This window comes from Gambusia affinis, linkage group LG16, assembly GCF_019740435.1.
Source record: "Gambusia affinis linkage group LG16, SWU_Gaff_1.0, whole genome shotgun sequence".
NCBI classification, from domain to species: domain Eukaryota; kingdom Metazoa; phylum Chordata; class Actinopteri; order Cyprinodontiformes; family Poeciliidae; genus Gambusia; species Gambusia affinis.
Genome location: NC_057883.1, coordinates 18,839,730 through 18,900,957, shown reverse-complemented (window position 1 = coordinate 18,900,957; position 61,228 = coordinate 18,839,730). Strand labels below are relative to the sequence as shown.

Here is a 61,228-nt window from a genome sequence, read left to right as displayed (position 1 = left end):
ATATGTACTTAACACCAACTGCATGTGAAGTATTGGTAAAGAAGCATCCAAAACAACACACTGGGTTTATAAAAGCAAGGACAAATTTCAGCAATATTTTGTGGAAAATTAGGAGTTCTGCTCCCAGCCCACCTATTCAGGAAGCTAATTGCAGCTCCTTGTACCCATGATCCTATTCCTTAAATAATAATCTGTTAAACTTGGGGATGGGTTGACGGACCAGTCAATCCATATTATCACTTTTCAGCTCATGCAGCTGCCTCTTCACCAGGACAGACTGAAGCATCACCCTGATCTCTTTTTACCTTTTTAAAGAATTTCATAATTTTTTTGTGTCATGACAATTTGAAGAAGGAGTCATTTTCAAATTTATGAAATTAGTAATATTGCAAATGCCAGGTTCACAGATTTATAATTATAAGTGGATTGAGCACATCTTTATTCATAAATTGGCACACACTGAAACAGACAAAATGTGGCAGAATCACTCCACATTAATTACGTTTGCTGCAAATTTCTGAATATGCTTTAAATATAGAAATAACACGATTCAAAGCAATGTCTTGCATGTGGACGATGGAGTGTCCACAACCAAGCATTATTGCAGCCAGAGCTCTCTTATATGACTGAGTGAAGCCATGCAGCAGGAGTCTGGTTTGCTGCTGGCTGTAGGGAGGCGTCCAACACTGAGATGAAGCTGCCCTGACAACAGCACTTACCCAGCAGGCAGCACGCCTCCAAGGCTGCAGCAGCAGAAGCTTTGTGTGTCTGGTGCTGAGATGAAAGAAAGTTTCACTCAACATGTTGCAGCAAGGTCAGTGGGTATGTGGAAAAGATCTATGTCCCTGAAACGCACGCACACAAGCATTTTGATTGTTGTCTCACTAATAAAAAAATCTTTCTGGCCTTTGATTTAAATTGACTTTCAATTGGATTTTCTAAACATTTTTATTCTAACTCTGACTGTAGTTAAAACATTGTCAAAAAAAGCATATTGATACAAAGTTGAGTGGGACCAAAAAGGTGTACTAGATATAGAAATACTCATTCCTTCGAAGGAGTGACAGATCATACACATACCCTTCAAATGTCAAGAGATTTCTTCTGTATAATTTGTAATTATATCAGATGTAATTTCTTTTTGATCTCATGTAACTTTCAACGTTTTTGGCACTTTGTGAGTCAAATGTTGACACAGAGCAGAGATCAGTTGTATAAGATTGAGCTAAGCCTATTTAGCAGCACAACCCTGGAGGATGAAGGCCACAGTGTATGAGTAAAAAACAAATGTTTTTATTTAGTATAATTTTATTTTCATAGCCCCAACTTAAATTAAACTCTTTCAGGAACCAGGAATTAACTACCACCAGAAGGTGCAAAATGATCCCCAGGCAAATAAAAATGATCCATCAATTTCTTTTGATGATCTTGTTCATCTGATCATGGTCCATATTTCCTGATTATAGGTGAAGTTTGTACATCTCAAGGTTCATCCAACTCCTTGACAGATTGGAACAGTGTTCTTCTGCAGATGACGTATCTCCTTCCATCATCCTACAACAAGACACCTACACTTCTCAAGCTCTCAGAATTTGGTGAAGACTCGGTGGAGAAATGTAAACATTTTGTTTCTGCATGTGTCACAGCAGCAGTCTCTTCAGAACCTGAAGACTTTGATTTTTTTGGAACATGGAGTGTTTTTTCTCCCTTCTCTTCATCCATGTTATCCCGCTATGTCACCTCAAGGTGTTATCCCGAAGTGTCACCCCAAGTTGTCACCTGGACGTGTCACCCACATAACCAGATCATTTGCTACTCATCATTTTGCTCTCCACCACTCAGTCCTCCTTCTGCTGCCGAGTTTCCTCCATCTGTCAACTCCTGATAGTCCTCTCTCTGTCCACAAAACACTGTCAGAGCCTCTTGCCTCTAGAGCTAAAATGCTGAAAAATTAAATAAGGATTTATGATTGCTGTATTTTTAAGTTCATTTAAGGTTAAAAGTGCATGGAGGTTGTTTTCTTAGGTATTCATGACTTTAGGTTAAATAGTTTAATAGACAAAATGACTGATATTCAGAACTTACAAGTCTTACAATAGATTTATATAAAATTAAGGTGTTTTTCCTGTTATTTCTCCTTGTGACAATGACATTTGAAGCAGTTTTGATTTTCAAGGATGCATGACTGCCTGCTTTCTCAAGGAATCGCCTCGTCCCTGGGAAGCTGCTGTCGCCATTCTCCTGCTGCTCTCCTTTTCATATTTCTTTCTGCACTCTGTTCATTTCTAATCATTACCAATCAACAGATTTACTCTGCACCCACACAAGAACCAACATGTGATTGTTGCAGGATAAATCAAAGCACTCCTGATGAGCAGCTGGGTTATTTGCATGTTTGATTTCCACTTTGCCTTTTGAATAAACTCATTATTAGTGCTACCCAGAGGCTTTAAGAGGTCATTAAAACTTTCAAACTCAACTTGTGGTTTCATCATTGTTAATTCAATGATTACAGCGTCGAATCTGTCTTGTGTTTTTGTTCAGTGATATTTAAAATTATAGAATTGTAGAACCTAAATATCAGATTATTTTAATTTTAAATATATCCAACTTTATGCAAATCAAAATGGGCTAGAGCCAAAATCAGTCTGCTAGAAGTAAAAGAAATTTGATTTACTAAAATGTTTAACTTTGTCTGGCAATTTTTAAATGTAACTCAAAACTTCTGACAGGAACTGTACAAGATTTCTACATGATTACATTTTCATGGTTGATAAAGATAAATGCGTGGAATTTTATGCGTTGTTGGTGCCATCTTGTGATAAAAGACGCTCACTACAGCTAACCAACAGATTTTGTCCAGTTTTTGTTAAAAGATTTCCGCAGTGATAGAAATATTGTTTTCCAGATTCATTCAGTTAGTTTGTTTTATTTATCTAAAAATGTTTTTTTCAAAACCTACCTTCTTCTAAAGATTTTTGCCACCAATTAAGATCTTAAGCAACACTGGCATTGTGTGGTTTACACACAGCGAGATAAAGACATCTAAACAAGGACAACAAAATCACTTCCTTCTAGGAAAAAAAACAGATGAAAGTAAATTTTATTTAATTGACCTTGCCTAAACTTTGTCCTTGTAAGTCATTAAGTCTTTGACAAATTTATTAATAAATTCTGCGCATATGAATGAACGAACCATGAATAGCATTTATTAAGATTCATTGATTCCCCTTAATTTGCCGTAGCTTTCATATCTAAAAGCCTTCAGTGTGTTAAAGAAACATTTTACCCATCATGTCTCTGGATGTTAAACCGTCTTTGTCCAGCAGGGGCAGCTCTTTGCACATAATGTTTTGAGAACTGAACCCCTAAAACACTTGTCATAAAAACACTGCTCTAAGACACAAGTAGCTTGATGCGACCGCTATGGTGGGACATTCAAACAAAGAGGGATTGTCTGACTGCTCATTATATGCAGGCGGCTTGAGGAAGTGAATAAATGCAGGCGTGCCACCGGTTCCCTGCTTAGCCACGCCCCCTAGAGTCCATCAGAAGGAACGGAAAACATATCATAGTAATAACAATAACCTGGAAACATGTCAGCTATGAGTTTGCATAAAAATCCTAAAAGTATCATAAATTATCTCCAAAAAATGGACACTCATAATCTACTTGCCTCTTTGAGCAATACCGCTAAAAAAAAAAATAAAATACAATATTGCTTCCAGCACATTGTACTAATACCGTACAATACCGTCAATTTTATTCGCTGTAGTCTGCCTGTAGTTTTTGGAAATGGCAGCGGAAGAAGTCAACAAAGCCATTCTGTCCGTGTTGGCCATTCTTCCAATATTGAACTGACATATCAGCTGCCTTGTTCGGATTGACAGTTCTCTATTTGCAGTGGAGGAAGATAGTTTACAGTGTAGGCAATTTCCTGCATGTTTTCTTGGCGTCGCATATGTCATGGGCAAACGTTAGTAATTGGGTAAAATTTAAAACCGCAACAGAGTCCTCACCTACAGGAAGCCTACAGGCTAGAGCCCAAAGACTCTATACTAAGCAAAGTGTACCAGGCTAATAATTAACAAGTATTTCAGAAAGAAGAGAAAAATATCTATAGTGAAAGAGTAAAACAGAGATTCTCATTCAGGAATCCTAAAGAAATTGTTTTTTAAATAGTGTTCTATTAAATATTTTTCTTCATCTCTATATAACATCATTTGTTGAATTAACCAATAGGGGGATTAACCAAATATTTTAGAAAATGACACTAAAAGCAAGAATAAATCATATAAAACTATCACAGATATGGTGAATCACAAAATATTTCTGTCCTGACTCTAACATGATAAAATTAGACTATGTGAAAGCTAAAAACATGTTGTCATGGATCTGTCCATCTCCATGACAACTTCTCTTACGTAAACATGTTGGTGATAGAGCAAAACCATAGAGAACTTGCAGAATGACTATTTATGCATGCACACAAAGGGCACATACAGTGCCATTCAGAAAATATGCAGGGATTCAAGAGTTTGGGAGAGAAAAGTAAAAGACGAGAGAAAAGAAGAAAAAAGGTGGACATCATGGTGCAAAATGGACCTTGGTTGTTTATGAGTCAGCTCCTAATGTAAAATTCATTTATTTTGCTAAAAGGTGTTTTTAGAGTGTGTGTGTGAAGGGGGAAGCAGGCAGGGCAGAAAATAAATTGTGGGATTTTCATTTTAAGACGACGTCAGTGTTGCTGTTCACAGAAGAAGTGCTGCTTTTTGGAATGAAACTAAATCTGCATATGTGTTACTGTTTAGTAAGTAATAAACATTAATATCTGAACTAAACAAATATAATTATAGAGAAAAAGTAAGTGCACACCACAATGCAAAGGCTTGCAGACAACTTTCAGCTGAAAAATCTTCAAGTAGTTATTATCTTCGATGTTACCAGAGCTTATCAGAGAAATTGCTTATTGATTAAATCAGGCAGACATTTGTTTCTGCACAGCTTCTAGAAGGTCCGACTACAGTGCTTCAGTCCAGTTAACATCCAGTTTTCAGTCCTTTTTGGTTGATTACAGTTTTTCTCAGTTGTTTTGTTGAATATCTCAAATCATCCTTGACACTTACGAAAGAGTGAGTTCTTGTCTCAGATCACTTGGTACAAACATCAAAACATCATGAATTACTTGCAAAAGAAAGCCTCTTTCTCAAAATTCTTACATCATCAAAAGTAATCATATGTGTCAATAAACATGCTGAGAAAAATTCCTCAGTGGGTTTAAGAAATGAGGAGTAGGGTGTCTTGTGGGTCACCAACCATTTCAAAATGATGTTGGAGCGATGGAAACTGGCATTGTCATTGGCCTCTCCTGCCTCTTCCTCTGTTTTGCCTCCTAATTCCTCCACCACAGTCTCGCACCTCTTCCTCTTTTTCTTCTCTTTGGCACAATTGAACAAGTAGTTTTGAACATTTCAAATCTGTTCTGAAAAATGTTCCAAAGCGACTGAGGAAAACTGTAAATCTAATATGGCCTAAATGATGTTTAAAGCATTTTTAAAACATAAAGCTCATTTAAAATGTCCACTTTGCATAAATAGATTATAATTAGAAAATCATCTGTCTGCTGCTCGGGAGTGTGATGATGAGCTGTGTTGGGAAGTCAGAGCTCATCAGTGCCGTAAATGTAACTAATGGATCGCGATTTAATGCAGTAGATAAAGGCCATCAAAGATGGGATAAATTTTTTACTTTCATCTCATGGAGGAGTCAGAAAGCGGTTTCTGGGTTTGTAATTCAGCCTCAAGAGTTCAATTTTAGTTCAATTTTTCTCCATACTGTCCAGTTTTTGCAAATAATTCTTGACTCACTCTCTGTTTGTGTTGTCCTCCTTTGGGATCCCCTTATTTTCATGTATGTGAACTTTTAGAGCCCAGAGGAGAAGGATTTCATCTGGTTTGGGATAAAGTGGAGCAACTGCACATGGATCTAAAGATGTGAAGGGGTTGAATCTCCACCGGAGGTCAAACATGTTTAGATGACTTGAATAATGTGGAAAAATGCTAATGTTGTGTTCCTGTTTGAATGACTCATTCAGACTCTGATGGTGAACATGAAGACATCAGTTCTGTGTGAGGAGCGTAGATATTCAAGATGAAATGAAGCTGTGTTTTGCTGAGGAAGACAGCAAGTATAAATATTAAAAATGATGTCAAACGGAATCACATCTTCAGCTTCAGCTGCTCATTATGAATAAAACTGAATTTATTACCACAGGGAACATCTTCTAGATGAGTTCAACAGACATTTCCTAGGATATTTTTCCATCACTGCTTCAACAATCAGACACTTTCACATCCACTGTTTGCTGTCTTTTGTCAGGTCAGGTCCCTGTAACTGTGTCTTTGATAAAGTGTTTACGTTTAATGCCTGTATGACCCCATGAAGTAAAGATTTACTCTAAGAGAAGTCAGAAACCTGTAGTTCAGAATGCTAACAGTCATCAGTAGTGAAACGAGGCTGAACCAGATCTATCATTTTCTGGTGAAAACTTGTGTGCAGATTTTAAAGCACAGTTTATCTCCAGACTTTAGATACTTTTCTGTATTTGATCCCGAATAGATTTGCAGTCATAATACGCTTTGTTTAGTACAGCTGATTGGATTTTTATCTGCAATAGTTTCTTCAAACACAATTAAATATTAAGTGAGTTTCACATATTCAGTGATCATTAAATTCATATTTGTCATCATCAAAATCTCTGAACAGAGCTCTCTGCAGAAGAGGTTGTGTTTCTTTTGATGCTTGTTTGCACAAAATTTTCTGATTTTTTTGCACATGTTGCACAAGCATTTTGGTCGTTGTTCTGCAAATAAAATGGCGGTACAAAATAAGATATTTTCAGCTCAGTGAAATGATTACAAGCTGTCTCTTTAGGCCGTTACTGTTGTATCTAGATTTAAATCTTGCTTGTCCTCTGCTATATTCTGTGACAAATCAGTCACAGAATATAGCATTAAAAAACAATCTAAACCTAGTGTAAAACTTGCAGCTGTGACTAGAATAAAACTACTTATCCCAATTGTTTCAAATGGATCAGAAAACATGAAACCAGGAAAATTGCAGAATTAATCAAAAGTACTGAGGAGCTATAAGGAAAACACTTTTTAGGGACAAATAATAAGGAGACAAACACAAGGCAAATTCTCAAACCCACACAGTCTAACGTTAGAATGTCTCTGATCATTCTGGGTGTTGTATTTATTGCTTTAATGTCTTGTCAATTTTTATTTATCCAGCTACAGTACAACTGAGTGGGGAGCTTTGTTTCCTTGGAAATGAAGCTGCAGTTTATGACCTTAAATATTTTTATTAAATGCCACAGATGCAGAGCTGACTTTATCTAAATGACACAGCATTTGACCTTTCCCAGGTTCACCGTTTTTATCTCATAGCAGTGGATTGTTCTGGTCCTATAGTCAAAACGAGTTTGCATTTTATTGGGGGTATTTTGAAACTGAAATTCTTCCAACTGGATCATTTATTGTCTCTTTATAGAAAGACAGAAAGATGATACCATCTATATATAGATGTTAACATTTCCTATATTCATTAATTGAGTAAACTGAACAGGTGGAAGGTAACTTGGAAGACCTCTTTCATATTTTTTTTCCTCTCTCTCTCTCTCTTGTATTCTTTTTTTCATACCTTCTCAATGTGATGCTACCATAATCTGGTTATGGATGCAGTTTCAAACTTCAAGCTCTCACACTGCTAGAATGACCTAAGGGCCTTATTGGGCTAAGATCCAAAATCCTTGCACAATTTTTCAAATGTAGATTTGACCACACAAATCATTCTTTGGACCAGAAATCATCTATGAGGTGAACATCCCTGATCTACCTGTGTTATTTTAAAATATTTAGAAAAATATTTCAACCCTCTGTGAAAAGTAAATAATCAGAGTTATACTTCATTTAAAGTGCAGCATTTGCAGGATAGACAGACAAAGGTGATGTAATACATCTGTACGATGAGTAACTCCATGGTCATCATTGTACCATAGGGGAATGGGGGGGAGGGGTGGGGTAATATGACTCATTCAGGATGAGTAAGATGTTACAGTTGGAAGTTACTTCCTTCATGAAAATATTAGGCTAACGTGTGATGGATGTTTGATTTTTAGCCTCCTGTCCTGTTCAATCCAAAAAATTATTTACGGAAGTTATAATAACAATCAATTATCCTTTTTTCTAAAGTCATTTGTATTACCCTCTTTTGTTCTAATATTTGCGGAAAAGAATAAGCTCAGATGTATTTGAGCGCTTTCCCTAATCCTGAATGGGCTTCGTCAGAGCAGAGGATGTTCACCGTGCGCAGCCGCGCGCTCTCACGCACAGACTTTGTCCGCCTCAGCAGGGAGCCTCTCTCCCCGCGCAGTTTTCGTTTTCAGCTTCGGTTGTTAGGAGGAGAGTCTGGCAGGATGGAAGCTCTCTGACCGCCTTCAGACCTCCGCACATCTCCGCCAGGCGCATCACGGTTTCCTAAGCAACGGCAGGCATACCTGTCGAGCTTCAGGTAGGCTTTCGGTTTCTGGCAGAGCTGCGCTGTTTCGAAATGTTGAGTGGAAATGAAGCGGGTTTAGGAGATCTAAACGCGCTCTGAAGCTTTTTCTGATTTTCAGGCTCCAGTCATGAGAAGAGAAAGAAGCTCGCGTCCTCTGTCTGTGCTGGTCTGCTTCATCGCTCTGTGGCAAACACGGTAAGTTTCTGACTGTAACCCATTGAGCGTTTTTAATTAATCTGAATGGATTTTTGCCTGCTTGTTGCGCACAGGAGAGTTTCAGTTATAGCAAGGTAAGGGACGAGGTTTCTTAAACAGCTGGATATGGTTGTTTTTTTAGTTTCTCCGTGCGCCCAGATCGTCATGAGTTATTAGACAATGATTCCTTAATCTCAGAGAAGCGTCACAATGAATCTCAAATCACAGATCCAATAAAAGCGCTGGAAGAATTTAATGTGTAGAATTAAATCTCAAAACTTCCAGGAAATTGAGAATATGGAAATAGAGCTGGTTTAATCAGACGACAGTTTATTTATTTATTTTTTTGTAAAGAAAAGTGAAAGACGCAGGATATTTCTATTCTATTTCATGATCATTTCCAATACCTTGAAAATCCGATGTAGAAATTAATTTGACAATAATTCTAAAATCATAATAATGAAATGAATATATACTTATAATAATTTAAATTACTCCTCTCATCCTTGCCTTTTAAATAATCATACATTAGAGAAAACTATGCACAACCCAGTCTAACGTAGATGCATGTTGTAACTTTAAGACAGTTGTCATTCGCATCAGTTTGTGTTTCTTTGGACAAGATCTGACAATGTTACGACAGCATTTTGTAGGAAGGCTACTTCTCAAATTTTGGCTAAATCTACCACTAAATTCACAAAAACTACAGATTCCTGAGCTGCACTCTTCATCTTTGAAAAGAAAACTTTTCCGAGTAAGTTTGGCTGCATTTCTAAGCCAAAGTGTGATGACAAAGCACCAGCTTGATTTTGGCCACTGAAGTTACCATTGTAACAAAATTAAAAACAACACCAGAAGGAATAGCATATAACTCTCTTCTGAGTCACAAGTTTTGATTAAATATAAACTGCATTAGTGCCTTCCAGGCACATTAAGTTTGATGGAAGAATACTAAACTGAGAAATCCATTTGGAGGTGAAGAGTTTCAGCTGCTACCCAATTCTCTCCACTTATTTCGTCATCTAAGGGACTTTTCCTTTCAGTTCATCTTGCTAAAAGTCAACACTTTATGCAGCACCAAGCTGAAACCTTGTTCATTTTTTCTTACAGATTGGATACATTCAGAGCTACATTGTTTAAGATGAAAGCCAGACAGACATAAATATATATATGCATTAATAAGAAAACCTTTTGCAAATCCAAAGCAGCATACTACTCATCATGAGTAAGTGATAAGAAGAATAACTCCATATTTTTTAAGTATTATTGCCTGGCAAATACAACCATTGCTTTATTGAGCCTTATACTCATTTAACTCTCATTAAATATAACTTTATGAGCCCATTTACATTATTTTGTTTTTTATGGAATCAAGATTTGTTAAATTTGTTTTTCAAATATTGATACAGGGTGAACACCAAAGACCCAGCTATGCTTTCCACAATCAGAATATTGATCGAACATATCAACAAGATCATGAGAAGGCTTCTGACTGTTTTTTTTTTAGATGAAAGCATCTTCATCCACTGTGATAGGAAAATAATTTGGGTTTCTTTAGAAATAACAACTACGTCAGATCTGTGTTACGTCAATTTCTAGGGTTAGATTCCATTTCAACTTAATATGTTAAAAGGAGGAAGTACTGGGTAGGTTTAATTAATAAAAACTCACATTTTATCTTCGGCGGATATGTACCAAAGAGTTACTAAGTAACCTACCTTTGATTTAGAGACTCCTGCTAATTACAGAGCAACATTAAACCCCTCTTCTTTCCTAAAATTATTTTAAAATCGATGCAAATTGTTTCAGTGAAGATTCAGGTGGAAAATCAGTTTGAACAGTTGGAGTCAGACTTTACAGGTCACTATAAACACTGTACTATAGCACTTTCAATGATATTGATGTTTTCACTACAAAAAAACATCAATATCTAATGGGTTTATTTAAAATATTATGAGGCAAAGTGTTGCTCTTCCTCATCAACAATTACAGCCGGATATAAATGTTTATAGGACGCCATGCTTTGTGAAATTTCTGCCTGAGTGATTTGCATTTTGGTAAGAAGGGTCAGGAAATCATGGCTCAGTGTGTTTATAAAATATGAAATGCATATCAGATTATTAGTGTATAAATATTTGCCCTTTCAGCAGGTGAAATATCAAAGGGTCCATGACCTGTCACATCAAATTTCCAAACAAATTATTTTACCGACATCCAGCTTTTTCTCACTTTAACAGCTTCAGCAACAACGACATTTGACATTTTGCCTGTTAAATTGGTGTGTACAGAATCCTGTTAAAACGTATGAGACGTTCTGATGCACAAAGATATGTTTCTCCTATTTAGGTCGAGAGCAGTTGGTAATTCAAAACAGAACTCCAAAGACATCGCAACATTTACCAAAATCCTGGACAGTCTCCTGGATGGGTACGACAACAGACTCAGACCTGGCCTTGGAGGTAAGATGCAGACAACTGAAGCGAGTATCAAATCAAAGCAACACAGACAGAAACTGGATAAATTTCAAGTTAATATGACTCCTCTTTGTAGAAAATGTATAATACATCTTTTTTACACTCAGTTTTTTTGTTCCACAAATGGTGACAAAGGTATAACAATTTTATCCTGACTAAAATGAGTCATTAAATGCCCAACATTTATTTCAATCTGTAGAGACTCAGACAGACAAAAGGGTAACCATTAGAAAAGTTTAATGACAGTATGATTTAAATGTTTGGCGCTCGGGCCCCGGCTAAGGACATTGATCATCGCAAACATTGCGATGGGCTTGGATGAGCATTCCGTATGCTGAGAGGAACGTCATCCCCCCGGGACCCGGCACTGGTGGTGGAGGCGATGAAGGATGTGGCCTGATGCTGTGCGAGTGGAGGTGAAGGTGGGTTGAGCTCTGCTGGAAAGCGCACGATGCCATGGATGGCGGTCCTTATCAGCTGGGGCTTGGACGTTGATTGGACGTGACGAGTCTTGGACTGGCGTTGAGCAATCAACGGTAATGAGCCGGAAGTTCCGGCTGGATGATGCAGGTGGGGCTAAAAGAGTCTTCCAGATTGAATTTGCGCCTATAGGCTTCATTTTATTTTATTTTTTCATGACCATATCACCTCTGGTGCAACAATTTCAGTTGAGATGGATTTTGTGTCTTTGGTAACTTTGACTGAGATTAAGTCCATAGTGAAGAACACTCAGTGGTGCATTAATATGAGCAATATTATTCATAAAGAATCAAAGTCTGCTTCCAGCTCTCAAGAAATGTCTTCCTAGTACAACACTCAATATTCAGATAATCTGATACTAAGATCAAATTTGTAATGCAGATCAGAAACAGTATTTTGAATCTACCGGTGTCAGTCACTGGGGAAAAAAAAGGAGGTTTCATATTTTAGACGAAAATGTAAATTATAATAGGATGCCTGTTGTATGGTGGAAGAGCTTGCTGCAGTTCATCCTCCTTTGCGCTACAATGAAAGGATCTGTGATACTGTCAGAAAATGCCTTTGTGCCCCTGTCAGCTCTTTAAAAACAGCATTTTAAAAGTAAATCTGCCTGCAGGTGAATCTATTGGGCTCTCTGCAGCTCTTAGCGTAATGAGCTATGCTACTGTGTATCTCAAATCTGAATAATTTGTTCAGTGAGAACATCCGCCTGGGTTGGAAATTATAAAACACATTCACGAGGCTGGTGGACTTTGGGCCTGGAATGATTGAGCTCATTTGGTTTGAACAGTTTCTCTTATTGGACTCAATGTCTAAGATTTGATGCTCTGGAAACAGAAAAACAGAAAAAAAGGGATGAATGGGGATCATTGCCTTCTCTCTGAAGGCAAAGAAAATTGTATTTAATGCATGGAGGTAACAGCTTAACCATTAGGTAAACTGTAAACTAAAGATAAATGATGGGGCGTGCTCCGGTGGCGTGGAGGGTAGCGCGCCCCACGCTTGGAGGCCTTCAGCCCTCGACACGGCCGTCGCGGGTTTGATTCCCGGACTCGACGACATTTGCCGCAAGTCTTCCCCCCTCTCCTTCCCCCTTTCCTGTCAGCCTACTGTGGTATAAGGGACACTAGAGCCCACAAAAAGAACCTCCTGGTGGGGGAAAAAAAACAAAAAAAGATAAATGATAACACTGGACTTTAGCTTGGGGTATAACAGAAAAGGCTGAAAATTTCATTTGCACACCACATTTTAGATTTAATTTTGAAAAAAAAAAAAAAAAAGAAAAACATGTAGAATTTACTTCCAATTTAAAATTATCCACTCCATTCTGTTAGTTTATTACCTGCAATCCTAACACAATACATAAATGCAGGTAGTAACATGAAAAAATTTAAGGGATATGAGTAAATTAACAAGGGACTGAATGACATTGACATTATTTTGGCAAGAAAATTAAAAACTGTTAAAGACTGTTCGTGGTGTAACATCTAAAAACAAAATTTTGTTTAAAAAAAAAATCAAAGCACTGTGATTGGACCATCAATCTGATTTTATTCAGACTGTTGGAGTCTTAATGTCACTTTAAGCACCACTGTGAACTGATTGCAGTAATAAAACTCTTCTTAAGTTGCGATCCTTAAAAGATTTATTTAATTTTGGCAACTGAAATTTCTCCTAACAAGTTTGTATAGATGTAATAAAATGTCACACAAGTTTGACAAACAATCCAGTGAAAATAGAGAGGAGAGGCCCACTGAGTCTTAGCTCAGATTCAAAAGAAACAATCCTGGCCTTCTCTATGGAGCAGTCCCATCTCTTTCCCACTTTAAGTATATTCGGGGTGCCTGGGAGTTTGCCTGACAAAAATGTTTTGTTGACTTGTAGAACAATTTAGACTACATCTTTTGTGTTGTCTTGGGGGGTTTACTTCTGCTCAAGCTGTTGAATGCATGATTTATAGATGGTTGAAAACCTCTGAAACTTTGTTGTCTGAGAATTTTCAATTGTTTCCCCTTTCCAGACCGAGTGACAGAAGTAAAGACAAATGTCTATGTGACCAGTTTTGGACCAGTGTCTGACACAGATATGGTAGGTCTTACAACACTATTATTGTACTATAAAATGCATAGTTTTTTTTTTGCTTTTACTTTTAATCATTACTTAAAGGGTTACAGGTGTAAAACTAAACGGTGTGCCCAAGCAGAGTTAACTGCCTAAGCAAATTGTTAATTGTCTCTGTGGTGCAGTCTATGAAGAGTATCTGTGTCATTTATTAGAACCATCTTACCACAATCAACACAAGCTGTTGTTTGTCTAGAAATTCTGCTTTTGGTTCAAATAATCTGCTATAAATCTTCCGCCAGTCTTCCTGAGCCAGTTTGGATGTGATTATTCACATTCAGATAAAATCTTCCAGACTGAAACACAGACAGAGAGAGAGGTTGCTGCCTGTACTGCTGATCTTGTTGCCATTGGAAACTCAGCCAATCCAATCAAAAGAGCGCCGACATGGCAAAGGTTAGAGTGTGTTATTAAAATGATATCTGAACATCCACCTCCATCCAGCTCTGATACACAGCTGCTGATTTGTCATATATAAATATATGACCGGTCATTATTGTTTACCAGCTCCAAACCTGCTGCGTGGCTTCATCTAAACCTGACACAAACAAAGGGATTTGTTTCCAGTGGGATGCAGCATTCCATTCAAATTTCTCAAATGGTTTTTTGATATTCTATACTGTTTATCAAGGCCCTCTGAAGATCTTCGCTCCTCAGAGACTTAGAATTTCAGGAATACGGGTTTTATTCGCAAAGTTTCACTCATCCCAACAATTTTGACTGGCTTCCTGGAATGAAATGTAAGGATGGGTGTATTTTAACGAGTGAAAACAAGAAGTACCTTAGATTCAGATTCAAGCAGTGATTTCAAGTTTTTGTGATTTGACTGATAACATGATTTGATACTACTGCTGAAAGTTATTTGACTTCAAGTCAGGGAGACCCTTCACTTTGCAGTTTCATTTCATAAAATGCATAAAAGCCATCTTTCCTGCCTTAACAGCCTTTCTTTTTTGCTTTCCACTACAATCTGAGCCCATTCTCTGAGCCCACCTGGTTCTCCTCAAATATTTAAGTGACACAGAGCACAAAGATGGAAGTGGCTGTGTTCGAGACTGCACCTTCAAAGGAAGAAGAGTGTCTCATATTTAATACATGCCCATGTCTCCATCAAAATTGCAGCAGATAATTGCACTCCACCACTGTGTGTATTTCTTCTCTGTGTCTCTGATAGTTGTGCTCTGATACACATCCTTCAGATTGGATGCTCCCCCGCTGATCTTTTTGCATGATTGTTTGTGGATGTTTGTCTTCGCTGGTTTATTTGAGCTCATCAAAAAGCAGACATGCAGAGTTGCTTTGGAAAGCTAACCAGGAAATTGCTGCATTTTCTCAGTGACACAGCGATGTCTCTTCTAATTACATAGCTAAGGATTTGTGGAAAACAATGCCTCTTCAATGTATACTTACAATATATACACTGAAGAGAGGAGAGCTGTGTGGTTGGGGATATTTTTTCACCTCAGTGAACAACTGTGAACATGTTCAGTCATCTCTAAGAAAAAAATGCCTTCAGTATTTGAATTGGTAGCAGACGAGTTAGAGGCAAAATCTTGTTTTTCATATAGCCTACCATATGAACAAATTTTTTCCATTAAAACCTCATTTGTAGTATTATTTCAGACTGGAGAACTAGTAGTACACAACCATGTATGAAAGAAAAAGTCAGAAATGTAAGGTAATATTTTAAAATCGAGACTCTCAAAGCTGCATAAAACAACCAAAACCTCTCACTGTGGGGACAGTTTTGTACCGAAGTTTGTCTCTGAAAGTTACTGCTGGATCTCATGGACCCATTTGAAAACAAAGTTAGTTCCTGCTGAAGTACTGTGGACTAATAAGAGGAAACAGAGCAAACTGGAGATGCTTCCACTTAGATGGAGGGGAAGGTCTCTGTGATTTTGATGTAAACCTGGGATGGCACTCGCCTTAGGCAACAGCTGGATCTGACACTGACAGATGTGGCTGGACCCACCCAGGTGTCACACGACGTCAAGCTGTGATCTCACGATAAGCTCAGTCGTGACAGAACTGGACTGAGTTCTGAAGGACATTATCAACATTATATGATCAGGTGTAATTTGCTATTTTGGGTACAAATGGACTGTCCATAAATTCTAAAAGGTTATAAAAGTCCCCGTAACCTGCATGTTACTAAAAAATCTTTGAATAACTGTTGAAAAAATATAAAAATGTTTAAATTGTTTTCAGGGACATAGTTATAAACCTTTGATTTTTAAACTGAATGAGATCCAGCATGTTTGGCAGGCTTTTTGGCATTTTACTACTTTTGCTAAATTGTTTAACTACGCAAGTCTTCCTTTGTTGGTTGCTTTGAATATTGTACCTCAGTAAAACCCAATTGCCTCTGCCCTTCTTTCAGGAATACACAGTGGACGTCTTCTTCCGTCAAAGCTGGTTGGACGAACGGCTGAAGTTTCATGGACCAATGAACACCCTTCCTCTCAACAATCTGATGGCCAGTAAGATTTGGACCCCTGACACATTCTTTCATAATGGCAAGAAATCTGTGGCCCACAACATGACCATGCCCAACAAACTCCTGAGGATCATGGAGAATGGAACGTTGCTCTACACCATGAGGTACCTGGCTTTCCACCTCTGTTTTTTTCTATTTGAAGACACCAATGTCAAGTTACAAACTTCAACTTGCTTCATTTGGGTAGAGTTGTCTTTGATGGAGTGTTGGTGGTGAGCTGGTGGAGACCTGCTTCTACATTAAAGTCAATCTCCTACAATCGTGACACTTATTGCTGCTCTTTGTGTTTTCAGATTATTCTTCCCTGGTGCATTAATGTACTAGTTCCAAATGTTAAGGGAGATTTGAGAGCACAATGCAACAGACATCTTTTCTGTGCAAAATATTTTCAAGAATTCTTTGTCATCTTAGCTCTCTGACACAATTTCATCTGAAAAAAATTTCAGATTTTTGACTGTGTTCAGATTGAAATTAGTGAAAGTGCATGGTATTCACACACTTACATTATTTGACTGGGGCATTTCAGTGCCTTTAACACTTTTTTTGGCGAGTCTGTTGTTGATTTACGGCTGTATGTAGGGTCATTGTCCTGTTCATGACTGAGTTTGCTGGACCAATGACCTCACATTTGACTTTGTGTTGCATGACAAAACTCCTGATTTTGGAGATGTAGACACACTTGATTCATTTCATGTGTTGCATTTCTTAAATTCTAACAGTGGACTTCGATTTTTCTTCATTGTTTTTTTTTTTTTTTTTTTTTATTTGGTGTAGTTTTTGATCCATAAAGCATAAATATATTTTAGCAAAATGGTTTTCCTTAGTCATAGTTTTATGCACTAAAAGCACAATCTTTCTTGTTGATCTTGCAGGAAGTATCCCAGTGAGTATGGGTTGTTTGCTCAGACAGACTCCATCTGTTTGCCAAAGGCATCTACTGACCTTAAAGGTGGCAACAGATCTGGGTTCCTTCAGTCTGATAGAGCTAATTTAAGGACTTCACCCATCAGCTTGTTGCTTCATTCAGTTGGCTCCCACCTAATTTGCTTGTTGCCCAGCAACTGCAGATGTTTATAACAGCCTGGGCTCCACAATGACAGCATCTTGTTAAAACATAACCGATTTTGAAGTTATATTTAGTCATCTTTATGGACTCATCATTGTATTATACTTCATATATAGTTAACATATCTACATGACACTGAAATCTTTTCTACAGTCAGTCAGTTGCAATTTCATTATGATATCCAATGACCTTAGGATACATGTCTTCTGGTGTACGACACAAACATCCAAACATGCTTTATGAAGATATTTATATTTTTTGCCAGGTTAACAGTTCAAGCTGAGTGTCCCATGCATCTGGAGGACTTCCCCATGGACTCACATTCATGTCCTCTTAAGTTTGGCAGCTGTAAGTGTTAAAATCTGCAGAATCAAACTCAGAAAAAATGGATAGACAGATGGATGAATGGATTTTCAGTCTTCAGCTGTGGAGATTTTAAATGACTAATCACCACAGTCATTTCTAATTGTTTTATGTTTGTATTATCTCTGCATCAGATGCCTACACAAAGACAGAGGTAACTTACATTTGGACAAGAAATGCCTCCCAGTCAGTAGATGTAGCAGATGATGGGTCCAGGCTCAACCAGTATGACTTGGTTGGACAGACTGTTGGAAAGGAGACCATTAAATCCAGCACTGGTAGGCACCTAATCAGACAAAGACTATCAAAAACACTCAAACTGGTGATTCCTACATTGGTTTCTGTAGTACTATGAACTCAAAATCTGATCTTTTATGGTCTGGTCTTTTATACATTACAAATTAATATAAATAATGCAATTCAGAAAAGTTCTTTAATCAAAATTTTATGGTTTTGGCAACATAATTTATTCACCAGTTCATCGTTGGTATTCATTTCATGCAGTTTTATGTTCCAAATATTTTACATACTCATTCACAAGCCAGTGTGGGTGAACCACATGGTGGGAGGAGAAGCGATCGTCATACCATATCTTCATTTGCGTTGGAGGTGTTTCAATTTCAGATTTCACAGTTACTGAAGTGTTTTCTTTTAGCCACTTTCCTTCAATGGGATTAAATTGAGTTATTTTCAAGTGTTGTAGCAAACAAGAAGAATGAAGGCTGGAGATAATCCCAATATGTATTTAACTCAGCAGGCAGAAAATAGCCCTATCAGTTTTCTGCAAACCGTAGTTATAAATGCAGCAAACACTCCAAAGAGTAAAAATCAAATACAACGTTTGTATTCTTGTGAATACAAGTATATCAAAACCAGGTGATAATCAATAAATGATAACTATCCTCTCCATTATTTTCCTCTGTTCTTGACATGAATATATTATTATGTCAAGTGAACCTGTTCCTATGACTCTCAGGTGAATACACAGTGATGACGGCTCATTTCCACTTAAAACGGAAGATTGGATACTTTGTGATCCAGACGTATCTGCCCTGCATCATGACAGTCATTCTATCCCAGGTTTCCTTCTGGCTCAACCGGGAATCAGTGCCTGCTAGAACAGTGTTTGGTGAGTATTTTGAAACTTTGAATCTGTTATTTAAGTGAAATAAAGGATTTAAAGATTGCAAACACTTTGGAAATCCTGACCATCAAAAGAGGTGAAAAAAAAAAAAGTCAGAATCAGATTAATTCAAGAACTTAATGTCTGTATTGCTTCACAAATCTTGGTGACAGTGAATCAAAAGCAACAGAGATGTAGAGGCTTAAACCCTATTTAATTTCTTCCTAAAAATTTTAATGTGCATGGTTATTTGCAGAGTGAACATGAAAGAGAACGCACATTAAAACTCTTTACAACCGTGTCTACACAAGAGTGTGCACAGCAGGAAAGCAGGAGAGCAGAACAGCAGCAGCTGCAGTAGTTGTCTGAATCTCGACACCAACTATTCAGATAAAGGTTTGAGTGTTAGCTCAGCTCTGTTGTGGAAATGTCAATTTTCCACTTAAAATTTTCAAATTTTATGGATGTAAAGTGCAAAAACCTACACTTGAAAAATAAATGCAGACAACATTGAATTTCATGACATTTTATTTCTCTTAAGTAAATTGTTCTTATCTTTGTATAAAATAACTACATTCACATTCCAATATAAATATCTCTGTGTGCGCATGCGTGTGTATGTGTGTGTGTGTTTATATCAGTTCAGTACATTGCTGAGTTTTTAATGAAAGCAAGTAAAAATCTGTTCTCATATGATTATTTCCTTTGTATAATAAAAGCAGTATAAAACAACCTATTTAGTCTTACACAAAAATATAATGGTCCTCATTCTGAAATTATGCTTTACTTTCTTGGCCACCCAAATATTGGGGTGGTGTGAGGGTTTTGGAATGTTTTTTTTTTTTTTTTTTTTTAACAGAACCTGGACAACTTCCAAAAATTGATGAAGCCATAAACTTTAAGATCAGGGAGCAGGACAATTTGATCTCCAGCACACCACCAACTTCACCGCTAAATGATTTCCCCAAGTACTCCCTGATCTGATGTTTCTGTTATGGGTCTTATTCCAGTGACTTATTTATTCATTTATATGTTTAAATCCTTATTCAGTGAATTAAACCCTTCTTAGGGTCAAAGATCTTGTTTTCCAAATGTTTTCTGGCCAAGACAGGCAGCAGCAGCACAGAAACAAAGTTGTGGCTGTGAAACATTACACATGAAATGGATGATATATTGGTGTCTGGTTACAGAAATTTAGGAACACGCAGGGTGTTCTGTGTTGGACTTTGGGGTCTGTATTTTCTTGGTGCATTTGCCAGAGAACATATAATAAAGTACTCAGTTCATTTTATGTTTCTTTCCAGGAGTGACCACAGTTCTCACAATGACGACCCTGAGTATTAGTGCCCGTAACTCTCTGCCAAAGGTGGCCTACGCTACTGCCATGGACTGGTTCATTGCAGTCTGCTATGCTTTTGTCTTTTCTGCTCTCATTGAGTTTGCCACTGTTAACTACTTCACCAAGCGAGGCTGGGCTTGGGATGGAAAAAGTATTGTCAATGACAAGGTAAGTACATTCATATGAAAAACATGTGGACATCCCATTAAATGTCATGTGCTATTTCATCCATATTATAGTCAGATTCAATCATAGATAATGGGTGGGAGCTTCTGAAAGAGACAGATGTCCAATTTCAAGGTGTAAAATTTCATAAGCAAATTTCTACTAAATTATCTTTGATATTTACAGCATTTTTATAACATCTAAGGGTAGGACAATTACTTGATTGTGCTATAAAATGGCAATATATGCCCAGAAAATACATAATATGGCCGCTTTCACATCTTGCAGACTGGTATTATGTTGAGCTTTCTTGAAAAACACATCTCAGCATGTTGGCAGATGTTTTAAATGTCTATTACTTGCAAAACTTTTTTTGGAGAGTGGAATGATTCATTTCAAATTCTTCTAATGTCCTTTCCAGGCCTTTTTCTATTTTTCCATGGTGTTCACTGTCACTTCAATAACCAAACCAAACTAAACATCTGAGCTTTAATTAGGAGAAATCAATTTCAAAATACTAGGTGACAATAATCAACCTAAATGCAAACAAATTTCATGTGATTACATTTATGTGCCCTTTTTACATTTTACTTGTGGAGGTGTCCTCACCAAAAAAATGTTTTAGAAGTGCTTTATTTTGCTTTCCATTTTTTAAGTTATGCAACTTAATCTCCTAGTTTTACACTATTAAACCAGAAGATTAAATTCAGATTGAACTGAAAAAAAATATCAAATCAAGACAAAAAAAACAATTCCAATCTATTGTATTCATTAATAAATAAGTAACATACCTTTTTCTCATAGTTTTAAATTTCTTCAACTGTTTTAATCTACCTGCAGAAAAAAGAAGCGACTGTCAAGAAGGAGAAGAACACCTACGCCGTAGCTGTGGCAAACTACAAGCCCAACATCACTAAAGACTCAACACTGCCCACCATCTCCAAGTGCACTCTGAACGAGCCCAACAAGATCACAGGAGGAACGAAGCCCGAGCAGAACAAGAAAACCTTCAACAGCGTCAGCATAATCGACCGCATCTCCCGTATTATGTTCCCTGTGTTGTTTGGCACCTTCAACCTAGTCTATTGGGCCACTTACCTGAATAGAGAAAAAGTAATCAAAGACCTGGATCCATCTAAATGAACAGCAAGGGCCCAGCACAACAACATGTCACACATTCAAGACAACAACGCTTAATTACAGCTGCTTTGGTTACATAAACCAACCTTCGCTCATTACTGGACACAGTTTTCTGCCAGTATAGATACACATTTCTAAATAACTTTAGAGTACACAGAATTTTCATTAAATCTTTTCTTAAAGATATATTATGAAGAAATCATATAAAATACTGCATAAACCAGGATAACTGAAATGCTGCAGGGTATAGTGTTCTGCGGTTCCCCTCAGGTTCAAAGAGGTGTTTTCTCTTCACCTTTACTAAGTTTACAAAAGCTCTTAGAAAAATAACTGTCCACAATCTGCTTGGAACCAATCAGCAAAAAGATGAGGCAATCAGATGTTTATGATATCAGGTGAGCTGTTCAGTTTATGGGAATGAGCATTCCAAGAAAAAGTACTACAATAATCACAAATAGTTGATTTTTTTTTTTTTTTTTTTTTTTTTTTCAAATACTGTGTAAACACACTCAGACATATATATTGATATATAGTTTAGCCCAAATATTTACATACATTGTATGAAAGGAAGCTGCATGGTGGCACAGTTGTTAACACTATAACACAGGTTTTGATGCCCAGCCTCAGTTTTTTTTTTATGCATGGAGTTTGCATGTTCTCCCTGAGCATGGATGGGTTCTCCCCAGGTACTCCAGCTTCCCCCCACATTCCAAAAACATGATGGTTTGGTAAATTGGTTACTCTAAATAGCCCCTATAAATGTGTGTGTCCGTGTATTATTTGTCCTGTTTGTCTCTGTGTTGCCCCGTGATGAACTGGTGACTATTTCCAGGGTGTACACCTCCCAGGCTATCAATCCAGCTCGATGACTTCTGAAGGTAAGCACCCCCGGATCCTGCAAGGATAATAGATAGATGTGATAAATGATGTATAATAATTTTTTCTCAATGTCTCATATTAACACCAAATTTTCTTGTTTTTGATCAGTTTACATACAGTACAGACCAAAAGTTTGGACACACTCTCTAACTGAATTAAATTAGAATTGAATTAGAAGGCGTTAGAATTCAATTAGAATTCTAACTGAATTCTAATTGAATTCAATTAGAAAGTGTGTCCAAACTTTTGGTCTGTACTGTATGTAGCACCAACATAGCACCAATTCTATAATGCTGATTCACAACAAATGCCATGTCAAAGCACTTTACAAAATAGACAAATCCCATTGATTGACAGAAATATAAAGTCAATTCAATCCATCACATAGACAGATTTAAAATTAACTGCAATAACTGTTTAATCCTACAAAAAACAAAGCAGTAAAGTTCAGTTTATTAGGTCAATCGGTAAAATATTTTCCATCTAAGGAAACCTAGCCAATTGCTTCAAGTTGTTAACGTTGCAGAAATCGCTCATACATGTGGGGAAAGTGGAAAGGAAAACTCCCTCATGTACACCCTGAGAGCCTGGGGTCAAGGCATCCCAAGCTTCTGATTTCTTAATGTACGACATTTGAATTAAACAGAAAAATGAGGATGTATGTCAAGGCAACATCTCAAACACACTGTGTCTTTGTGTGAAAACCAAAATAAATTAGCCAAGATTTAGTTTGGCAGATTTATTTTTGCCAACATAAATCAGTCAAGATATTAGTAAGAGAGTACTTACTAATATCTTGTAAGTACATTCGTAAGTCAAGATATTAATAAGAGAACTGTGGATATTCCTAAGTCTGGTCCTTCCATGGGAACAATGTTGAGATTCCTGAAGATATCATGTTGTAGAAAACTGATTGAAACAATTATGTAAGTATAATCACCATGGATGTCCAACCATTATGCTGTTCAGAAAGGCGTCAGATTCTGTTTCCCAGAAAAAAGCATGTTGTTGTGCTAAATGTTTGAATCAAACGTAGGACATATTTTGTAAAAATGGTGACTACAGTAGCTAATAGTGGTATTTTCCACAGTGAAACTCATCTTTTACTCCATGGACTACGAGGCCACTCAGAAAGGAAGAAGTCAAAACTCAAAAAGCAATATAGAGTTCACACTGTGCAAATACACTCAGTGGAGATGCTAATTAGTGGAGATGTGCTTTTGTCTGATGAACACTAAATGGAAAGATGCCCAATGATTCAAATGTTAATTATTACATTTGGAAGAAAAGAGGGAAAAATAGGGGAGGAAAATAGTGTTATGTGGGAATAGTGACGCAAAATCTCAAAACATCAGTCAGAAAGTTAAAGTTTGGGTGCAAATGGGTCTGACAAAGAGGCGATGACTGAGTCATGTTGCCAAATTAATCATGAAGTGTCTTAAGTAGAAAAAAATACTGATTTGAAGTGTTCATTACAAAGCCTTGATTTCAACCACTTAGAAAATTCTAAGTGGTTGAAAAGGAGTGTATGAACAAAGTGACCTACAAACCTGGCTCAGTTACATCAGTTCTGTGATGACAAATTACAACACAATATCATGAGAAACATTTTTTCATAGATAGGTTTAAAAGAAGGTAATTATAACAAAAAGAAAAATATAAATTCCCTCTTTAAACTGTCTTACTTTTAATTCAAGAATCTTACAAACAAAAATAATTTTTGCTTTTCTAACTGACCTGAAATAAGAACTTTACTCAGATCTTATATTAGTGAGAACAAAATGTTATGTTTTTATTCAGTGCATTTAAGTATCTGGTTACAACTGTAATTTGGACCAGAACCGCTGCCTGGTGGAAATGTTGCTATCAGTGTGTTTTTAGGAGGTGGCAGTGGACTAAAGAAACTCCCTTTAATATGATGTCCATAAATAAAACTCATACATATCAAACTTTAACAACTAGTTGAACACTTGCACATCAATACCTACCCCTACTTTCTCAGAGGACAGAAGAGTTTTTCGCATCCATTGTAGTTGTGACTATATTGAAAAATTAACAACAATAATAGGCCTTATAAACCTTAGTAATAAGATCTAAATAAAAGCGATACTTTGAGAACTGTAAAAAGAGAAATCGAAGGGTTTACATATTGTAGCAGTAATCCAACAAAGTTTTCATTCAACATCAAACCTAAATATACTAGGTTTTCACTTCTGCTGACGCTTTCAGATGAAGTGTGGTAGAAATAGGTTTGGAGACTTCACTGTGTTACAGTTTGTACAGCTGTTTGATGTAGCAAAGCAGTTGAAACCAGCTTACAAATCATCTGTTCGCTTATGGCTAGCTAATACCTGCAACTCAGCTGAAACGTAAAGATATTATAGGTTCAAATGCAGTGCGGATGAACTTTATATGTTGGTAATGGGCCAAGAGAATGAGGATTTCTCTACATATGGAGGTGACCTCTGTAAGCATGAAGGTCCATATATCTTTGGATAGTAAATCAGAGTGATTGGTTAATTGTGGCTTAATCTGTAGTAGTTACAGTATTGTTCAATTTTGTTCCCAATGTCCTATGAGCTTTACCCCCAAAATTTAACATTTTTTCAGAATGTCTGTTTAACAGAGAACCCTGAACCTGAACTTGCTGGAGGGAATGAATGTCATTTCTGACCTGAGAACACTTTACAATCCCCTGAAAAGCTCCAGGAATAAGCTAAGGGAACTCTAAATTCAAAAAGGGGAATTAATTTCCGATATCCAACAGAGATTTGACAAGGAAGCAAGTTCTTTCAAGTGAAAGTCATTACTGAGAAACAGAGTACTTGACATGTTATGCTTCAAGAAACACTAGTCAAATGTAGCATGATTGCCTCTGGAAAATAAGCTCAGAGTCTACAAGCCAACAGTTACTTTGCAGATGTAGAAATTACTGGTACTAATGTGTTTTACACCCTGATTTATTTTCTAAATACTGCTTGGGCATTTTGAGCATGTGCCTTAATCAACCAGCAGATGAGTGCTTAATGAAATTCTCGGCTGTCTGGCAGTGGATTTTAAATTTTGATTTCATGTTTTGTTGCATCCATTGTCTAGTATAATGCGTATCCAAGTCTTTTACTTCAATTTAATACTTAATGTGAAGTCCTCATCTCCATTTACGTAAGACAAGAAAAGAACCTTGTTGTGGGTGGAAGACAGTGTCCTCCACAGTTAGGCAGATTCCAAAACTGGTTAAGGATTTCTATGTGACATCACTTATCACAGTGATGTTTATGTTGCCATTTTGGATGTCAGCATGCCAACATAAAAAGGGTAAGACAAACTGTCAAGAATGTTTCTGAGTTTTAAGTGAGACAGGACAATGTGTTGCTATGATGCCAGTATTGAATTATCGAGAAGCTCCATCATTTTCATTGCCAAACAGAAAATGCTAAAGAGAAGGAGTACTTATGGAGTTGCCAGAGTTTAGTAATCCCAATACCTCATCACCGTGCCAGGTATTTTTGCTTGGCAGAATAAGCTAAGTTACCCAGCCTGCAGGATAGATCGAAGCTGAGAACAGGCCTGGCTGAAGAATTACAAACACTTTACCTTCACTAATTGTCTTTTTGACAGTTTGCACAATCCAGAAATCTGATTCAACCATTTAACTCTCAGCAGCAAATAAACAATGTCTACAAAATAGTCATCTTTTCTATCTGAATTAGATTGTTTTACAGCAGCACAGCTGGTGTCTGTCCCAAAACTTTATTTCACTTCTGTGGTTATCAGATCAATATTTATAGTTAAGGTAGATATCCAGTCTAGTAGTTTATGTTACATAACAAGTTCTGCAGTTCTGCAAAAAAGCATTTCCCCTTTTACGGAATTTTTGTTTTTGTTACTTCTCACACTTTCATATTTCCAATTATAAGACTGATTTCATATGGAAAACAGTTTTTAACCAACAATGTTAAAAATAGCATTTAGGAACACAGCTATCTAAGCTGAACCCCTGTATTACAGGGGGTATTTTCAAAGAAGAGTTTGTTAAAATTCATGCACAGTGATGTAAAAGAATAATTGCCAATTGCTGTAAATGTTACCGGTGACAGAACCACTAGGTAGATTCAAACAGTCATAGAACCACACAGTTTAAATCTATAAGAGGGTAAATACTTTTTGACATCAAAGTATATCATGTGACATAAGCTGTGCTACTTATAGTTGTGATAACCAATGAAATAACATTGAATATTTTGTTGTGTTGCTGTAAGATGTTCTAATCTCTCAGGAAAGAAAAAAAATATGTGTGGAAAATATGTTTTTCACAGTATTTCCCAATGGCACAGCTGCAGATCCTCTGTCTGTGCTTGTGGCTTTTGTATTTTTATGTGTCTGCTAACACTTGCAGGGATGATATGGACCCAGTGTTTCTAGATGTAACGATCTAGTTTTTTCTTCAACATCTGTGCTGCAGTTAACAGTCTACAGCCAACACGGGTGTTAATAGAAGTTTGAGCTTACCCTTGTCACCTTCTTACTTTCTATGAAGAAAACAATGATGTCATGCTACAAAATGCTATAATAGTAAACCAAACTTTGAAATTTCTTCACCACACCAACAATATGTTCATTTGGTAATTTGTGCTCTTCTCTCTGCTTCAACTGTTGCAAATCAATGTGTGCTATTTCAGTAGTTTAGGTTTGTATAATGCATACTTTTTCATGAGGCAGCAGAAAGTGAAAAGTGTAGTAAAAATCAATAAGATGTTGGCTCATTAGGTCACAGTAATGTGGCCCTGGATTACCAACATTTTTTTTTTGTAATTCTTTTAAGACTTCACTGCTCAGCGTGTAGCTTTTTCAAAGCACATGCTATCCATCTTTCCTTCTCTAGTTTTAAGTTGCATACTATGAAAGATTGTTCTGATTGGATGCACGTGTTTGTTTCTATCAAATTTGTACTTGCTGTCTTGATGTCTGTCTTTGTGGTGTTATTGTTTTTGTTTATTGGCATTATTCTATAAAAAATGTAGCACTTAGAAGGACTTACTCTCCTATACATTCCCTTCAACAAAAAAACACTGTGTTAGCACTAAAATATATTGAATACTATGTATGTGTAAAATTGCAATCCTTTTAAATGACATTTCGTTGAAAGCAACTTTTATGCATCTATCATATGTGTAGCTATATGAACACTGTGCTTTTGAGATACTTTACAATTTATTGGTATTTTAGAGGAGTGAAGATATTTTGTTTATGCACATTTATGTATGCTTGAAACTTTCTGTGTATGATTACCAAAATAGGAGTCTTTTTGTGCTGTTGTATTTTCAAAGAAGACTAAATATTTCTGTAATAAAGATGATGCAAATAACTCAAGTTAGATATTTTTTCTTCTCATTTTTTATCTTGGTAAAAGGGAAATTTATTTTTGCTGGAATGGAAATTCTTAAAATAATGTGTAACCCCTTTAGTTTATCTATGGATCTTCATCCCAAAAAATAATTAATTTATATTTTAATTTTATTTTCATATGTATCACATGCATATCATGTGTATAAGATACATATTTCTTCCCCATGGTTCACCATGTGGAAATGTGACGTGAAAATGTGTGAAACCCATACAAACCGAGTGAAGCACATGGGTTTTACCATGATACATTCCAAATCCACACATACATGTGCTTTTAGTGACACATCATTCATAAAATTGCGTGTGAACAATAGTCATTTTTCATGTGGTACTTTTGCCCTTTTCTGTACAAGTAAGGATTCTTGTTTGTTCATTGAAAGCTACTTTGGGATTTAGGAATCCAATTCAACATTACAGAGAAGAAAAGTAATCCAAAGTAATCTCTTGTTCATCTGGTTCTATCACTTATTGATGAACATTTCTTGATGCAGTGCCATTGAGAGAAATTAGAGATCACACAGCTATCCAACTTAATCTTGCTTCTGGAAATGACCCCAGATTATTTTACTGTGCAAAAAAAACAAAAAACAATTAAAGTGACATTAAGAAATTCCTTCCATTCTGTCCTTTCGATAAATCATCCTTATTTAGAGTTGTTTTAGTTAATGATCAAAGACCTGAACACATCTCTATCATAAATACAATCATAATGATCTTTTTCTGTTAAAAAGATTTATGAATCCAGCCTGGAACTCAAGATAAAACAGCTTAATTGAAAAGATTACTTAAGATTAATTAACTGACAGCATGTCAGTTAATTAATTAGACCTCATCAGAAAAAAAGAGCCTGAGGTTTTTGGAGGTGTTCATTTTTCCATCCACTAGAATTCCCCAGAAATACTTTTTAGATTGAAATAAATATTCGGCCAGCATTCTCCTTCTACTTTAAATCATGTTTGCTCAGGAGTGTTGAAATAAATGAGAGTTGAACTTGATGAACCCAACTGAGCAGCACTTTATCTTAACACCTTGCTACTAAAAACTGCACAATACGCATCTTTAAATCCATTTTTACATTACAGCATGTACAACTATTCCGACCGTGACATCCTGATCCTTGGCATGCTTAGATCAACTGCTGAGTGTCTGCAGCTGAAGGGGCTGTAATCCACCTCAGAGCAACATCAACATCAAATCAGCACATTTACCCTTATATCTGTACTTTCCCCTCCACCTGGCTTTGATCCACACAAACATCACCTTATCCTTCCTGCTGGTCTCACATCCAGGGAATTCAACCATCGCTCATGAACAGAAATCACTGTAAACCTGTACAGTGCTTTATTTCTTTCCACAGCAGTAAGTACATACTACAGATGTGCGAGGAGAAATCATGTAGAGATAATGCTGCAGCTGTCACTGTGGCTCAGATTATTTAATAACACTCATAGAGAGCCCAGAGCTCTGTAGAGTGTCTTCATCTCAGAGGTGGGGTTGCTTTCAGAAGGCCTAGCTGTAGCCAGAGGTCACAAATGTCCACACTCATCGCTTTACTCATCACATCTCTGCCCCATCGCCCCCTGTGCCGGAAGGTTCTCTGCCTCAGCTTCCCAGTTTGCAGCTGGCAACTCAGATCAGAGAAGCTTCACCTCACGTTCAGAGGTGTGGAAAGGTCCGTGTAGTGATTGCAGGTCAGATTCAAGAGGCATAAGGAGTCACACATGTTGTTGTTCAGATACTGAGTGTGGAATCATTTATAAAAGGTGTTCACCTCCTTGGGTGTTTTGCCCCTTTTTTGCTTTGACAATTCAATCAAAAAAAAAAAAAAACTTTTAATGGCAAAGTCAAATTTGACTTTTTCAAATTAATGAAAGAAAGAAGATATTGTATAAATGTTCAGCTACTTGACATCAGTATTTAGTAGCTGCACCTTTGCTTGAAATTACCACATGGAGTTTGTGGGGATGAGTCTCTGAATGCTGCAGTTTTATTCTGTTCTTCCTTGCAAAACTGTTAGAGCTCTGTTAGATTGTGTGGGGGTCAGCTGTGAGCAATCCTTTTAAAGTCCATCCACACTTGGTTAAAATAGATGCCCATGTCTTTGAACATCCATTTTGAGATGCTTAAAGTTCCTGCAGTCTTTGGATATTGCTTCATAACTTACACCTGCTTCAGCCATTTCCACACCTTTATCACTGACCTGTCTGGCTGATCTCTTGCTGAGGGCGTACAGCGGGTCCAAACCCTGTACTGGGACTACATGTCCCTTCGGATCCACAAAAAAGAGCTGAAGTGGATCACTTTTGAAAGTGGGTATCCTCAACAACCCGATGTTGGCTATATTTTTTAAATGGCTTGCATACATTTTATCTACTTTGCCCTTCATGTAAAAACCTGGATTCTTCATCTAGATTTTAACTGTATCCTCACAGTAACCCTTTTACTTAAATGAGACGGCCGAGCCGCTTATCGTAATTCAAAGTGTCAGGCTTAATGTGTTTTTGTCAGTAACATCTCTGCCTCACTGGCACATTAATTACCTGCCTCCATGGTTTGAAGGCAGTAAAAAGACATTAGCATTAATAGCGAACTCTGGTCACATGCTGTTTCTCCGACACAATCAGCATGTAAAGCAAAATACCACCTTGCAGCTCTCTGATTAGCTGTTTTCCCTGCAGAACAGCTTTACTCTGATCAGATATATATAATTATAGCTTTAGCAATGATCAGCAAGGCTCCCTACAATTCTCTATTTTATGTGAACTTAATCCCCTTCCTTGGTTTCCTTAGGGCCGTATGCTGCATTTGTCAGCAAATGTTGCCTGAAGGAAATGCAAACAGAGAATAATCTCACAGTAATCTCCAGGAAAGCCTAAGAGGAAGGTTGATTTTTATCAAAACACCTACGGCAGTGCAGAAACTATCATCTAGAAGCAATGTTTGTAAATTTCCAAACAATAGGAAACATCATGAATATTAATAACTTGACAGATGTGGTGCTGCAACCTGAGAGATGCAGGTTTTTTTATTGCCTCATGCTGGAAGAAAATTTTTCTGCAGTAAATTGGATGTCCAGGAAGACAAAACTTGAAAAAGATTTTTATGTGGGTGACCAGAATGTTTTACAGTTTCGCTTATAACAATAGCTGCTGGGGTTAAATTGGAGGCTATAAATGATGGAGAAAGCCATCTGCTGCTCAATGAAAAGCACTTCTGACCAATCCCTTTGTTGAGGATTAGATTAAGGTTTCACCATCATCACTTTTGGCTCCAGACACAGAAACGTGGTCATGGTTACATTCTGAAAAACAACAGTGAATAAATAACAAAAGGTGACATTACCAATGATCCATTAGTCAATTTTAACATAAATATCAAACAGATCTGTTCATCCCAGGACTTGTCCCTCCCATTTAGTGTGCGTTTCTTAGTGTGATAATTAAAGTTTCTTCATCTCTCGTTGCAGAGATTTTGACAAAATCCATTGTATTCACAAGCAGCATCCATCACTGGGCTGCATGTGAAAATAAATAAATAAATCTGATCAGACCTTTCCCTCAGTGTGGTGAATTTTGTGATTTTTTTTCCCCCCTGTGTGTATTAGTGTATTTTTTTGTATAATAATTGTAATTAGTGTAATTATTGCATCCTCAGAAATGCAATAATCCATATCCTCACAGCAGCAAATGTGAACCAGAGGCATGTTGTACAATCCTCTTTTGCTGCAAGTCTTTTGAAATATGTTTCAAATTAAAATATCTACGAATAAACATTTTTGCCAATTCAAAAATGCAAGTCTAGGTTTATTGTTCAGTTATGAACATTGACCTTAAGTGAGGTAAGTAAGGGCTGCAGTCCCTTATCCATTGCTCTGGGTTCTTATGTGATCTCCTGGATGAGTCTTCAGTTCGCTCTTTGAGTAATTTTGATCAACCAGCCACTTCTGAGAAGGCTCATGCTGTTCAATATTTCCCAAATATGACCTAAAAGCAAATATTCTTCATTTGTAGACAGCATATAGATATTTTGCATGTAAATTAAATAGATTAGGCACAATGTGGCATAACTGAATGAGAAATGCCAAAGCTTAAGTGATGTCTAATTTCTGAGTGGGTGAGTGTAATGTGGTTAATTATGGTTACTTCTTGACTGAACAAGGGGACGATTACTTTTACAGGAATGTCAATATTAGTGTGAAAAGCTTTTTCCCCACTAAAGCAGATTCATAATTTGAAAAATGTATTTTGTAAATACAAACGTTGTCATTGATTTAAAACCTGTTTGAACCTTTTCATGTCACAAATAATGGACGGAAAGAACTATCAAGAAACTACATTATTACTTTGTTGTAGTTTGGGACGCGATTTGTTACTAGAGAAAACATGCAGCGAAAATAAAAGTGCACTGTGTCAGTGTGCCCTTGAGCAAGGTACTCAATCATCTTTCGAGCTGCACAGCGACAGAGTTTCTATAAAGGAACTACAATAAAATAAAACATTAACCCGTATGTTGCTGTATCTACCTTCGCTACCACACGTCTCTCTTAACGACATCAGTCAGAGAACAGCATCTGTCACAGCAGCACTGCAGATGAACTAAAGCAGCCTCACTCACTGCACTCCCATCCTCCTCCCCTCCACACACACGCACACACGCACACACACCATGGATCCATGTCTCACCATCATCCTCTGCATTCAGCCCTGATCCACCGACAGAATCCACCTGATTTCCTCTCACTCTTACAGCTGCTTTTTATTATTCACATCACAGTTGTTATATCTGTGCGGATCCAGCTGCGGAATGAAGTCGCTGCTTTTCTCGGCACTGCGGGACAAAGCCATGAATCCCTGGCTGCTCTTCGCGCTGCTCGGTCTCTGGTGAGTGAGTCGCTTCCATGTGCCCGTCGTGATGGGAAGAGGGGGTGAAAATGACCGCAGAAAGTGTCTTTGCGTGTGCGGGCGTGCGTGTGTTTTATTTATTTATTTATTTACTTATTTATTTATTTTTACAGCGGGTAATTGTGAGAGCTGTGGCTGGGGAGTTTAAAATCGAACGCTGGTTTTTCTCTTGAGACTGACTGCTTGGTGTGTGTGTTTTTCTTATCTACCTGAGAATTGCAAATTGGATGATTTTGGTCCCCACTGTTCAAGAAATGTGTATGAGCTCATGGCATGAGCGACACTTAACACATACTATTAAGATTAGAGAGTTCCTTTTAAGTTATAAAAAGAAAAACATGGAATTTCTCAGCAGGCAAACATGTCATTTTTGTTATTTCTGCTCGCTATTTAAAAAAAGGGTAAATAGTGAATCTTACAAGGCATTGTAATCCAGTCAAGCGTGATAAAAGCACAAATCTCTTAGCCATGAGCGATCATGCCATCATTTACCAGCTGCGGTCCAAGAGTCTCTGCTAATTTTCTGTTATAGATGCCAGTTATTGTCTGAATGTTTGCTGCCTCTTGGAGAAGTTTTTACCAAACTCCTCAAATTGAAACATTCTCTCACCAACAGTTTGGATGAGTACTTATTATTTGTGAATATAACATCAGTTTTGGACTTTTAATGGTTTAGTTTAACTGTATTGGACAACTATTTGGATCTAGATTGTGCAGATGCAAGTAAAGGACATATTGTATATCATTGGTGAAGTTAAATTCCAATCGATACTGGTTACATCCAAACCCCTCACACACACAAAAATCAAAGCAAATTAGTCAACAAATTGAGTAAAAAATTGGAATGACAAAGTTTTTGAAAAAGCTTGCTTTGTGAGGAATCCTTTATTAGTAATAACTTTAATAGTTAAAATTTACGAGAAACTGGCAGTATGTGTTGCTCTGGTGTGATTTTCTTTCACATGAACAGTCTCCAAATCTTGGAGGTTTTGGTGATGTTGTGGAAAAAGTGGATAAAGGTCAAGTTATTGACTGGGCCATTTTAACAGTTTTACACTCTCTCTAAAACCACTTAAAGGTTCCTTTGTTCTGTATTAAGGACTATTATTTGGAAATCAGTGCTTGCATCATCTTATGGATTTGATTTTCAAATCCATAATTTTCTAGTACAGTTCTCATCTGACTATGATGTGTTTTTCCTGTATTATAGTGACTAAACTTCAACATTCTTCTTTTCCATCTTGTAGTCTTGTGCAGTGAGTGTGCATAGAGGCCATTGTGGTTGAATGTATCACTTACTGTTTTCGTGGGAAAATATTGCTTTAAACTTAAACTTAGACTCTTAAAATTTTCATATGTCTTTCATGGACAAAATATGTTAGGTAGAGACTAAAAATATATATATAAAAAAAACTGTCAAATCACATTTTAAATGTCTGAATGTGCTTGCAACAGACAAATACCAACTATGCTATGTGTCTCTTCAGCAGTGCTCAGGCTGTTTCTGTGTAAGGCTGTAAGGAAATTAACATAAAAAGGATAGACTCCTGTCTGTGGATTTAACAGAGTTATGAAACTGTCAGTGTTGCAGTTCGTTTCTTGACAGCTTTACTGATTAGTTTTGGCAGAGTAACTGTTGTTGATTTAAGCTCAATGAGAGTCAGAACAGGAAAAGCAGAGACGGAAAGAGCTGCCAAGCAATCAGTTAATCATCATTGAAAGTCTCTCCAGGATCAAAGCTGAACTGGGGCTGCAGCTTAGTGCTGAAAGCAACGCCCCTGGTGGGCTACATCAAGCTCCATTGCCTCTAATGACACCCCCATGAAAACTCCCAAATATAATGAGAAAATACCACTAGTGTCTTAATGTCTGCAGCAGTGCAGGCTGTTGTCTTTTACCAACACTTTAAGTGCATGGTTGGTCATATTAACAATGATGAGGTCAGAACGGATTTAAAATTGATATGAGTGTAATTTTTATTTGGGATGTGAATAAAATCTTCATCAACCACAGCCTGATGACACTCAGAATTTCCATCAATCTTGTCTTTTACGGTGAGAAATCAAAGTTTGATGGACACTTTTGAAAAATGTATTTATTCGTTGTGCCATAGGAGAAGGATGGTTTAGTTTTCTCCAGATGTATCAAAACATTTAGACGTTTTGTTCATATATGAAAGCTAGAAATGGCAAAAACTGTATTTAGACTTCTTTTTGTAATTTCATAATTTCGGTCATTGGTTTGTTGAATTTGTTGATTTCTTCCCTCACCTTTCTTTCATTTATTTAATCCATAATTGGTTTTTTTCTTTCTTTTTCAACATTTGCTTTCCAATTTTTACTCTTCCACTGTCTTGCCTTCAGCTATTTTATTAATAAAGATATAGATTTATTATGAGTCTATTTTTAGATTATGATCAGCACTTTAGATCTTTGTCGTATCCCTATCACAACATCATTTAGGCCTTAAGGTGACTACACAGACATATTTGTCTATTCATTAGGTCACTGTGCCATGGGGAGGATCATGCCTATCAGAATTATTCCGGAAAGAGTAGCTTAAATCCTGGGCAGAACGCCAGGTCCGCAGGGATCCTTATAGTATCAGGTCTGTGTTTATTAGCGGGGAACTACAGCAGCAACGTCATTTGGCACAAGCTGAGAGTTCGACCATGTGGAACGGCCTGTAATAGAAACAGCAGGACTCATCAGATAGCAGACACATAAAACTGCTTATAGCTCTGTTTAAATGGCATTCCAGAAGTGCTGCTGTCTGCACTGAATCCAAGCACTCTTCCTTTGACATGCAACCTGACACAACCTTGTGCTTTGATTGTGCAAACACAAGACCAATATATTTTTTGTGCAGAGGTAGAAACTGCTGAACTTTTATTTTTGGTGCTGAAAAAAAAGCACAGGTCAGAACTATGCTTTATAAGCTAAAAGCTGGTTTTTGCCCTTGGGGAGTCCCAGCAATATTGAGCATCCTCACACAGCACAATCTATGGAACAATTAAAGGGAATGTTTGTTCTGAGGAAACAAAGAAACAATCAGTTATTCACATGGGATGAAAACCTGGTGTGTTATTAAAGCTACACGTTTAACCTAGGATTCATTTTAGAGTTTTTCTGCTTAGAGTTTCACGAAGCCCATTTCTTATTTTTGGACATATTTTACTTTATATGGTTTAGGAACACATTCCGTTATATAAAAGTATTAAAAATAATGCAAGAACGCAGTTTCTGATAGATTTTAAAATATAACATGAATCCAAATGCCATCATTTCTATTGATACATGTCTAAACAATGTTACTAAAGTGGACAGAGGAGGTGTAAAAGATTACTGCACGTGAACCAACAGTATTAAATGATGTATGCTTTTGCATAAAGCTGTGTCCTGACTTTGATTTCTGTTAAGACAGGTTGCATGTTTAAACTAAAAATCATACTTAGATCACATATCTTCATTTAAATAAGAGAAAACTCTTATTTTTTACTGTGAAATGTACTTTAGGCATACAAAGGAATACAATTTGGAATAAGAAAGTAACATAAAATGTGGAAAAAGTGAAGTGCTCTGAATATTGTCCAGGTGCACTGCATGAGACTACTTCTTCTGTTTGCTTAAGAATTGCAGTTTGGCCTAAAAATAAACTCCATTTTTGTGGCAAAAAGTGGCAGTTTGATCCTAATTTTAGAAGCAAAGAAAATAATAACCCTTCCATTGAATTGAAAAGAAACACAAGGTTACAGATTTGAGCAGCTTGCTTGCATATGTCATGGATGGAAGATTTAAATCGATTAACAAAAACAAAATCATTGCTAAAAATCTTCTGTTAAAAACAAGCTTTTCTGTACAGTTTGCTCTTAAGGATGCAGAGCCAAAAAAGAAACCCAGCATGATTTTGCATATGTCAGAGTCGTTACTCCAAAGTTCTGAAATGTTGGCGTTCAAGGGTGAAGCGTCACTGATGAAAACAGATGTTCTGGATGTTTTGCATCTGCACCACAGTAATGTTTATTGCAGATTTAATTTATTCATTACATCACCTCTGTTGACAGTTGAGTTTGAAAACATTCTAGTTTTTTTGCCATGATGTTATAATCACAAAATGGAAGTCTGCCTTTTAGCCTGCTTATTTTGCTATTATGTCTTTGATTTTCTGAATTTCTTCAGCTTCTATATTTTGTGTTAGCTGAACTGCAAATCTGATATTCACTTCCTCTTTCAAATCAAGTGTCTTAGATTATAAGATATAATAAAAACATTCAGATCAATATTAGGTTTTCCAGTAATTTAATGCCATATGGACTCTACATTTTCATCCATTTATTTAACCACAATGAAGCTAATCTAGAAGAGGTTTGTAAAAGCCCATCCCATCTGCTTTTGAAAGATTTAAGAGGTAATCTTCTAGCTCAATGGTGCTGATCAAATGCATTGATTCACTGATCAGAATCAGCACCTCCACAATAAAATAGAAGTTTTGTCAATTTGTTTGTCAAGACTGAAACACATCAGCAATAACCATAAAGAAACAACAAATGCTTTAAATAAGCCTTGGAAGGGAAATCAGGCCACTTCCAAACTATTTGCCAGCCACTACTCTACTGAAACAATGTTTATTCACAAATAAAAATAATAATAAACAAACAAAAAAAAAAACAGCTGCAGTTTTTCGTAATATTAGATCCCCCAGCAAACAGAATGAAGGCTTGTTCTATAAAAGAACATGTTTTTTTAAAATGAGTCAAAAGAGATCAGGGACAATGGATAGATGACACAAAGGTAGAGAGGTTTGGTCATTGTGCAAAGCACCATGTTTTAAGAAAATCAAACTTGAGATATTAGCATAAACAGAGCATACCAACTTTTAAGCTCTGTGGTGATTGAAGCACTCGGTTTGCAGGCACGAGTCAAAATTCCTCCATAATGATATGAGGGACCTAATAAACTCAAACAACAGATGACTACAAGGAGATATTCCTCCTGAATTGCTATACATTTTGGCTTTTTCAAAAACATAATATTGAGTAACGTGTTGTGTCTTTTTGTAAGCTTCATACTCAATTTCAGAACCTGACAAAGATACAATCATTTTAATTTTATTATATGTAAAACCCTAGTGCTTAAGTAGAGTAAATTATTTTACCAAGAATATGTATTTTATAAAGACCAGAATAAGCAGCTTAATGAATAAAATCATGTATGCAGCCTGTCAACTATTAAATAAGAAATAAAATCCAATTTAATCTGTTAGATGTGTGCGAGATGTTTACGGTAATCAGAATATAACTAAAATGTGTTTGGCATATGCTCAGGCACCTCACATCTTAAATACCTCTGTTCTCATCAAGGTTCTCAGTCTAACAAATGGTTGATGTCCATGTGATCCGATTCATCATCTGGCCAGAAATCACCTCTATTTTCCTTCGAAAGTTTAAAAGCTGCATATAGCTGCCTGATTTTCCTCGCACAGTAATTTTCACCTTCAGTTCACAAGATTAATCAAGCACTCATTCTCCTTCAAGGAAAGCCAAATGAGAGCTAAAACAACAGAGGAACATTTGGGAATCTCTGGATATGTATTAATGTTTTATGGTTATCTCTCTTCTTCACAGTTCAGCCATTGGGCCCAGTAAACAGGAAGATGAAGACTACGAGGATGTACCCATAAATAAAACCTGGGTGTTATCGCCAAAGGTCTATGAGAGTGACGTGACTTTGATCCTCAATAAACTGCTGCAGGGCTACGACAACAAACTGCGGCCTGACATCGGAGGTGAGAAAAAAAATCCTCTCATCTCCACGTAACACCTTCTGCATTAGAGGAAACATGTTATCGATATTCAAACAGAATTTATAATATTTAAAGTTTATTTCCATTTATTGTAATGAGTGTTATGATTGTTATTGTGAGCTTGGTTGTTTTTGGACAGAAACTTGCAGCATTACATGTAAATTCCTGTCCTCATGTTATGTTTCAGTGCGGCCGACTGTGATTGAAACAGCAGTTTATGTCAACAGTATCGGACCAGTGGACCCCATCAACATGGTGAGGCAGTCTCCACCAATTTAGCTGCAGCTTATTCTCATTTTTATCCATTTAGTGCTTTGAAAAAGTTGGATTAACCATCAAGATGGACAACTATCTGACCAAACCTACCAAGAGGTGAACAAAAATGAATAGTAGAAGTATCAGTCTAATAAAAACTATTTGCTAATTGTTTGGCGTAGTTACAAAAAATGGGGAGATCCACACAGAATCTGCTAATGGAGATTAATTTGGCCTGGTTGGCTTGAGGCAAAACCAGTAAAATTCCCATGAAGAAGTGACAATAACCCGTTCTAAGTCCAGATCATGATGATATTAAAGCCTTCCTCCACTTTTGCCAAAAGGTGAATGGACCTCTGCATTTATCTGTGCATGCTAAGCAGCACAGATATGATCCTGACATGATCCTGTTAGTAGATGGTAAATGACCTGTACTTGTGTAACACTTTAGCTGTAGGTATATATCTGGAGTGCTTTAGGCTGCAATCAGTCATTCACCCGATAGCACACACTCATTTATATGCTGATGGTAGAAAGCTACATTGTAGCCAATGCTACCCTGGGACAAACTGACACACTCAGCTAGGTTGTCAATCAATTGTTGCCTCTGGACCCTCGGAACATCATCACCAGCAGGCGAGGTAGGGGAAGAGTCTGTCCCAAGGACACAAAAACTAAAATGGGCAGTTGGGGTTTGAGCCCTTAACTTCTAATCCATTGTCACCCTGCAATTTGAATTATTGCAGGGTTGCTAAACTTGTGTCCTTCATGTCCTAGATGTGTCTCTGTTCAACAAGCATAATGCAACTGAAAAGTGGTGAAAGAAGTTCTGATAATTGAAAAAAACAATGTATGTATACTGAAAACATAACATGGAACAGAATTGGAAAATGGATACCAATGTTTGTAACGACCTTTTCTTGCAGGAATACACCATTGACATCTTCTTTGCCCAAACATGGTATGACAGCCGATTGAAGTTCAACAGTTCGATGAAGCTGCTCATGCTTAACAGTAACATGGTAGGCAAAATCTGGATTCCTGACACCTTCTTCAGGAATTCCCGCAAATCCGATGCCCACTGGATCACAACTCCCAACCGACTTCTGAGGCTGTGGAGTAATGGACGAGTCATGTACACACTGAGGTAGGACACTTGCAGCACTTTGTTAGCATATTTAATGTTAACTCTAAAGATATTTGTTGTTTGTGCAGCTTTAGTGTGCACATCTGTGTTTCTTTTTAAATTAACTCCAGTTTGTCAAACCATGATCTATTTGTCTGTTTTATTGGTGTTTCAAAGAGTGAGAAAAAAGCACACAAAAGAATGTTGAGACTTGATTTTCTTCTGTCACAATTCTGTTTTATCAGGTTGACTATTAATGCGGAGTGTTACCTTAAGCTGCATAACTTTCCAATGGATGAGCACTCGTGTCCACTGGAGTTTTCGAGCTGTAGGTTGTCAAACGTAACATTCTCTCATTTTCTAACCCGTCATCTTGACTTCAGCTTCCTAGTTCTCCTAGAACAAGGGACTAGCACAATGGCAACACCTGTGTTCATTTTCCTTGCCAGAGAGCCCATCTGCTTGAGGCTGTACCAATCTATCATCTGCTCCACCAGCAGAAAGAGAAGGTCACCTACTACCATTTTGCTGACAGACTTAATGAATTCTGCACCCTTCCCCAGTCTGATTCATGCTGTCTGTCATCCTTCATTTGTCTCTTGTATTGTGCTTTTGCTTCTCGTGACATATCATGCTCTTAATCTTCCACACACCAGTGGAAAATACAAAGAACGTTCCACTGAGTTTATGTCAAATGTCAGAGCCAGTTCAGTCACAGGAAATGTTATTGAATCAGCATGAGTTTGTGATAAACTCAAGCCTACACTAACCGATGAGGCACACACTCAGTCAGGTAAGACAGAATTGCCTTACTGTTTCTAGTTTTGCAGTGCTCTAAATTGAAAAAACCCTTTCATCTTTAATTTGCTTAATCTGTTTCAGTGGAATATGTCATAATGACAATATATTTTGACTTGAGTCGACGGATGGGTTATTTTACCTTTCAGACGTACATTCCCTGCAGCATGATAGTGGTCTTGTCCTGGGTACAGTACAGTGGTAACTGGATATGGTTTTCAGAAAAAAAGACATTTTACATCAATGTAATATTTGGTCTCTAAGGTAACCAAGAAATTACCTTTCCTAAAAGTATATTATCATGGCAATGATAAGCCAGAAATCAAGGCCAACTGTTTATAAAATATAAAAGATTACAGAGTAAAACTTGACATAGACAGATGCAGAAGGGAAACCGAGAAATCCCTTTGCAGCTCTTTCAAGGCATTCCCAGACCAGAGAAGATTTGTTCAGTGAGTTCTGGGTCTCCTTCTCAGGTGGCTTACTGATCAGAAGCCTAAAGTACCTCCATCAAGTAATTTTGATGAAGAGGAGCAGGGGCTCCACTCTGTGTTCCCATCTGATGATGGAGTTCTTTACCTTATCCCTAAGCCAGAGCTTTCAGCTCAGCTCTTTTAAAACGTTTAAGGTGCCACTCTGCATTTTTAAGAGAAGTTCCAAAATCTCAAAACTAATGAGCAGGATCAAGACACAGTTACAAAAAGAGAAGCAAATGTTTCCACATGGTACTACTGACTGCGGGGGTACAAAAAGGTGTACCCACTGGATCGTGAAAAGGGTTTAGACTATTTAGAATCAAACTTAATTTGCGAACTTGAAGAAATTTATTGTGACTGAGCAGGTCAGTGACATTTTGAATGCTCCCATTTTCTTTGCCCTAATGCTGTTTCCTATGAATAACAACCACTCATAAACTATGTAAAGGAAGGATGCAGCCACTCTGATTTAAAGGAAAGATCACAATCTTGATTTTATTCACTCTACAGTACATAATTTAAGTAGGTGACAAATACATGTCCTTTTGCATTAGGCATCCTAACTGAAGTATTTATATTTATGGGTTATTCTTGAAAATACTGTAGTAATATTCAGAAGTCGTATTCATTTTAGGGCCCACCATAAACTAAACCTGCTATTCACTCAGTGCCATAGCAGCCAAATATGTGTATGAACTTGCCTGCTCTTTAGAAAGGATTAAATAGGAAAGACCTTTTGCCACTTTATTAGATCAAAAACAGCCCTTCCTTTCCAACTGAAGAGATGTATAACAATTCCTCTTTTGTCTTCTATAGCTAATTTGTTTTCCACTGCATTAATATGGAACAACATCCCATAACTTCAGTCTCCTTAATGAAAAAAGCTGAAAATGCTATTGCTCAATTCTTTATATTTCCAACTCCTGACTCACCATGAATGAGATAAGTTTATACTCAAATCGGGGCTGTGACATAGACATCGAACAAGTTACATCATTTGGAACCAATAGGAAAATTCAACTGCACTAGCCACCTTTTAACACAAACTGGATAGCAATAAAATAGTTTTAAGACAAATATCTCAGATCTAAATTAGTTTACAAAAAATGTCACAATTTGCACATTAACAAGATCCTGTCCTGCAAGTTTTCATCAAAACAGATAAAAGACCTTTTGCTCACTCCAGATTATCTGTATAATCTGTGCAATCATTAGACCATAATACAACAGGAGGGCTGAGCCTGGTAAACACCAGACAGGTTTTCGTGAACATCTCTTGTTTACAGCTGCATCTCATTATTTTTGTTGATAACAAATTACATATTTAACTGACTCAGGTTGATATGAAACTTTATTACAGTAGGCACCAACACTAAATGCTTTTATCAAACTTTAATTTAGACAATATTTTGGACAGCTATGTCAGATACTTTTCTATGAAATAGATTTTTATTAGGCCAAAATGGATGCTGTGACTGATAACAACTGTACATAAATCATTGAGAATAGCTGAGTTTTAAGTTGCTGTGGCTATATCCATCTTTCTTGCACAGTCTATGTGTGAGCTACATTGAATAATATCTGATGCTGTAGGAATGAGGCAGGCTTTTGGTTCATCTGTTTTGGGGTGTTCTGCAGATGGTTATCCAAAAAACGAGATCACATATCGGTGGCAGAGGCGGGCAGTGGAGGTGGCCGACCAGCGTTACTGGAGACTCTACCAGTTTGCTTTTGTTGGGATGAGGAATACCACCGATGAGGCACACACTCAATCAGGTAAGACAGAATCGCCTTACTGTTTCTAGTTTTGCAGTGCTCTAAATTGAAAAAACCCTTTCATCTTCAATTTGCTTAATCTGTTTCAGGGGAATATGTCATAATGACAATATTTTTTGACTTGAGTCGGCGGATGGGTTATTTCACCATTCAGACGTACATTCCCTGCAGCATGATAGTGGTCTTGTCCTGGGTATCCTTCTGGATTAACAAGGATGCCGTCCCAGCTCGGACATCTCTAGGTTGGAAATCTTTACAAAATGTTTCCATCTGAAAGTCTAGCATCCTGCCAAACTGAGGTCCTGCAAGTTTTCTTTTGTTATGAGCAAATAAGGAAAATGACAAACCACAATCGATCAATCTTGTAGTTTTGGAACCAAAAATAATAATTTCTGCCTTTTCTGCAGTACTTTGGAGGAAATTCTGACTTATCCACTCATTGAAATCACAGACACTATGTGATTTTATTGAACTGTTGTGTGGTTGCACAAAAAAATGAATCTGCATTACCAGGACAATTTTGATAAGAGGGCCTGTGGTACTCCATACACTTAGCAGAGAGTGCTAATTCAGATTATTTTCAGATAATCTGAAAATGAAGCCTTGGGGAATCCCACATGTAATATTTGCTTTGGTTATTGAGCTGACCTTAATCTTAACTGATTGTAATGTTTTCCCAAGGATAAAAGATAAAAACAAAATTTATTTGTTTTTTTAAATATAGCTACATGATTGTCTTGGTGCGTCACCTGTTTTTGGTACTGATATTGTTTGAAAAATAACTGGAATTGATAATGTCTTTAGAGATGATGAATGACCCCAACTTAAAAATGTTGCTCTCATGTTCATCTGTGACTAAAGATTTAAACGTAACAACCGTTCAAATAATTAGAGGACATCTGAACTAATGCACAATAGTCTGAGCATATGAATAAATGAAACTAGGGAGTATTTATACTGACAAAGCTAAAGACAAACAAGCGTCAGATGATTAGTAAATGAGAATCAGGTGAGATAGGAAAGCAGAAAGCAGGACTATCCGAAATAGACTGGGGAAAAAGCAAAGAAACCTTCTAAGGAATTTCATCCAAGAGGATTTTGTCGGAGTGTCCTAACAACCATTTCTTCTGAGTCCTAAACTTTGTTCATAATGCAGTTTGACAGAAAGTTTGAAAAGTGTAACATGATTTTAAAAAACTGTGGGAAAGCACAGACAAAATCCTAAGAAAAACTTTAAAAGACTTGAAGAGCATATCTTCAGAGATCACAAAGTCAGGCTAAACTAAAACTACATGGTTTCATAATCTTTGCACCATATTTATTTTTTTACTTTTTTGCATCAAATAAGAGTCCCAGCACATAATGGCAAACTGAATTTTTCAAATCAAAAAAATTAGATTTTTCAATCTGCCGATCACTAATCAAGGTGTTGATGGACAATTCTAATAAGCTGCCATTTTTTGTTGGGTTTCTATGCTTTGCTCAGTAATTCAGCAAATTTTCTGTTTTTCTGTTTTACGTTTTATGTTTCATGTTAAACAAAAAATTAACCATGAATAAAAAATTTTTAATTCCTATATTTATCCCTTTTTAGGAATCACTACAGTCCTCACTATGACAACTCTGAGCACCATCTCCAGGAAGTCTCTGCCGAAGGTTTCCTACATCACTGCCATGGATCTCTTCGTCTCTGTCTGCTTCATCTTCACCTTCGCTGCTCTTATGGAGTATGGAACCTTGCACTACTTCACCAGCAACCGGCAGACCAAGAAGTCTAAAGCCAACAGCAGCGCACAGGTACAAACTGAACTTTTATCTGACTCGCTCTGGTTTTATTCTTCTAAACTGAGCAGTGAACGTAACTGTGTTTTCTTTGCAGCAGAGAGTTCCCAGCATGGTAAACATCCGACCTGGAACATCCCTATTGCAGATGAACAACATTGTTCCATATCACGAAGATGACGACTACGCCTACGATTGCTTAGATGGAAAAGACTGTGCCAGCTTCTTCTGCTGCTTCGATGACTGTCGATCAGGAGCCTGGAGAGAAAACAGGATGCACGTTCGAGTTTCAAAGATTGATTCTTACTCGCGAATATTTTTTCCGACTGCTTTTGGCCTTTTTAATCTAGTTTACTGGATTGCTTATCTTTATTTATAAAAGAAAATGTTTATTTATAACTGAAATCAGCTGGAGTTTAACATTTGCAGGTGCATCAGCTGCTTTTAGACTAGTTAGAAGTAACTTTGCAAACTTTTGCTTTGATAATATAAAGGGCCTGGCTGCAGAGAGGCATGGCATATTAGTGATAACAGCTTCAACATCTTGATCCTGCACAATAAGTAGGAAAAATCATCAATGTTAGGCTGATCTTTTTGTGAAATTAACTATAAAGTGTTTGCACATGTGAAACTCCAGTCTCCACAGAGGAACTATTGCCATCAGTCTTTAATACAACAGCCCAAATGTTTATTTTCTCTTTGCTACTGTGCATTGATATCATGCTTTGCACTTTGCATCTGCAATTGAGGGATATTGCCCCTCTAATTTGAAGATAGGCTCCTTAATTTTTCTTCGAAAAGCCAGTAACTTATCTGAACAATGGCCAATTAATTTGGTTCAGAATAGTCAGGGATCGTACCTTTACAAATACACCTTAATTGTTCTCTGCGTTTTTCCTGCAGGCTGTTAGGAGTGATGATGGTTATTTTTATGGCAGACAGATTTTATACTTTCATGTATTATATATTGCAAAAAAAAGGTTTGAGTTTATTCCTGTTCAAGCAAACACATCAACTGGTAACTTAACCTCTCCAGCTGTAAACTGATTGTTTTCTTACCGAAGACGTTCATAAAAAAAGCTGCACATCATTTTATAAAAGTCTGTGGCATCTAAAGCACTTCTCAATAACATTGTACTTCAGCACAGCAATAGAGTTTTACAGGCAGCTTTTAGTAGCAGATTGTTTACGAGAACTAGATACCTGTCTGGATAATTTTCTCCTTATGCATGTATTTTTAAAAAGGGTGTAATTTCTTCAAAAATGTAAGAATTTCCTTCAATGAACTTGTAGTTTGGTGTTCTAGATTACACAGCTTCCATTTATTCATCTTTTGTTTTTAGTTTGAAGAAAATCTGGCAGCAAAACAGAAAGATTAAGTTCAGTTCTTCTTTCTGAAATTAATTAGATGTTTACTCCTAGAAAACGTACCTTCAGAGAAGAAAAGTTGGGACCACAAGAAGAAGGGCATTTTATGCTTTGCCTCATATGCATTCAGTGCTATTCAAGCATTCATACATCTTAGAATGAAAAACACTAATTTGTTGTTTTTCCCACTTTGTGATTAAAGAAAAAACCCTCCCAACACTTAAAAGATGTTCATTGGAGACATTAAGGATATCAAGCCATGAAAAGTTTCAGGTGACATTTTGTCTCATTTTCCCCATAAACTCATCCTAAGGTGACAACAGTAAGCAGTTGTCACAATTTTTTTTCTGAATTCATGAGGGATTTTCTGTTGCACAGGAGCTCTAATCATATTTGTCTATAGTAATGGAATTTCAAGCCTTGTTAATATTAATTGTTTTATTATCAAAAAGTGAGAATTTATTATTTGCTTAAAGCTAATGATAATTTCTTGTAAATATTTAGAAAACATTTTAAACATGCAGCTGTAAAATGGCTGTAAACTTTATAAATCGGCATTTAATGGCCAACTATTATCATATTAAAAGCAACATAACCTAAAAATTATTTTTTAGAAATGACACAAGATGCAAATAAATCTGTATTTCCACTTGTTTCTGACAAGACAAGCAATTTTAAAGTCATGTCCTTTAAAAACAGGAAGTCACTACTTTTTGTGGATGATGACATCTGTACAGAACTGAACATAACATAACGTAACATAATAGAACTGAAGTGAAATTTTTTATAAATGGAACAAAGAAAACATCAAATTAGTCCATCTTTAAGAGAAATTGTTCATTATGATTAAATCAAATCAGAATATGAAAGGTTTTAAACATTAGACAGAATTCATGTTGCCTGAGACAAAATGTTCTTGAGTAAAACAAAGATATTGAATCAGGAATATACTGGCATCTATGCAAGCATACATAGTTTTAGGAAAACTGCAAGTTCATTTGGTCAAAACGAATATTGCACAACTCATTAATCAGATATCTTATTTGCATACCAACTGGTTAACATGATACATGAACTGACTGTGGACAAATCAGGAAAAGAGCATCTAAACTAAAGTTAATTAAAAATACAGTTTGAACTTTAAAGACAAGTTTGTGTCTTATCCCATGACTTCATTTCACTCACTGCATTCCATTGCACTTTATTTGGTTTAAGCTTTAACGCTAAACTGATTAAATAACTTGCGTTAAAAATGAGGCACATATACTTTATCCATGCAGCACAGAACTTGATTTATACTTTTTGATTTTCTTCCACAGACTTAACAGCAGTCCTCTACAGCTGCAGGCTGTAGTATATTGCCACTGCACAAGAGGGTATTTTCTTAGTTTGAGTTAAAGCTTGTTGTGTTATTCATATTTATCTATAGAACACTTTTTCATACAGTTAAGTACGGAAGAGGATTAGGGCCACCGGAAAAAAAAAAAAAAAAAAAAAAGAATTCTGAGATTAAAGTCAGAATTCTGAGAATAAAGTCAGAATTCGACTTTAAAGTCAGAATTCTGAGAATAAAGTCAGATTCTGAGATCTGACTTTATTCTCAGAAATCTGACTTTAAAGTCGGAATTCTTTTTTTTTTTTTTTCGGTGGCCCTAATCCTCTTCCGTAGTTAAGTGTAGCAAAATGTGATTTTGCAAAATTAAGCAAGAAACAAGCACGAAGTGTAGAAACAAGTGATGTTCTACAAAACTACACTGGTTTTGTAAAAAGTAACTCTTGTATTAAATAATCTTTGCTTTTGTTCTCACAGGAATTTATAATTTAATGTTAGCTAACATACAGCCATGTTATCAAGTTATTATGAGCTTAAAGAGCTTGTTTTCTTATGAGAGGAATAAATTATTTTAAAATCAACAGAAAATAATTGTTTTTTATATCAGAAACCAGGACAATTACCGTATGCTGCCAACTGATTTCCTTGAAAATGTTGTTAACTGCTGTGGCCTGCAGGGACAGAACATCCACTGACAGAAGTATAAGGCTCTTCAACTGGATCAAATACTGAATAATTAATTTCTGTATTATAGTATAGGTCCTGCGACAGTCTGGCGACCTGTCCAGGGTGAACCCCGCCTCTCGCCCGGAACGTTAAGCTGGGGATAGGCACCAGCAACCCTCCCGACTCCATTGGGGACAAAGGGTGTATAGAAAATGGATGGATGGATAGTATAGATCTAAATCAGAAGGTGGGGTTTTATTTTAGCATTTTTTTCTTCTAAATCAGATAAAACATTGCTGACACAAAAACAATCTTTTTTTTTTTTTTGAGATAAAGCGAAAACTAACCAGGTTAATTTGACATGATAAATAATACATTTATTACGGCAAGACAACAAAATTAACTAAGTTATTTAATAGATATTACTGGAAAATACGAGATGTTTCATTGAGATAAGACAAAGCAAGCGTTGTTTTCTCCAAATAAGACAAAATGCTCTTTGCTAGCTGATAAAGAAAGCTTTGTTTCTCTTGACAGGATGAAATTAGATGTTTTCTAGAGGTTGCAGGAACATGTTCCCACAAGATAAAGAGAAAACTAACAAGGTCATGTCAACTTAAATAAATGTGAGCTGTATTTTATTTGGAATAAAACATGAATGTTGTTTTCTGGAAATAGAATAAGCTTCGCTATTTTGTTTTATTGGATAACGCAACAAAATAAAAAATAAATAAATAAAAGCTTAGTTTACCAGAGATAGTATGAAACAGGCTCTGTATTATAATACAGGCTCTAACTATAATACACATAATAAGAAATCACATCAGATTTCACAAATGCAAGAAACAGAAACAATATTTCCACAAGAGGGGTAATGCAACTGGATAGTAATTGGTCCAGATTGTGCTAATGCTGTTCTTGACAGTAGACACTATATACCTTAAATAAACACAAGCAACACATTAAATTCTGGATTTATGTGCATATGGTAAACAGCTTAAATCTTATTTGGATGTCAGTGTGGGGCGTAATTAAAAACTGATAAAGAACGACTTTATGGGCATTTTCGGGATCTAGACAGACTCTTAGTCCTTGATTTTGCTGTTTGCTGTAAATCTTACAATCTTTAAATTGATAAATAATAAAACAACTCAAATCTCCTACCATTTGGAGCAGATTTGTTGAAACTGAAACCGTTGAAATAAATTGTAGAGATGTAACATATTCTTAAGTCTTATCATGATGATGCACTAAAATATTTTTGGTTACATTGCAGAAACTCTTCTCTTACCATGATACCATTTTGTTTTTGTATTTATTTGTATATTGTGACATATTCCAAACTACAATGGTAATCTGGTAATGATTTAAAGGCATAATCTCAATTAGACTACAACTAAATGAAAACATATTACATCAATATGGCCAACTTGCTTGAAATCACAATATAATCAAATTTGTCGTTGTACAGTGAAATTAGCATTTTCTTTGCAACTCTATTTCTGCTTTGCCTTGGCTTAAAAAAAAACAAGCTTTCATCTCCATGTCAGGCTTTAAAAACTGTATAGATGACTGCCAGCTGAACATTTTTAAATGTATTTAAAAGCTACGTACTCTGAAACTCCAGCATATCATGTCATTTCTTTCATATTCCTTTTTGCAAGTATCAGAAAAGAATCAAATGCTGTAATTGTCAGCCCAGCATCTTCAGAAACTTGATCATTTATCGCACTAATGATCTGCAAAGAGCTAAAAATATCATAAAACTCAAGCCATATTAAAGCGTTGGTCATATATCTGTGTGCAAAATCATTCTCTGTAAATGTTGCTCATGTTGTATTGTGACTACTAACTCAATACACTGTGACAAAATAAAGCAGTGCCTATAAAATCCAACTGGTGTTATTTCAGACTTTATTTTCCAGATGTATTTGCATTGCTTAATTATTCCCTTCTTTGAATAAATTGGTGGCCTGAAAGTTTATGACAGACAAAGTTGAATTTTTGGGCAATGTTACATCCAGGGTGTTTTGGGCAAAAAAAAATCCTGCAAAACTGAGAGTGAATCGACTCAATCTCAAGTTCCTCTTAAAGCATCATTTACAGTTAGCATCATGCAGGACTGGCCTCAGACAGACTGGCGACCAGTCCAGGGTGTACCCCGCCTCTCACCTGAAGCGTTTCCTGGAGATAGGCACCAACACCCCTTCCAACAAGGCTTTACAGAAAATGGATGGATGGGTCATGCAGGACTCATGGCCTTCTTTGGTCATTTTTCCACATGTTCTGAACATCTACCGTTGAAAATATTGAGTTTTTTTTTTACTTTTTTGGCTCAGCTATGAACTTATTAGCAGAAATGTCCTTGTGTATGAGGCAAATTTTATGCAATGTAATGATGGCAGCTTATGTTGCCTTGGAAACAACCATGTTTGACATAAGAAGGAGGAGTTCAAGCATCATTCACTTTTAACCTTCCTTTCATGCAGGACTTGAATAAATCTAAGGTCAGAAAAAGGGCAGATTATATCTCTGCAGACCCCACACATCCTGCATACTCACTGTTTAGACTTTTATTTTAAAGTCAGCACTACAGAACTTCATTTGTAAAACAAGCCACCATCTGTCTGTCTGGTGGACAAATAGCAGAGTGCCTAGTCTGATACAATGCAAATTTTCATGGATTTGACCTTGCCTTGCTCTTTTGTAAAAACAAAATATGCATACGTATTTACAAGAAAGAAAAAAATTATATATATTTATATTTAAATGTGTTATTTTAGAGAAAAAGCAGAACCGAAGTCTAATTCCTCATTTGTGTTCACAAAGCTGACTTTAATCGTTTCTAGGATAATTATGAAGACAACAAGTATCTCCTGCTGTTTGTAATTTCTCGGCTGAATGTAAATGTACTGCTATTCAAGTAGTTAATGAAATAATAGATAAAAAGATTCAATTCCAAGAAAAACTAAATATTCCCTACTTTCTGCTTGGTGAGAAATCCAAACCTACAGTGAGGTTTTGTTTTTTTTAATGTTTTTATTCCCTCTACCACAGCAAGTACCAATTAGGATGTAGCCTTGAAGGAGGAAGGCAGAGGTGCTTGAAAGCAAGTGCTGATGAGTTGATGAAAATAAAGCCTACTGTCGTTTCCTGCTGCAACGTGATTACAGGGTACAAAGAAATGGGAAGGTGAAAAGCTCCCACTTTCTGTCTGGAGATTGCGATCGCAGTGTTACACCTTCAGAACTGATGGACGCACACATTTTATGTTCTCCTAAAAACTGGACGACTGTGGTATAATTGGCTTCACATGTTGTTTTAAGAGACCGGAGGAAGTGTAGCTATGTGCCATCCATTTCTTCTGCAGATATGATGCCTGTTGTCAAACCTAATTTAATCTTTCCTGAAGTCGGACCAAAGAATTTCACACAGGAAAGAGACATGTTGGAAACAGGAAAATGTTTTTTCTACAAATGGGCAGTAACAGCAAGGACAGAGTTAAGTGCTTGACTTGAAAACAATCAATCGTTTTTTTCTGTTAAAGGAAGACTTTTCTATCTGAATGGTTTGGGACCAAACAGAGTGACAGATTTGTACTGAAATTTTCTTTTAATAATAATTAGGATTAAAATGTTTTGTAAGAAAACCTTGGGAGAGGTAACAGAACAATTTACAACAATCAAAGCATGTATACACGTCAGGCTTTTCATAAAATCCATCCATAGTCCTTGAAATTTTTTATATAAAGCTGGGCAGCATTATGGTTATTTTTCCATACCTGGGTTGTGTGCAACCTGGTTCCAGTTCAGATTACAATACACCTTAACATTCAAGTATTATAATTGTGGTACGTGTTTCCACTGATTACATTTAATCACCAAATATGATTAACTACATTAAAAATTTATACATTTTATGAATAATAAAATAAATTATTTTGCTGTTTACCAATTTCTGTCCTTCAGATTCCGCAGCAGTTTTAGAAACAAAGGAGTCACATTGCAAAATCTCCACTGCTAATTTATATGCTAAAAGTCTGTAAAGGCAAACAGCAGCCTCAAAATTTTGTTCAACTTTCTTCCCAGAATAATCTTTTATCGCCAGACTTTGTTGAAAGACTGGTCTGCCTCTCAGGTGTGTTTCGACAAAATGATTAACACCGCCGGTCGGAGTCCTCCAACCTCCAGCTCTGTTACAGCAGAGGATGTGACCTTCAAGCCTGCAGAGGATTAGATGTGAATGAGGCTCTTTGGGCATCCAGAGGGTTTTCTCTTCACACCTGGCTGTCTCCAATGAGGTCAAGCTGTTTGGAAACAGACTAATACTCCATGTGATCATCTCAACTCTCTAAAAGTCACAGTTTTGGAGGGGAAAAAAGACAAAGGATCCAGCTAAAAAGTTTTAGAAGGACTCCTCAGATTTTACGATTCCCCCTAATGCCTGGGTAAAGAGTCTTTTTAACGTAATGTAGAGCTGCAGGTGTATATTCATCAGACATGTTTTCATATTTTTCTTCTGTTTCATAGATGAAGAAACTGCCTTTGACTTATGTAAGGAACACACTAAAGCCCACAGGCTGCATTGAATGACTAACTCTGCTCCCATGGCTCAATGCTTTACCCTCTGGTTCTCTATCTCGGAGTAAATTATGTATGTTTGTGGGTTTCGCCCTACCTGCTGGAAAGATTAGAATATAAATGTAGCCTATGACATGCCAGTGACCTGTTTGCGGCTCATCCTAAAACCAGTTTCTGATCAAAAATCTTTGCAGGAAAAACACCCCAAAATAAACTCAACAGAAATGTTAACGACATCTCCCAAAGTTTGCAAACATAATGAAATGCTCCTGATTTGTTCTCGTATGAATGATCTAGCTGACAGTTTATGCTTAAAGGAAGACAAACAACAACCTTCAAGGACTCAATTTGGAGGGAAACTGAGCGGAAAAGTCACAAGCTATGTGAATAATGGATCTCAGACAATTTTCCTCTCATGTTACTCCTTATCATCTTCACCTTGTATTTGAAAAGAAAAGTTGCTGTCTGTCATCTGTTCTTTAGTAACGTCAGACAGTAACAAATAAAACCTTTCTGCAGCTCCCAGCCAGCCTGAGTGAAATACATTATATTTTATTTAAAAGATCAAATAAAAACAGTTTGGTTTTTATTCTTCAATGTGGGTCAATGCAACTGGATTTTCTTGAATATTTTTTTTTTTATAATTGTTGCAAAATAGACTCCTATAATCATTCAAATACTCAACATCTAAATATACACATTCAATTTTATAAAAACCAACCAAACGGCTCTTCTTAAAGTGAAGTGGTTTAAAAACCAAAAAGGTAAATTTCAAAGACTCAAAATGATTGAAAAAAAACAAACAACCAAAGTTCAAAGAGAAATATTAAAAAACATTCAGAAAGCCTGAAAAAGCTATTGATCAAAACCACTATAAAACATCACAAAAAGGCTTGGAAGGAAAACAGAAAGAAATAACATGTTTATCTGAAAACCTTTTGACATTAAGACAGAGGTAAATATGGCTGTGCAAAGGGTTATTATCACTGACTGAAAGGGAAGAGTGTTTGAGCTCCAGGAACGTCACACTGAGCATTAGATGTGAATTAAAGGCTGAAACAACACACACCTTCACTTTAGACCCTATTTACATCACATTGTTAAACCGCTTTTACTTTACTTATACAGTCAGGTTAAAAAATCGACCCAGAGTGCTTCCAAAGGACTATGGAGGGAATGTAACAGCCAGGTTCTGCAGAGCAAATCTTTTGATTGAGGATTATCATCTCTGTTTAATTCCGGGAAATAGAGGTGCATTTCTATCAGTTTTTGAAGCATTATAAGGCTATTTTCAAATATTTAAAATCTGACATTTTAAAGAAGGTAGAAAACACGTCAGACGCCTTCCAATCTTTGTAGGAGTGTGTGTTCTAGTTCAGTCTCAGATGCCACAGGCATGAGTAACAGGTCAAATTATAAAGTTCATGACAGGACAAATAGAAGAAGACTGAACATAAATTGCATGCTCTCAAGGCTTAAAGGAGAAAATCTCTTGCCTAAAAATAACCTCATATCAGGCTTGTTTTGCAGCTTAAGTATTTGGGCATTGTACAAACCATTGAGTTGAGCAACAAATCCCCAGGGCACTAAAGGTTTCTAGAGTCAAATGTAACGCCATATGTCCAGCAAGGTACAAGGACTGTGTCACTGGTCCCAAACATAACAGCACGGAACAAAAGATAAAGGTGTCACAGCCATAATTCATTATCCTTGAAATACTTTAAGAGAACTGTGTAGGATTAAAATAAAGTAAGAAACAAAGAGGAAAGAAACATGCTCTATGGGATCATCTTTATGGGTTTGATTCAGGCTGTAGACTCAACTGCAGACTCCTTTGATTTCATCATCTCTACCAGGTCATAAGTTTCTTCCAGGTCCCTCCACTTCTTCGGAATGAACACCGACTACTTCTGTAAAGATCTGTACACAACTCCCCACTTTGACCTCACAGCGAATGTGCACACAGTCAGACTTGACCATAGTTTGTTTCCGAACACAGGAGATTTCAACTGACAGGAGTAAAGATTTTTAGTTTGTCCTGCCTGGGTGCGCTCTGCTCTCAGGGTCAGACTCGGTGGTTTGTTCTTTCGGCATCAGCATTTTAAACAAGGTCAATCAAAGCTCCTCAGCTTCAACTCAGCAGCTAATCAGCTTCTGCCCACCTCTTTTTAAAGTATATGCAAATTAGAGATGTGGGGAGCCATTTAATGCTTTTTGTTCCTGTCCAGTTTCACATAGCTTTCATCAGACTTCATGCAATGTTATGCACCCAAAAACGTAACGTATTTTCAAACCCTAAAGCCATTTTGTTTTGTTGCAAAATATTATCATCTACCACCTACAGAAAAGATGTTTATCCGTAACCTAGCAAGTAGCAGTAGACATCAGCTGGAGGGCAAAGTGACCCAGCAACACAACAACACATCTAAGTGTATTTTTGTAGAGCCAAGAGAACTAATTTCCCATACACCACACTGAGTCAGTGCTAGGTATGAGTTTCATTTTTAAGAAAAGAAGGAACAAGGAGGAAAAAAAATCACCATCTGCAACATTCAGAAGGCTTTCTAAAGCTTGTGAGAAACATTTTCCACTGACATCTTATTGCTTCTTAGTCTTTTATTCAAAACCTGGCTGCTAATAATGTTTTTCTTACTCATTTATTTTCTACTTAATCTTCCATATGCTCTTTTGCATTCAGATTGAACGACTTTTTTTTCAGCACTGTGTTGTTGAACCATTTCAAGTAGCCTTCCAATTATCACCAATAAAGAAGTTAGTCACTCAGAGGCAGCACGGTTAAAACTGACTAGTAAGAAGTTAGAAAGAGATGGCACTTTACTAACTTATTAGAAAGGTTTAATATGCAATCTGTTTGAAAATCTCAGCATTTTAGCTTTCTGGCTGCAGTAGGTAAATTTACAAAAATAGTTGGGGTTTTCTATATTTGTTACATTTGATGCTATATCATGACAATATTAGATGAGACAGATAATCCATGAAAAAAAAATCAAGCTCCACTATGTTGAGGTGAACCAGCTGTAGGATAGGAGAGAGAAAGGGGCAGAGTGTGAGCAGTGTGTACACAAGGATAACTGACGGTGCTAAGACCCTTCTCCTGGCTCTGTTTGGTTGTTTTTGTTTCAGTGTATTAAATCTGCAGACAGGAGTGGCATAACAGAGAGGAAGCAGGAGGTCTTTTTTTTTTTTTTTTTACTAATTATCTGCCTGTCAAGATATAGTGACAGATTTAAAAAATATGTAAATAAAATTGTATAAAAGTACAGAAACTTTAATGGAAGAATACAACAACTTTTCCTTTTAGTAGAAAAGTTGGACTAGCAGTCAGTAAGATTCAGATATAGTTAAAGATTTCCCAGCATACTTTCCTTTGTGTAAAGCCCCTGACTACACCCTTAGGCACTAAACCAAAAGCACTTGTTTTTAAGCCTCCTGAAGGATGAAGAATCCCTTTTTATGCATCCTCATGTGTCTCCAGCTTTGGATCCTTTGAGGATTCCTAGCAGAACCTTTCACCAGCTGAGCCTACCAAGATTTTTTTCTTTCAGATTATGAAATACTGTATAAGGAGTCTCCTGTCTTTGCATTCTATGCATGTGTTCTGAAAGACATAAGGTCATTATTCTGGTTTGACATGCATCTCGGGATGTAGAATTTGGCTCTAAATTAGATTTTCTGCTATCTAAAACCTCAGTTCTCCTCTCATAGGATCTGTTGTACAAGTAGTTATCCACCCACACATAGAGATCAGGGAGACAAAGATAGACATGGGACATTTTCATGGAGACATTTACAATCTATCAGCTTTAATAAATAATAGAGCTAATCTTAGCAGGCCTAGCAGAAATCTCTCTTGTTGAAGATCCATGAGGCACTCGGGGGGAAGTGTGGCATGCCATTCGTTCACTGAAATGCATAATGAAAAATGTATGAGACATATATGTCTGTGGCAATACTTTACTTGATGGCCTTTGCCTTCTTAAAGAATGAAGAAGAAATGTACCATTTATCCAATCTTCCACCAAATGTTCTGCAGCGCTGCAAACCAGCAGTGTGGAGGCAATAGATTACACTAATTTCCCTCTACATTGAAGCCTTAGGTGCTGCTTAATTGGGGTGCTTATTTTGACAGCATGAGGGATTGCCTCACTGAGAAAAAAGTATTGACAAAACTCAACTGTGTACAGGAAAGATAACCTCATGTGGCAAAGTGATCTAAGTGACCTAAAGATCAGGAGCTGGGCCCAAATAGAATATCGTTTGGACCCAGACCAACCACGAGATTGCAATAGCATGTTTCTGTTTTACCCAAATATGGATTTAAACTGCCATCGACTTTCTAAACTTTACATTTGTGGTAACAGCCTAATGTGTGGTTTGGACCTTTTAACAGACTAAGTGGTAATTTCTGAAGGAGACAAATAGCACTGGTCAAAGTCCTAGCAACTTCTACATTGTTTACCCTCATATATATTGTTGGACTTTCAGACTCTTAGCTGCTTAGCTGAACCTGCACAAATAAAACACCTAAACATTTCAGAAAGTCTCAAGGCAAATATCACCATGAAACGTTTGAGGCCATCAATTGTTAAAACAGCTTGGTACAAAACAATCTACCCAGCATCCTTACTCTGGATTGCTACCCCCAAAAATAGGCCTAAGAACAAAGATAGATATTATGTCACGTTGAGTTTGGAAAGAAAAACATAGAGCAGTGGACGTTTAATAAGTAGTCAGACTAAGTCCTGTTTCAGCAGATTTGAACTATTTAGCAGTTCAAACCAAACTGAAACTCAAAATCTTTCTGTATATGTCGCTATTAGTGGTTAGAATTTCACAAAAGATCCTTTTTAGGATGGTCAATGGTTTCTTAACTGAAATGTGTCAATATGTAAAAGCCTTCCGTCATAAGAGCATAAACTTTGCATTTAGCTTAAAGCAGTGGTCTCAAACTGCATTCCATTTACTTTTAGATGTGTCCCTTGTTGTACACACTGGATTTAAATGGCAAAACTGCCCTTGAGGACTGGAGTTTGAGACCACCGCAATTGAGACAAGAAAACGTCTGCGGTTTATTCTTCCAGAAAAATGCTGGCAATTTACTACATAATGGAATAACTGATTATATGTAGGCTTATTTGAATGAATCATAGACAGGACAAAGTTTGTTTTCCCATGCGATTTCCATTTCTTCTTGACAAAAGGTGTTTATCCAACCGTGTGACATGGAGAACAATGATAAGAACCAGATTCAATGTTTCCTCTGGGATATTTTAATGCAGCATGGTGACAGGCTCAGTGTTTTCGTTGTCAATCAAAGACCAATGAAGGTTGACTGAGCAATCATTTTTTGTCTGGAAGAAGAGTTCATCTTCTAATTCTATTCTGCAGGTTGGATTTTAACCATTGAAGCTCAAAGGCTGTCATTTCATTTTTAGCGAATGCTTCAGAAAGGTGTCAAATACCACTGACGATGTGATGATGATATGACACCAGATTTGAGATTTGAAAGTAAAATTGGGAATAATGAAGAAGTTAAAATATTTATGTGTAGAAAGCTTTAAGCCACGTTTCTTTTTTTTTTTTTTACATATCACAAATATTCATTACTTTATGATGCCCGATCACTTAAAATCTCCAAGTAATATGCTGATGGTTGTGGTTGTAATATGACACAATGTGGATAAATTTCAAGGGTGTGAACGCTTTACAAGGGTAGGGTTTATTTGAGTTCTTTCCTGTTTTGTAAAACCAGCGATTTTAGATCAGTCAACACATCGCCTCACAGTTAAACACAGAATATCAATCTGCACTCCTTCAGATGCCACATGATTTATTAATGCAACGAGCCTCATTATTTAAGAAGCATATTGTGCAACACAAAGGAAGCTGAGTCTCTCCAGGTTTGGAATCATAAATCCCCTTCAGGAGCAAAGTCTCAGTTATTCATGTGTAGCTGCAGGGGATGCCTTCAGGGACATACAAGCAAAGGTAAACAGATTTTTAAGATAAATATAGTGACAAAGACCCTTTTTAATCACAGATAACTCAGAAGACATCTGAACTGAGTGGAATGACTGATTTTCCATACTCTATCCTTCTGGGTCTTCAATCTTATTTTTTCTATCAGTGGACCAAGAAGTTTTAGCTTCCCTGATTCTTCCTGCAGTCTGTCCAATAAACTAAAAGTTTCTCAGATTCTCAATCATCCACATGGTTAAACAGATGTCTTTGATAAAATTAAATCCACTGGTAAGATTTCAGAAATTAATTAAAAGGAGAGCAGATGGTTCACTTCTCAGCATGTAGGTGCTGCATTAATGGCCACATACGCAGATTTAACCACCAACATAAAACCTGAAAATAGTGAGAAGGTGAAAAGGTTTGTCTAGTGACAGTTGTATATTTTAAGCCTCAGTGCCTTTCTTGATTTACTTTTTAATAAAAATTAGCGCAAAAAGTACAACATATTTACACCATTTAGACTTTAATATAATGGAACATGAATATTTTAATACAATTTAATACATTTATGAATTTTGACAAAAGTATTTGCATCATTAATCAATAAAATATTGTTATATCAATATTCAGATAAATATTTTGTCAAAATCAACTGATAAACAGTTCAAGTGAAAGAGTTTTTACATCTTGTAAAAGTATTTAGAGTTTTCACTGTGGATTCTGGTCCCATTTTACCATCTCCTGTCAGTTCTTCCTGTGGTGGTTACTGTTCAGTCCAGATGTCTGGGGTTGTGAACAGGCCCTTGTTGCTGTTATCTCAGGGAGACCACAGGTGCTCCTTCTTGCTTCACCCATTTCAGAGCGTAATGATGTGTCAGCTTGATTCTCTAACAGTATGTGTATCTCTTCCAATGTCCTTACCAACAGTCGACTCAACTCAGAAATGTAGTTGATGCTTAGCTCAAGTGGGTATTAGGACAACACTGAAAATTGAATTTCCTACTATCCTAGTTGCAACAAATGGGTAACAGAGTGAATTGTGACATGTACAAAGCTGACATGTGTTCCTGTGTGTGAGTTCCTGTCGCTCACATGAACACAAAACCTATGCAAAGGAAAGGTTCACTTTGCATAGCTAAGTTTTTTGAATGGACTAAAAACTGAAGCATGTACTTATTTTTTAAGTGACTTTGTGAGAATGCTTCTTTTTATTTTTAATATTACACTGAATATAATTTTAGAGTTTTGTGTCATTTTTGTTCAGGTTGACTTAAAAAATGAGCTGTTATCGTGACTGGTTAATTTTTCAAGCTACAGAAATGCAATTATTAAGGATATGTCATTATGAAATTTTGTGCCAATATCTGGGAAAATTTGCCAATATTGCTAAAATTGTTTATTACTCAATTAATAGTCAGAATAATTAATAAATTATTCTATTACTAAAATAATTATTTACAACATTGAACTGTTTTGCAAAAAAGATTGGACGAAGATTTCAGTGTGCAGAAGTGAAAACCTCAGCAACTGCACTAGTTACCATTGGCCTATTCAAAGTCTGTGGTCGTGGCATCTGTGTTTGAAAGAGTTTGGAGAGGACCTTTAATGTGAAATGTAGTACTACAAAAAAAGCAAAGCTTATGGATGAGTGTGGTGATGATCACCTGCCTCTGTTCTGTTTTCCTTTTTTATTTTTGGTTGTTTGTCCACAACAAAACTGTAGACATGCGGCGTGTCTGCAAAGAAGCCCCATGCGATTTGTTTTCAAATGGTCTCTATAAAAAGTTGGAAATAAGAATATGCTGGGCTGACTATCTCATATAGTTCAACGGGTGGACATCGATTGATTCATGATGCAAAGCAAATCTTTATTTGTACAAAGCTACAAATGTAGAGACACAGCAGCCGTGTTGTGGTCCTGTGATGAAACAGCTTGTTGTTGACATTAAACATCTGCCAATCAGTGAGAGAGAAGAAACTCAGGTAAAAAAAAAAAGGACTCCTGCAGTAAAACCGATGTGTTGTGTCAGATGTGTAGAATTACTTTCATTCTCCTGATCACAGAAATATCAGTTTCCATGGAAGCAGACCAGACAGCCACACTGACCATGAATAGCATACTCAGTGAGCTGCAGTCGGGTCAGAACAGGCTTCCTACGTCAACATGTGCAGCAGACATGATGTGCTGATGATTCACAGTCAGGTGGAAAAACATTTGTTTGGATAAAATTGGTTTTACAGAAATAATCTTAGAGATTCAAGAGCTATTTTTTTATTTATTTCTCAGAAGTAAAAACACAGCATGGATCTGCATCATGAAAGATGCTTTACAAATCAAAAAGGAGTTTTAAAATAACAGAAAGATTGTGACTAACTTGAAGGCAGATGGTGCAACAAAACAACTCTAATCTAAAAAAAAAAGAGGGCTTTGATCAATACAACATTTTAAATTGAGGCCAGTACTAGAGTTGTGCTATGTCGAATGATGCATGTAAGAGTAAGACATATTTAAAGATACAGAATTTTTTAAATAGAAAACATTTTACAACTTCAAAATAGAAAATCTGGAA

General features: G+C 36.6%; 2 protein-coding genes across 4 annotated transcripts; both read left to right on the top strand.

Moving 5' to 3' along the window:
- The first annotated feature begins 8,445 nt into the window (after positions 1–8,445).
- On the top strand, positions 8,446–27,767 carry gabra2a (gamma-aminobutyric acid type A receptor subunit alpha2a). Of its 2 annotated transcripts, XM_044143296.1 has the most exons (10): positions 8,446–8,574; positions 8,681–8,757; positions 11,104–11,216; positions 13,732–13,799; positions 16,216–16,436; positions 17,664–17,746; positions 17,896–18,039; positions 18,738–18,890; positions 20,189–20,391; positions 21,229–27,767. In XM_044143296.1, the coding sequence occupies exons 2-10, from the start codon at positions 8,690–8,692 to the stop codon at positions 21,529–21,531; spliced, it is 1,356 nt and encodes a 451-aa protein (XP_043999231.1). In that variant the 5' UTR covers positions 8,446–8,574; positions 8,681–8,689; the 3' UTR covers positions 21,532–27,767. The 2 variants fall into 2 exon arrangements, with proteins under 2 accessions (XP_043999231.1, XP_043999232.1); XM_044143297.1 differs by lacking the exons at positions 8,446–8,574; positions 8,681–8,757; positions 11,104–11,216 and adding an exon at positions 14,114–14,228 and having other exon boundaries at positions 13,778–13,799.
- Positions 27,768–32,418: 4,651 nt separating this feature from the next.
- Positions 32,419–47,564, top strand: gabrg1 (gamma-aminobutyric acid type A receptor subunit gamma1). 2 transcript variants are annotated; one of them, XM_044143510.1, is made up of 9 exons: positions 32,419–32,693; positions 38,338–38,498; positions 38,704–38,771; positions 39,698–39,918; positions 40,143–40,225; positions 42,810–42,947; positions 43,037–43,189; positions 44,542–44,744; positions 44,830–47,564. In XM_044143510.1, exons 1-9 carry the CDS (start codon positions 32,617–32,619, stop codon positions 45,106–45,108), a joined length of 1,383 nt encoding a protein of 460 aa, XP_043999445.1. In that variant the 5' UTR covers positions 32,419–32,616; the 3' UTR covers positions 45,109–47,564. The 2 variants fall into 2 exon arrangements, with proteins under 2 accessions (XP_043999445.1, XP_043999444.1); XM_044143509.1 differs by having other exon boundaries at positions 44,827–47,564.
- The last annotated feature ends 13,664 nt before the right edge of the window (positions 47,565–61,228 follow it).

Excerpts from the sequence above, each read along its gene's own strand:
- gabra2a (XM_044143296.1), top strand. The coding sequence starts at position 8,690 with ATGAGAAGAGAAAGAAGCTCGCGTCCTCTGTCTGTGCTGGTCTGCTTC. Across the intron at positions 13,800-16,215 it reads CAGTGTCTGACACAGATATG|GAATACACAGTGGACGTCTT; the intron begins GTAGGTCTTACA and ends CCCTTCTTTCAG. Across the intron at positions 18,891-20,188 it reads GCCTGCTAGAACAGTGTTTG|GAGTGACCACAGTTCTCACA; the intron begins GTGAGTATTTTG and ends GTTTCTTTCCAG.
- gabrg1 (XM_044143509.1), top strand. The coding sequence starts at position 32,617 with ATGAAGTCGCTGCTTTTCTCGGCACTGCGGGACAAAGCCATGAATCCC. Across the intron at positions 39,919-40,142 it reads CGAGTCATGTACACACTGAG|GTTGACTATTAATGCGGAGT; the intron begins GTAGGACACTTG and ends CTGTTTTATCAG. Across the intron at positions 42,948-43,036 it reads TGAGGCACACACTCAATCAG|GGGAATATGTCATAATGACA; the intron begins GTAAGACAGAAT and ends AATCTGTTTCAG.